This window comes from Mesocricetus auratus, unplaced genomic scaffold, assembly GCF_017639785.1.
Source record: "Mesocricetus auratus isolate SY011 unplaced genomic scaffold, BCM_Maur_2.0 Super-Scaffold_100004, whole genome shotgun sequence".
Lineage (NCBI taxonomy): Eukaryota > Metazoa > Chordata > Mammalia > Rodentia > Cricetidae > Mesocricetus > Mesocricetus auratus.
This window is the reverse complement of record NW_024429189.1, coordinates 3,348,867-3,418,017: the sequence shown is the minus strand read 5'-3', so window position 1 is coordinate 3,418,017 and position 69,151 is coordinate 3,348,867. Positions and strand designations below refer to the sequence as shown.

General features: G+C 49.4%; 4 protein-coding genes and 1 pseudogene across 7 annotated transcripts; 4 read left to right on the top strand and 1 right to left on the bottom strand.

Moving 5' to 3' along the window:
* Positions 1–19,122: 19,122 nt before the first annotated feature.
* Positions 19,123–19,537, top strand: LOC101831626 (annotated as a pseudogene).
* Positions 19,538–23,074: 3,537 nt separating this feature from the next.
* On the top strand, positions 23,075–31,919 carry Ppp1r26 (protein phosphatase 1 regulatory subunit 26). 2 transcript variants are annotated; one of them, XM_040745146.1, is made up of 4 exons: positions 23,075–23,174; positions 24,116–24,234; positions 26,388–26,586; positions 26,670–31,919. In XM_040745146.1, exon 4 carries the CDS (start codon positions 26,728–26,730, stop codon positions 30,250–30,252), a length of 3,525 nt encoding a protein of 1,174 aa, XP_040601080.1. In that variant the 5' UTR covers positions 23,075–23,174; positions 24,116–24,234; positions 26,388–26,586; positions 26,670–26,727; the 3' UTR covers positions 30,253–31,919. The 2 variants fall into 2 exon arrangements, with proteins under 2 accessions (XP_040601080.1, XP_012980193.1); XM_013124739.3 differs by lacking the exon at positions 23,075–23,174 and adding an exon at positions 23,250–23,575.
* Positions 31,920–36,841: 4,922 nt separating this feature from the next.
* CUNH9orf116 (chromosome unknown C9orf116 homolog) lies at positions 36,842–41,634 on the bottom strand. Its single transcript, XM_005085414.4, has 3 exons — positions 41,400–41,634; positions 40,484–40,562; positions 36,842–37,290 (listed from the first exon to the last, which is right to left on the bottom strand). The coding sequence occupies exons 1-3, from the start codon at positions 41,540–41,542 to the stop codon at positions 37,102–37,104; spliced, it is 411 nt and encodes a 136-aa protein (XP_005085471.1). The 5' UTR covers positions 41,543–41,634; the 3' UTR covers positions 36,842–37,101.
* A 1,412-nt stretch (positions 41,635–43,046) lies between these two features.
* On the top strand, positions 43,047–45,069 carry Mrps2 (mitochondrial ribosomal protein S2). The gene is made up of 4 exons (XM_005085415.4): positions 43,047–43,158; positions 43,267–43,383; positions 44,017–44,146; positions 44,341–45,069. Exons 1-4 carry the CDS (start codon positions 43,116–43,118, stop codon positions 44,924–44,926), a joined length of 876 nt encoding a protein of 291 aa, XP_005085472.1. The 5' UTR covers positions 43,047–43,115; the 3' UTR covers positions 44,927–45,069.
* A 9,301-nt stretch (positions 45,070–54,370) lies between these two features.
* On the top strand, positions 54,371–64,012 carry Gbgt1 (globoside alpha-1,3-N-acetylgalactosaminyltransferase 1 (FORS blood group)). 3 transcript variants are annotated; one of them, XM_021236134.2, is made up of 7 exons: positions 54,371–54,651; positions 55,258–55,446; positions 55,979–56,041; positions 60,842–60,892; positions 60,972–61,007; positions 61,681–61,815; positions 62,950–64,012. In XM_021236134.2, the coding sequence occupies exons 2-7, from the start codon at positions 55,379–55,381 to the stop codon at positions 63,632–63,634; spliced, it is 1,038 nt and encodes a 345-aa protein (XP_021091793.1). In that variant the 5' UTR covers positions 54,371–54,651; positions 55,258–55,378; the 3' UTR covers positions 63,635–64,012. The 3 variants fall into 3 exon arrangements, with proteins under 3 accessions (XP_021091793.1, XP_040601079.1, XP_021091794.1); XM_040745145.1 differs by having other exon boundaries at positions 54,371–54,723; XM_021236135.2 differs by lacking the exons at positions 54,371–54,651; positions 55,258–55,446 and having other exon boundaries at positions 56,025–56,041; positions 61,646–61,815.
* The last annotated feature ends 5,139 nt before the right edge of the window (positions 64,013–69,151 follow it).

Sequence of the window (69,151 nt, the reverse complement as noted above, 5' to 3'; positions counted from 1 at the left end):
GAGACGGACAGAGGTGTAAGGAGTCTTTCCCTGCCCTGCCAGCCCCCAAATAATGACATGGAGACTTATTATTAACTATGAAAGCTCGGCCACATAGCTTAGGCTTGTTTCTAACTAGCTCCTATAACTTAAATTAACCCATTTATATTCATCTCCATTCTACCACATGGCTCCTGCCTGTTACCTCTCCTACTGCACATCCTGCTTCCTCTGAGACTGGCTGGCAACTCCGCCTTCCTTCGTCCCAAAGTTCTCTCTCTCTCTGCCTGGAAGCCCTGCCTATATCTCCTGACTAGCTATTGGCCATTCAACTTTTTCTTATATCAATCACAGTGATACATCTTCACACAGTGGCCATTCAACTTTTTCTTATATCAATCACAGTGATACATCTTCACACAGTGTACAAATATCCTCCAACATGGAGGCCTTTGTCCCTGAAACTCCTGCAGCCCTATAGCCCTAGGATCATGACTGCAACCCTCCACAGATGGCAAGACTACAATGTAATTCTCTCTCTCTCTCTCTCTCTCTCTCTCTCTCTCTCTCTCTCTCTCTCTCTCTCTCTCTCTCTCTCACACACACACACACACACACACACACACACACACACAGGAACTTCCTGTGTGACCTCCCTGTGCTAATTTCCAATGCAAGCCCTCTCCTACCCTTCCCACACCTTGGTCCTGGCTCCCAGTTGCCCATGGTGAAGTTTTATAACCCACACCACTGATCTGTTTGTTATTTTTGTTTTGCTTTTATTTTATTTTGATTGGTTGGTTGATGATTGATTGATGGATTGACTTTTTTTTCAAGTGCAGCTGATGGAGCCCAGGGCTTCCTGCAAACTAGGCGAGCAGACCACAGAGCTTCAGCTCTTCCCCCCCCCACACACACCCCAATTATCTCTTTCTCAAAGCATTGTCTAAGAAGAAGGCAGACAGGATCTTTTAAAGAAGACACCCGGATAGGGAGAAGTATTTGCAATGATAGCTAAAATTGCTTCTCCAAAGAGCATTTTTAATGACCCTCTGGGGGCTGGGAAGCATCCTGAGAGACTAGGAAATTAAGGAGGCTTTTCCTAACTCTAGTTGCTGTGTTCTCCGTGTCAACCCAGCTCATTCCCCACCTGCTGGACCAGGTGAATGCCCTTGGTTAAAGTCACACCTCTGCCCCCATTCCGCCACCAGGAATTGTACTCACTCGTACAGCGGGAATGAGGACAGAAGGAGCACCCCCACGCCGCCCCCCACCCCCCCCACCCCACCCCTCGCTTCCTCCCTGCCCCAGCAACCCTTCACTCCTCTGTGTACTCCGCAAATGTCTATTGATTGTCCTCTCTGCACCAGGCATGCGCATCCATCAAGGGAACTTGCCTTCAGGTTGGAACATTTAAACCAATTAATTCTCTGGCTGCCTTGAATCAATCACAGTGGAAAAGCAGGGATGAATGTGTCTGAGTCACAGGATGCGCTGAGAGAGACAGTCGTTTCCCCAGGGGTGGGGGGCACTTTTCTCTCTATAAGAAACGTATTTTCCACATAAGTATAAAGCATAAAGCCACCTGCATTCTTATCTGCCAAAAGCCAGATTCGTCCCTCTTTCCCAAAAGGCCCATTTAAGGTAGAGGTTTCTGACAGTGCATGGCTAGCCTTGCTGCTGGATAAATTGCTGGTCTCGGGGACTATCTTGGCCAACTTGGGACCTTAACTGTATCCCTGGCCTCCACTTCTAGATGCCAACAGCCCAGCCCCCAGGGTGAGAACTGCAAATATATAGTGTAATAAGGCATTTTGTCTTGATTGTGTTGTTGTTGTTGTTTGTTGGGGGTTTGGCTCTTTTAGACAGGGTCTCACGTAGCCTGGGCTGGCCTCCACCTCCAGAGCTGAGATTACAGGTGAGCACCACCGCATCCAATACCTAAGTCATATTCTTTCATTCTCTCTCTATCTCTATCTCTATGCATCTCTCTTTTTTTGCTGTTGATTTGCCTTATTGAGACAGGGTCTCATGTAGCCCAGACTGGTCTCTGTGCTCTGAAGACAACTTGAGCCTCTACTGGGCCACCACAACTAGTTTCTGTGGTACTGAAAAAAAAAAAAAGCAGGGCTTCATGCATGCTAAGCAAGCACTCTACCAGTTAAGCTATGTCCACAGCCCTTTATTCTGTCTGTTTGTGGCAGGGTCCCCCCTATGCAGCCCAGGCCTGACACTCACAGAAATTCTCTGACCCCAAGTTTGCCACCAGCTCCAGTGACTGCTTCTCATAGGCTTCATCTGGATCAGAAGCATCGGTTCAGGTTGCTGCTGTAGGCTGGGTTTGTATTCCCCACACATATTCAGCAGCCTCTTCCACTAAACACGATATGAATGAATTTCCTGCGAGGCGAATTTTAACCCCGAGCCTTTCATCTAGAATATAACAGGAGCCGAGTGCTGCTATCAGAGGGAGCCGCTGAGAAAAAGAGGCCGAGTGTAATTGCCTCAAAAGGAGAGGGCCCTGGAGGCCACGTGCGAGCAGGTCCCCTCTGACACTCTGCCTGGATCTGACTCAGCCCTGTGTCTGCTCCTCTCTGTGAGATCTTGTCCCTCATGGCCTCTCAGCCGCCCACTTGGCCACAGTGGGATTTCCCTACATGCTCCCTCCACCCAGGTAGACAGAACCAGAAGCAGGGCCCAGACCCTCAGTGGCAATGGGCAGCCTCCATACCGTCCATTCCTTGATGGATCAGAAACTGAAAATGGACACTTTCCTCTCATGGCTGCCAAGCAAACAGCACGACCCCAGGTGGGGGTGAAGAGGAGCTGCGTCCATCCCTCTCTCCTTTTTCAGAGGGAGATCCTGATAAAACCTGTCCTCCACTCGTTCTACTGAAGGGGCTACACCAGTTGCTGAGCCTAGTAATTCGCAAGATGTACTTACTTCCTCCAGCATCACTGGGGGTAGTGGATGAGTGTGCAGTGTGGTGATCTGGTCTCCATATACTCTGGGAAATAATTACCACGATCCAGTGTAACCTACCAACCACTGTGGGTATGCATGTGTGAGAGTACGTGTGTGTGCATTTGTACACATCTGAGCATATGTACACGTGATGTTTGTGAGTGTGAGCATGTGTGTGCGTGCATAGGTGTAAGCATGTATGTGTACTTGTATGTAAGAATACAAGTGGCCCAGGTGCATGCACAGGCATATATGTGAGAATGTGAACCTGTGAGCATGTGTGTAAGCATATATGTGTGCATGAGAAGGCAAGTGTGCATGTATATGGATCAGAATCAATTCCACTACAAAATTCAAGTGAGTGTCTCAGTACTGTCAGCCACACTCACGGGGTATGTGGGAGAGGCCCAGAAATTATTTGTTTTATCACTGAGAGAGTTCGTACCTATAAAATTTGTCAGTCAAAATGCAATCATTTGTATCAATCCTCCCCCCAAAAAAATAAAAATAAAAAAAACAATAACACTTGCCTAGTATGCACAGGCCCTGGGTTCCATCTCCAGCACTGAAGGAACAAAAAAAAAAACAAAACAAAACAATAAATAAAGCAAGAAGGATATGAAGTCTTATGCATGTGTGTTTACATATGACCACACGACCACACAGAAAGTTCATCTGTGAGGACATCTGTCCAACAGCTGCCTGTTCAGCAAGAGCTGAATCCAATTACATATACAGTATGCTGTAAAAGATCTGGTTTTTTTTTAAACAACAAGACCTTTTTTTCTTTCCAGAGCTGAGGACCGAACCCAGGGCCTTGTGCTTGCTAGGCAAGTGCTCTACCACTGAGCTGAATCCCCAACCCCTAGATATAAACAAGAGTTGAATTCAAGTTACATACAAGCACGCAGGAGCAAAGTAAGATTACCTATATAGCCAGGCAGTTATGGCACACACCTTTAATGCCCATCACTCCAGAGGCAGAGGCAGGGGGTCTCTGAATTAGAGGCCATCCTTGTCTACAGAGGATAATAATAATAATTATTATTATTATAAGATTACCTATGTATACATTTTTTTTACTATCAGCCCTTCTTGTTGGAAGGATTTTTTTTAATTTATTTATTCATTAAGTATACAGTGTTCTGTCTGCATGTCTGCCTGAAGAGGGCACCAGATCTCATTACAGATGGTTGTAAGCCACCATGTGGTTGCTGGGAATTGAACTCAGGACCTCTGGAAGGGCAGTCAGTGCTCTTAACCTCTGAGCCATCTCTCCAGCCCTAGAAGGATGTTTTTTTTTTTAATGTGTATTGGTGTGAAGAGGTCAGATCTGCTAGAACTGGAGTTACAAACATCTTTGAGCTGTCATGTGGGCACTGGGAATTGAACCCAGGACCTCTGGAAGAGCAGCCAGTACTCTTAACTAGCTGAGCCATCACTCCAGCCCCAGATGTTTTTGTTTTTGTTTTTGTTTTCGCTTTCTTTTCTGAGACCGGGTTTCTCTATGTAGCCCTGGCTGTCCTGAAACTCATTAGGCTGGCCTGGAACTCACAGAGATCTGCCTCCTCTGCCTCCCAAGTGCTGGGATTAAAGGTGTAAGCCACCACTGCCAGGCTTCTCTTCATATTTTAAGCTAAATTTTTGTTATGGATTTTAACCACACCCAGTGAATAAAATCCCAAGATAAAGAGAGCTTAACCAATGGTCTAAGATTTTTTTTTTTGAGAGCAGAGAGCAAAGAAAGAGTAGAGAAATAAGAGGCTTTCAAGAATGGAAAGTAGGGAAGGCTTAGAGATAAGAGACTTTGGGATCTTTTGCTGCTGAGATGGCAGAAGGCGTTACAATCTGCAAGAATTTGGAAACCAAGGGTGCTATTTTGTGGCCATTGAGATGTGCTGAGGCCAAGCTCTTGGCAGTAAAACATCTAGGCTTAACAGAATCTTGGAGGAGGAAAAGAGATTAGAGAAGGAGGGAATGGATCCCAGACAGGAACTACAGTAGAGGAAGGAGAGAAGCTGTCTGGTGTACCTGAGGGACTTAAGCAGGCTCCAGCAAGGCTGTGAGGACAAAGCCAGAGCAGGTAGCTGTGTGTATGTGTACTGGGGGGAGGGGGTACCTAGGGGAGGGGAGCTCCTGGAGGGAGCTGGGAGCAGTTAGGAGCAGAGCCAAGGGATGGCCAAGAGAGACAGAGCAAGCTCTAGAGGGGAGCTAAGAACACGTGGGGACAGAGAAAGGGGTGAGAGACAGAAGAGTGAGTGTCCTGGTGATAAGAATTCCTGGGGTGCAGATCCAGACTGATAGACTTGTCAGAGAGAAATGTCCCAAACCACAGAGGAAAGGCCTCCCTTCCCAAGTAATGGGGGCCCAGTAGCACAAGAGGAGCGTCCCAGCACACTGGTGTGACTTTGCAGTTGTAGTAGGCAGCTCTGGGATGACGCTTACCAGTACACAGGAGAAAACAGGCGGAGGGAGAGACAGGGCCTTTCCACTTGCCGGGTAGCAGACTCCAGGAACCAGAGACAGAGATGCCCAGAATCACGGTGGAAAAGCACAGCAGGTGGGGGCAAGAAGCACCTGGAGGGGCCAGTTCTAAAACCTGGAGTCGCACATGGTGAGTGGCAGAAGCAGCAGACACAAACGGTCCGGGTCCGCACGTACCTTAGGAGAGCCAGACCAGCAGCTTGACTAAGTTAGGAGAGGCCACGCCCCTTAGAAAGGGGTCCGTGTATGTTCCACCTGGAGGTTTTCAGCACCGGTTGTATTAACTGAGGGTTTCAGCACCAGATGTACAAACTGACAGCATGACCGCTCCATGCTATGGTTGAGGGGAAGGCTGTTATTGTAGGTATGAGGGAGAGAGAAGCCAGAGGCATCTGGAGGAGTCCAGAACAGAGAGAGAGAGAAGTAGACTGAACATGGCCAGCAGACTGGACCTGGCCATGAGGGATTTGGATGACAAATGATGAAGACAGAGGACCAAGCGAGCATAGCCAAAGTACCAGGGTTATAAGGAGAAATGAGTAGCTGAGGGAGGGAGGTTCCAGAGCTGGAGAAAAGTTTAGAGAGGCAGTGGGTGAGTAGAGATGGAGCCAAGATACCAGCAGGGACTCTAAAACGAGTGACCAGTGCTTAGCCTGAGGACAGTGTGAGCTTTGGTATGCTAATAGGCACCACAGATAACCATTTGTCCCTTCTGCAGTGATAGGGGAAGGACCTCCTTTGGTAGAGGGGAACCGGCTTCACCAGTTCCTGAAGAATGCTGGCTTTTCTCTCACTGCCAAAGATTCTCCAATAGTCCAGCTGGAGCCTGTTTCTGGATATTTGGACTACCTTTTGAAGTTTTTGGAACTGGAGTTTCCTTTGGACCTAACGGAGGTGAGCCCTCCATCTTAGCTGGCTGCAGGGAGGGAGAGCCAACCCTGGATCTGAGGGACTCAGACTTTAACCATGCCCACCTCCTTAGCCAGGTGTGGTGGCACATGCCTTTAATCCCAGAACTCAGAAGTCCCAGGATAGCTAGGGCTGCATAGAGAGACACTGTTAAAAAGAAACAAAGAAAAAGAACAGAAAAGAAAGCTCCCCTAGCCCCTGTAGTCAGGGTCTTCAAGTCCATAGTATTCTATCGTTTGCATTTTCACTCCTGTGGGTTAGAAAAGAGTCATTTGTGAGCAGACACTGTAGTAAACTGTCAACATTTTTGCAATTTTTATTAAAGCAGAATAGTCTTGGGCTCAGGGTGGGCATCTGGAATATCCTCCTAAAGTCTCTGGCCCTGGCTTCAGTCTGGCCTTACACATTCCTCAAGAAGACACCTCCCCTCCACACTAAAGTCTCAGGTCTTCATCTTTTTTTCAGCACCCCACCCCCCCCCCCGCCCCGGAATGGGATCCACAAGAAGGAAGGGCCCTTGGGGTTCCAGACGCTGTCCTCTCCCCTCAGAAGGACCCAGGCTCTTGGCCAGTTGCAAGAGCCACTTAGGAATGCTGAGCCACTAGGAATGTGTGACCTTGGGCCACATTCTTTTTTTTTTTTTTTTTTTTTTTTTTTGGTTTTTCGAGACAGGGTTTCTCTGTGGCTTTGGAGGCTGTCCTGGAATTTGCTTGGTAATCCAGGCTGGTCTCGAACTCACAGAGATCCGCCTGCCTCTGCCTCCCGAGTGCTGGGATTAAAGGCATGGGCCACATTCTTGACTGTTGCAAATGCCTGTTCTCTCCTTCACAGAGCCTTAAAGACCAAGGCCTTTGACTCTGTCTGCTCTGGATTCTCCAAGACACTGTCTAAGCATTCCCTCCTCTGTCTGTCACAAAGATTCTTTCCTCAACCCTCTATCAATCCAGAGACCAAATAGTCAGGCCAGCTTTGGCCTGAGAAAATCCAGCCAAGCCACGTGCTGGGATGTGCACTCTTTTCCCCCCTCCTGAGACAGTGTTTCTCTGTGTAGCTCTGGCTGTCCTGGATCTCCATTTATATACCTGGTTGGCCTTGTGATCCACCTGCCTCTGCCTCCCAAGTGTTAGGATCAAAGGTGTGTGCCACCACACCCAGCCTAGTGGTGTACACTCAGTTCTTGAGAGACAGAGACAGGAGATTGAGAATACCAGGCCATCCTAGGTGTGTGATGAAATCATCTCAAAATAGGGTGAGGCGAGAAGAAGAAGAAGAATGAAAGGGGGAGAAAGTGGGAGGTACCCTTGAACGAATTGGTACAGGAGACAGCTTCCTGAACATAACACCAGGAGCACAGACAGTGAGATCAACAATTAACAAATGGGACCTCCTGAAACTGAGAAGCTTCTGTAAGGCAAAGGGCACAGTCAGAAAGACAAAAAGGCAGCCCACAGAATGGGAAAAGATATTCACTAACCCCACATCTGACAGAGGGCTGATCTCCAAAATTTACAAAGAACTCAAGAAGCAAGTCTCCAAAACACCAAAGGATCCAATTAAAAAGTGGGCTACAGAACTAAATAGAGAATTCTCAATAGAGGAGTCTAAAATGGCTGAGAGGCACTTGAGAAAATGCTCAACATCCTTAGCCATCTGGGAAATGCAAATCAAAACAACTCTGAGATACCATCTTACTCCTGTCAGAATGGCTAAAATCAAAAACACCAATGACAATTTATGCTGGCAAGGATGTGGTGAAAAGGGAACACTCCACTGCTGGTGGGAATGCCAACTTGTACAGCCACTTTGGAAATCAGTATGGAGATTCCTCAGAAAAATGGGAATAAACCTACCACAAGACCCAGCAACTCCACTCATAGGCATATATCCAAATGATACCCATTCATACAACAAGGACATCTGTTCCACTATGTTCATAGCAGCATTATTTGTAATAGCCAGAACTTGGAAGAAACCTAGGTGCCCCTCAACCAAAGAGTGGATAGAGAAAATGTGGTACATTTACACGATGGAGTACTATTCAGCAGAAAAAAACATTGGAATCCTGAAATTTGCAGGCAAATGGATGGCACTAGAAGAAACCATCCTGAGTGAGGTAACCCAGTCACAAAAAGAGAAACATGGCATGTAGTCTCTCATATATGGATTTTAGACATAGATCTGGGGAGTGCCAGCCTACAATCCCATGACCAGAGAGTCTGGGAAACAGAACCTTCATTCAGTAGCTGATGGAAGCAGAGGCAGACTTCCATGGCTAAGCACTGAGCTGAACTCAAGAAATCTAGTGACAGAGAGGGAGGACTGATGAGCAAAGGGATTAAGACTGGGCTGGTTTAACCCCCAGAAACAGCTGGCCTGACAAAGGTTAGCTCTTGAATCCCAGACTGATGCCTGGGAATCCAGCATGAGACTGATCAAGACCCCCTGAATGTGGGTGTCAGTGAGGAGGCCTAGGTAATCTATTGAGCCTTGGGCAGCAGATCAGTATTTATCCCGGGTAAACAAATGGACTTTGGACTCCCATCCAACAATGAGAGATGCACTCTTACCCTGAACTCTTGGGGGAGGGTCTAGGCCCTGCCCTGGATGAAATGACAGACTGTGGACACCCCCATGGAGGGCCTCACCCTCCCTGGGGAAATGAGGGGATATTGGGGGGGCTGGTGGGAGGGCACGGGAGGAGGGGAGGGAAAGAGAGAGGGACCTGGAATTGACTTGTGAAGCAACCTTGTTTCTAATTTAAATTTAAATTTAAAAATAAAAATTATGTAAAAAAGAATGAAAGGGAGAAGGAGGAAAGAGGAGTAGAAGAAAGAGCAAGAGAGGAAAGAGGAGGAGGAGGGGGAGGAGGACAAGGAGGAGGGGGAGGAAGAAGAGGAGGAGGGGAGGAGGGGGAGGAGGAGGGGGAGGAAGAGGAGGAGGGGGAGAAGGAGGACAAGGAGGAGGGGGAGGCGGAGGAGGGGGAGACCTGGCACACTCATAGCAGGAAGAGCTCTTTTTTCTCTGGCTCCTAAATAAGGGATGTTTGGTTGGAACCTACAAGATCCCATTTCTGTCTCCCTCCAAACCCTGCCCACTCAGAGGCTCCGAACAAAGGAAAGGCACCAAAAGCCCAGTTCTCCGTTCTTTAGAGAGTTTTTACCACATTCCTGTTCATTTCTGCCCTTGATGGCAGAGTCTACAAATACTGTCAGTGCCAGGGGATGCATGAAGGTCTGGGCGGTGGGTGCCCCTCCCCCTCCAGGAATCTGCCTCTGAGCCCTTGATTGTTCCAAGACTCGTTTCACTGAAGAGCTCCATGGATGCTGAGATATGGGGAAAGTTTCTGCTGTGCTAGACAATATGGAAAACCCATAGCATCAGGAGGCTAACTATGAGTGAGTGGGCCAGGCAGAATTCAGGAAGTCACACCTCCATGGATGGAGCTCAGGGGTCCTAGTGGTCCTGGATTCCCTTCTTATAGCTACCACTAGGATGTTCACCTGGATGCCTGGTCACCCTCATTTTGCCTTCATTGGGTTCAGAACATGACTGTGAAATACAGCAGTTGCCACCACATTAACCACTCAGAAGATGTCCCACTTAGGGAGCCCAAAGCCCTGCAAACATCTCCATGGCCCTGTGCCCTCATCCTGGGTGCCCCTGGCAACTTGGATATGTGGAGAGCTGTATAGTAGCACCCGGTCTAAGAAACCTTGGTCTCCCTTAGGAAAAGACACAAAACACCATGGAACAAAACCTAAAAACAGCTGGCTGTGGCGGTGCACACCTGTAATCCCAACAATAAGGGGATAAAGGCAGGAAGAGGAGTTCAAGGAGTGTCTCAGCTATGTGGAGCAGAGGCCAGCCTGGGCTGGAGGAAACTCTGTCCCAAGAAACAAAGCAGGGAAAGGGCGAGGGGGGGGGGGAGAAAAGGGAACTAAGTAAAGAGAGACGGAAGGAAGGGAGAGCTGGCCCACATACTCTGCTTGCCACAAAATCCCTGTACCATGTTACAGGACGGCAGGAAGTCTCTCACTGGATGCTCTCAGGCTCCCTAGCTTCCAGAGCCTTGAGCTGCATACGCTTCCTCTCTACATCAATTACCCCATGCCAGATATTGTGTAACGGAAAAGGAGCCAAGGCACCTTTAGTTCCTTTTGCTCAGGAATGGCCCTGCAAGGATCACAGTGCAGCCCTCCCCCAGTCCTTCATGCCCTCAAACTAATCACTGCAAACTTCAGAGGATCACTTTACCATCCCATGTTACAGGATATACGATGTTTGTCTTATTTTTCTCATACACACACACACACACACACACACACACACACACACAGTGCCCTGTGTTCTTTTCCAATCTTCTTTCTCTTGAAGGAGGGTAGAAATGAGATAATCTTCATGCTTTCCCTTCTGCAACTTGCTCTCTCTCCATGAGTGGGGAAGCATGCCTGTGGGAACTTTTCCTCCTTCACATCTGCCATCGGCAGAATCCTGCCGGTTAAAATTCTATTTTGGGGCTTTCATACGCAAGTCATACAATCTTAGAAGGCCTGACACATTTTCCACAGCCTCTTCCTCTGCATGTAGTTTCAGCAACGTGCCTCAGAGTTCGACAAAATTAACAAAATCTTTGCCTAAAATAGAGAGTGTGCCAGCTCCTGCCAGAAACTCGGAAGTCAAAGATCCGGCATCTGCTTCTCAAGGCTGGGGGGCTAGCGGGGGACACAGGCCAGCTGCCCAAGCCCCTTTCAAGGCTCAGCAGTCCTTGGTGGTCAGAGCTTAGCCTGTCACTAGGACCAACACACACTTGGGACTGCCCCACTCTGGCAGTCCTGGAAAAAGGGTCACTGCGTGTGGTATAAGCCCCACAGAGGCCCTGTAACCTCAGTTGGGACTCCGTGAGGGGCTGCCACCGCTCTGGAGTACCAGGCATCTTCAGCTGAGGCCTCCATGGTGTCAACATGACAACAGCTGTACACCTGTTCACTTTTGCCTGAGGGTGCTCATGTCAAGTCCCTCACATTTCCTTCTCCCTGTGTGGAGACTTGTGGAACCCCTATCCCAGAGGTTTTCTTGGTCTGAGAAATACGATCCCCTCTGACCTTCAACACATTTGCTTTCCCTGCACAAGCTCTCGTGTCTTTGAAGACAGACCACCACTACCTACTCTGATCCCCCAGGCTCCCCTGAGTCACCTCACACCCAGGTCTCATAAGCCTAACTGTGAGGGAAAGAACCAAGCTTCACAAAAATGAGTTAATAGGAAACAAGGCAGCCGGGCATTGGTGGCACATGCCTTTAATCCCAGCACTCGGGAGGCAGAGGCAGGTGGATCTCTGTGAGTTCGAGAACAGCCTGGACTACCAAGCGAGTTCCAGGACAGCCTCCAAAGCCACAGAGAAACCCTGTCTCAAAAAACCAAAAAAAAAGGAAACAAGGCTGGAGAGATGGTCAGTGGCTAAGAGGGGCTTGCTGCTCTTCCAGAGGACCCTAGTTCAGTTCCCGCATCCATATCAGGCAGCGTAATACCCCCATAGCTCCAGCTCCAGGGGATCTGATGCCTTTTCCTCACCCTCCAAGGGCATCTGTGCACACACAGGCAAATGCAAACACACAGACGTATACATGTACACAGAAATAAAATTTTTTTAGTTTTTTTTTTGTTTTGTTTTTCGAGACAGGGTTTCTCTGTGGCTTTGGAGGCTGTCCTGGAACTAGATCTTGTAGACCAGGTTGGCCTTGAACTCACAGAGATCTGCCTGCCTCTACCTCCCAAGCGCACCACCACTACTCGTCTTTAAATATTTTTTTAAAAGGAGAAGATGCAGCAGGGCTTTCATCTAATGTATTGCTTTCAAAGAGTCAATGAGAAAATCATTCTCCCACACCCTGGCTTGGAAAGGACACTCCCCTTGAATTATAAGTAATTAACTGGGTAAAATGCTGGCCAAAAAAAAAACAAAAAACAAAATCCAAAATCCCAGTACTCAAGAAATAAAACTGAACAAAGGCCTTCAAAGTCATTTCTAAAGTAAAAGTTCTTTTTAAAAAATGTTTCCCAGTCTAGAGAGATGGCTTAGTAGGTAACCCAAGACCCATGTAATAAAAGGGTGTAGGTCTAGAGAGATGACTCGGCAATTAGAAGCACTGACTGCTCTTCCAGAGGACCTGCCTGGATTTGATTCCCAGCAGCCCCATGGTGGCTCCTAACTATCTGTAACTCCAGTTCCAGAAGATCCAACACCCTCTTCTGGCCTCCTCAAGCACTGCGCCCACGTGGTGCACAGACATACATGCAGGCAAAACACCCATACACATAAAATGAATCTATTAAAATAAATCTGTTTTTCAATGGCAGGGCATGGTAGAACATACTTGTAATCCAAGCACTGAGGAGGTAGAGACAGGGACATCCATCCTAGGGCTCACTGGTCAGCCTAGCCTAATTGGTGAGTTTCTAGGCCAATGAGAGATCCTATCTCAAAAGGGGTGGAGAATGTTCCCGAGTTTGTCCTCTGGCTTCCACAAGCAAGTACACATATGTTCCCACACACACGCATAAATAAAATTGGAACAACTAAAAACTATTTTGCAGAAATAGAATTTTCAGTCAGGTGTGGCGGTGTACACCTGTAATCCCTGTGTCAGGAAGTGGGTCAGGGGGAATCAGAAATGCAAGGTTATCCTTGGCTACATAGCAAGTTTGATACTATACTTGATCTCCGTCAAAATGCTCATAAGAGCTAACCTGGGCTAGGTGAAACCCTCTCTTAAAGCACACACACATACACACACACACACACACACACACACACACACTGCAAAAATAATAGAATTTTCAAAATGAATCCAGGTGATGAGGAGCATCTCCAACCTGGGTAAAAATAGGCCAATCCCTTCTGTGGACTCAGAGAAAGTAAGTGGCACCACCTACCAACTTGCGATTCATAGGTGGGCACATCTGTATGCATGGCTATTCTTTTCTTCTTTCTTTCTTTTTAAGGCTGCAGAGTTGTTTACTAAGTATTTGGAAGAACTAAATAAAAATCGGTAGGAAAAGTATTTCTTTGCAAAATCTTTTAAAAGACTAAAGAAGTACGTAAGCTGTGTGTCATGGAACTCACCTGTAATCCCAGCCAGAAGCAGGAGTGTTATGACAAGTTCAAGGCCAGCCTGGTTGACATAGTGAGTTCCCAGTCAGGACTATACAGTGAGACTGCATTCAAATAAACAAAAATTAAGAAATACGTAAATAGGACATTCAGTTGATTTTTCTCTAAAACTTTTTATTTTCCAGAACAAGCAAGATGGCTCAGCAGGTGGCGACACTTTCGGCCAAGCATAATGACCTGAGCCCTACAAGATGGAAGGAGAGAATTCTTTTTTTTATTTCCTTTTTCTGTTTCTTGAAAACTAACTCTCAAAAGCTGTCTTCTGATCACCACAGGAGTGCACACAAAATAAATAAATAAATTTAAATAAATAAATTTTTTGAGTCAGGATCTCACTATGTAGTCATAACTGGTTTGGAACTCAGCAATTTGCCTTACTTTGAATAAATAACATACACACAAATAAATGCAATTGTTTTTAAAAGAGGGAATTGAGAGATGGCTCAGTAGTTGAGAAGACTAGAGTTCAACTCCCAGTGCAATCAGGTGACTTACAACTGCCTATATCCTGGAAGATCCAGCACCCTCTTCTAGCTACGGAGCTCTAGCTGCCCTGGATTCTTCATGTACACTAGGTTGACCTTAAGCTCACAGAGATCCACCTACCTTTACTTCCACTTTAATCCACTGGGATTAAAAGCCTGTGCCACCGCACCCAACTCCTTTAACATTTTTTAACTGAAAATGAAGCATTTTTCTGTTTATGGAAGTAATGCTGTTAATGAAAAATTACAAAACACAGAGAGAAACCCAATCACTCTTGACTTTGTTGCTGCTGCAGCTTCAATGCCTCTGATACAGACATGCTCATGACTGAGACAGGCATTTGAGATCCTTTTTCTGTCATGTTTTAGCACGCCAACTCTAGAGAAGTCAGGTGCTTTTCAAATCACAGCCCACAGACAGACTGTCCTTGTCTCCATTCCAGAGGTTTGGGTGCGGATCCAGGGTTCCATGTTTGCACGTCTGTGATGGGGTAGAACACTGTCGAGGAACAACATGGCAGAACAGAGCTACTCACCTCATGACTGTCAGGTAGAAAGGGGTGGGCAAGTCTCAGCAGTCAAGAGCACACGCAGCTCAGCCTGACCCCCTCAGCTCAGTCTCTGAACCCACATGGTGGAAGGAGAGAACCAATCCCTGCAAGTTGTCCTCTGCCCTCCCCTTACATGTCAAAACGGGACGTGGTGGTGGAGAGATGTCTCAATGGAAAAGTTCTTATCGTGACAACTGGCATTTGAGTCTCCAGCATGCACGGAAAAGCCAAGTGGATGTGGAGGCCATTCTGTAATTTCAGCATTTAGGAGCGGGAGACTGACAGATCCAAGGGCAGTGGATAGGTGACTTCTGGGTTCAGTGAGACGCCCTGTCTCAGTAAACAAAGTGGAGATCAATCCAGGAAGAAGCTGTATGTCATCCTTTGGCCTCCACACACATAGCCACACAACTACACACATATGTGAACATGCATGTAGATATATATCACACATAAATATTCTTTATTTGGAAAGGGTCTTGCAATCTGGGCATTTGTGGCACACGCCTTTAATCCCAGCACTCGGGAGGCAGGATCGCTGTGAGTTCGAGACCAGCCTGGTCTACAAGAGCAAGTTCCAGGACAGGCTCCAAAGCAATACAGAGAAACCCTGTCTCAAAAAACCAAAAAAAAAAAAAAAAAAAAAAAAAAAAAGAAAGAAAAAAAGAGTCTTGCCCCAGAAAGATAAACACAGTATGTACTCACTCATAAGTGAATATTAGTTATAAAGCAAAGGATAATCAAGCTATAATCCACAACCCCAGAGAAGCTAGGCTTCAAAAAGGGCGACCCCAAGAGGTACAAAGATGGAAGGCCTCAGGAAGGAAAAATAGTTAAGAACTCCTGGGTAAACTGGGAGGTGGGGTAGAAGACAGGGTAGGGGATGGGAATATGAGGAATGAGAAGGCTGATTTGAGGGAGGGACGGAGGGGGAGAGCAATGAAAGAGATAGTCATTATGGGGTTAGGGAGAAACCTGGTACAAGAGAAATTCCCAGGAATCCACAAGGATGACCCCAACTAAGCCTCCTAGCAATAGTGGAAAAGGTACCTGAACGGGCCTTCGCCTCTAATCAGATTGGCAACTTTCCTAATCAATCATCATAGAACCTACATCTAGTAACTGATGGAAGCAGATGCAGTGACCCCACAGCCAAGCACTGGGCTAAGTTCAGCTGAAGAAAGGGAGCTGTAGCACAAGTAATAAAAACCCAGAGACAGATACTGGAGTCCAAGCTGAATATCAGAAAAGCAAAGCAACCAGCCATTAGCTCTTACTTCCACCTCAGACTGAAGGGGCAATCCTGTCTCCACGAATCTTCAGCGTGACGACAGTCTGAATACAGTTGGAGACGCTGAGCTCCTGCCTAATGTTCCTCTCTAGTGCTAGGATTAAAGGCATGCACCACCACCACTCAGCTTCTATGGCTAACTAGCGTGGCTGCTGGGATTAAAGGTGGGTACCACCACCGCCTGGCCTCTAAAGCTGTGGCTACCTTTGCATTCTGAGCTTCAGGAAAGCTTTATTAGATAATAAACAAAATATCACTACAGGGAGCAGGGGTCAAATGAACAAGTGGGGGTCAAGATCATGATAGGGAAAACCACACAGAGACGCCTGACCCAAGCTAGTGGGAGCTCACGGACTATGGACTGACAGCTGGGACTGAATTAGGCCCTCTGAAAGTGGGTGACAGTTATGTGGCTTGATCTTTGGAGGGGGCAGCTGGCAGTGAGACCAGGACTTAACCCAAATACATGAACTGGCTTTTTGGAGCCTATTCCCTATATTAGGGTAACTTGCTCAACCTTGATACAGAGGGGAGGGGCTTGGTCCTGCCTCAACTTGGCTTGCCAGACTTTGTTGACTCCCCAAAGAAGGCCTTACCCAATATGAGGTGTGGAGGGCGGGAGAGGCAAGAGACAGGGAGGGAGGAGGAACTGGGGTTTATATGTAAAAATTTTTTTAAAATTAACAAATAAATAATAATAATACAAAAGAAAGAAAAGGGACTTCCTATGTGCTCAGCACGGCCTTGAACTGGCAATCCTCCTTCCTAAGTTTCTCAAATGCTAGTATGAGACACCATGTCCATCTTGCATGCATAAATATTTATGTGCCCTGCTGAGAAGTTGTGGTGCTCACCTTTGATCCCAGCACTTAGAAGGCAGAGGCAGGTAGATCTCTGAGTTTGAGGCCAGCCTGGTCTACAAGTGAGTTCCAGGACAGCCAGGAACTGAGAATCCTGTCTCAGGGGGAAAATGTACTTGCATTAAATATTTCCAACGTTTAAGTTATTAGATATGAGATCATGGCTCATGATTTTAAGAGTTCATACAGTATAAAAGACAACACAAACACTAACACATCCCTATCTCATCCCACTCTCTATGCAGGACACTGTCCAGAACCCATCCTGCCATTCACAGCAGATGGCACCGCCAGGCGGGTGTGGGTCTGCCACATCCACCTTGATCTCTAGGGCATGAGATGATGCTTCCATTTTTCTGCCACATAGTTTTTGCCCATGACTGTGCCCTGGGAACCTCTTCTCGTCGGGGCCCAAGACAAACCTCCTTCTTTAGAACAAAGTCTCTTTAACCAAAATGAATATCAAGTTTTTCTGCTTTCTTCCCTCTTAGGGATATTTTTGCTGACAAGCAAAGAACAGCCTTTGCAACAGTGCACTTGACCAGTATTGTATGCTTGGACAGTGCTGTGTGCTTGGTCAGTGCAGTACACCCGGACAGTGCAGTACACCCGGACAGTGCAGTACACCCGGACAGTGCAGTACACCCGGACAGTGCAGTATATCTGGACAGTGGAGTGTACCCGGACAGTGCAGTACACCTGGACAGTGCAGTACACCTGGACAGTGCAGTACACCTGAACAGTGCAGTGTACCTGGACAGTGCAGTACACCTGGACAGTGCAGTACATCTGGACAGTGCAGTACACCTGGACAGTGCAGTACATCTGGACAGTGCAGTACACCTGGACAGTGCAGTACACCTGAACAGTGCAGTACACCTGAACAGTGCAGTGTACCTGGACAGTGCAGTACACCTGGACAGTGCAGTGTATCTGGACAGTGCAGTACACCTGGACAGTGCAGTACATCTGGACAGTGCAGTGTATCTGGAGAGTGCAGTACACCTGGACAGTGCAGTACACCTGGACAGTGCAGTACACCTGGACAGTGCAGTACACCTGGACAGTGCAGTGTATCTGGACAGTGCAGTACACCTGGACAGTGCAGTACACCTGAACAGTGCAGTGTACCTGGACAGTGCAGTGTACCTGGACAGTGCAGTACACCTGAACAGTGCAGTGTACCTGGACAGTGCAGTACACCTGGACAGTGCAGTGTATCTGGACAGTGCAGTACACCTGGACAGTGCAGTACACCTGGACAGTGCAGTACACCTGAACAGTGCAGTGTACCTGGACAGTGCAGTGTACCTGGACAGTGCAGTACACCTGAACAGTGCAGTGTATCTGGACAGTGCAGTACACCTGAACAGTGCAGTGTACCTGGACAGTGCAGTGTACCTGGACAGTGCAGTACACCTGAACAGTGCAGTGTATCTGGACAGTGCAGTACACCTGAACAGTGCAGTGTACCTGGACAGTGCAGTACACCTGGACAGTGCAGTGTACCTGGACAGTGCAGTACACCTGGACAGTGCAGTACACCTGGACAGTGCAGTGTATCTGGACAGTGCAGTACACCTGGACAGTGCAGTACACCTGGACAGTGCAGTGTACCTGGACAGTGCAGTGTACCTGGACAGTGCAGTACACCTGGACAGTGCAGTACACCTGGACAGTGCAGTAATCTGGACAGCGCTATGGGTCTAACTTCAGGACAACATTCACACCACAGAGACTCACACAGCTTGAATGTGAGCCTATCTCGTGACACCCACACACACAGCCAGGGTGGCCTCCCAAATATGGGTCAATTTGTCCTCACAATCAAGGGCCGGGGTGCCCGTATCCCATGAGTCAAAGACTTCATATTTTCTCAGATATGGGGCAGGGTCAATGGTAACTACTTCCACAGAGTTTTTTGTTTTGTTTGAAAGTTGTTCATTCCATAAAGGTAAACTCTAAAAAAGGATGCTCTCCTCTCACTCCGCTGCTATGAGGTGAACAACTGACCCTACCGCATGGTCCTTCCATGTTCCACTTGGTCAGAGGCACAAGTGATGGGGCAGAGAAACCGTGAAGGATAACTTCCAAAACCCTGAGCCAAAATAAGTATTTCCTTTTAATTTTATTACTTTAGTTATTTGTGAAAGAGTGTGGGGTGGGTATGGGTGTAGGTGTGGGTGTGTAAGTGCATGTGGATGTAGGTGCCTGTGAAAGCCAGAAGAGGGCGTCAGATCCCCTGGAGCCAGAGTTAACACGTGGTTGAGCCATCCAACACAGGTGCTAGGAACCAAACTGGGGTCCTCTGCAAGAGTAGTTCGTGCTCTTAAGGACTAAGCCACCTCTCCAGAACTGTTTTTCCTCCTTAAAAGCTGTTCATCTCGTTCTTTCCGTCTCCGGCCGCCGTAGGGACAGGAGCCGCCATGTCCACGCATCTGCAGCGGTTGGTCATGTGCAACTGCTCCAGCTTCCTGCTCAAGAGGAACAAGCAGACCTACAGCACCGAACCCAATAACCTGAAGGCCTGCAACTCCTTCTGCTACAATGGCCTCATTCACCACAAGACTGTGGAGTGGAGCCCGCGGCCAATGTCAAGAGCGTAGTGGTGGTCATGAAACACAGATCCGGTCAGCGAAAACCAGCCACATCTTACGTAAGGACCACCATCAACAAGAATGCACGGGCCACCCTCAGCAGCATCCATCACATGATCCGAAAGAACAAGTACCGCTCCATCTGGGCATGGCGGCCATCCGCAGGGCCAGTGCCATCCTGAGAAGCCAGAAGCCCGTGGTGGTGAAGAGGAAACGCACCCATCCCACCAAGAGCTCCTGAGCCCTACACCCCAGAAGCAATAAAGAGTCCACTGACAACCAAAAAAAAAAGCTGTTCATCTCAAGTACCTGTCTCAGCAATGAAGAGCTGACTCATAAATACAGTCACTATTTGTTATTTGCTTAAAGCTACTGTGGCCTCACCCAAGCCCAGCTGTCAGTCATCTGACAAACTACTACAGAAAAACTAAAAATGTGTGCAAAGCAAACAAACAAATGAAAGCACTAACACTCGGGCTGGAGGTAACCCAGTGGTAGAATTCTTGTAGAGCATAGGTGAGGCCCTGGGTTCAATTCCTGCTACCAAAGAAGAGGAAGAGGAGGAACTCCATAGTCAAAAGAGTGATTATATTCCCTGAGGAGGGAGAATTGCAAGTTCAAGGCCAGCAGAGGCTACAGAGCAAGACAAGAATGGAAGGAATGAAGGAGGATAGAGAGAGGAGATAGACAACCTGAGAATCTGTGGTTTCTACTACAATGTACAATTTCAGAGGTGCGCTGAAATTCCTAATATGAAAACTAGAATCAGGGCTGGTGAAATGACTCAGCAGGTAAATGTACTTGTCATCAAGCCTGATCACTTGTGTTCCACTTGGTAGAGACAGTTCCCACAAGTGTCCTGTGCAAGTAAGCACACACACACACACACACACACACACAAAATAAGTAAATAGAATCAATAAGACAAAAACACAGTCCAATATAAAACTTTAAGGGCAGGGGATGCATACAGGCAATTTTCCAAATAGCCGATAAAAATGAAAGTATAATCAATATCATCAACAGATGAAGAGATTAAAATTAAAGTGACAGGCCGGGCGGTAGTGGTGCATGCCTTTAATCCCAGCATTCGGAAGGCAGAGGCAGGCAGATCTCTGTGAGTTCAAGACCAGCCTGGTCTACAAGAGCTAGTTCCAAGACAGCCTCCAACGCCACAGAGAAACCCTGTCTCAAAAAAACAAACAAACAAACAAAAAACGTGACAGGCAGGCAGTGGTAGCACATGCCTTTAATCCCAGCAGTTGGGAGGCACGGGCAGGTAGATCTATGTGAGTTCAAGAACAGCCTGGTCTACAGAACAGAGCTACACAGAGAAACCCTGTCTTGAAAAACCAGAGAGAGAGAGAGAGAGAGAGAGAGAGAGAGAGAGAGAGAGAGAGAGAGAGAGAGAGAGAGAGAGAGAGAGAGAGAGAGAGAGAGAGAGATGTTGAAGTGACAAAGAGGGTTATTCTACACACAAGACTCAATGGGATGGCATCTTTACAGGATAGCAGGAAGTGGGAAATGACATGTTTGCCCACCATGAAGACAGTGGGGTGGATCCCTGTGGTCCTTTGAGTGAGAATGCCCCCCCATTGGGTCATATGTTTGAATGCTTGGTTGGTGGAACAATTTGAAAAAGATTAGAAGGTGTGGCCTTATCGGAGGTGTGTCACTGGGGGGTGGGCTTTGAGGTTTCAAAAACCCATTCCATCCCCAATTTGCTCTGTGTCATGCTTGTGGATCAGACGTGAGCTCTCAGATACCGCTCCAGCACCATGCCTGCCTCCCTGCTGCTATGCCTCCATGACGGTCATGGACTCACCCTCTGAAACTGTAAACACCAATAAATTCTTTCTTCTATAAGTTGTCTTGGTCATAGCAATTGAAAAGTAACCAAGACCATTCCCATCTCTGAAAGCACCTGGAAAATGTGTAGGCATCTCTGCCAAGCAGACTGCTGTCGTCTAGGGATCCATCCAAGGGACATGCTCAGAGTGGCTCTAGGGAAACCCAAAGATGTTCCTCACAACACTAAAAGCATGCCTAAATAGTTCTTTAGCCATATCCCTGGGTGATGACATTACTGGCTGGATAATTCTCTCCAAATATTGGTAAATTACTTCATAAAGACAATAATTCGGGCCAGGTGTGATGGTCCATGTCTTTAATGCCAGCACTATGAAAACAGGCAAATGGATCTCTGTACATTTGAGGCCAGCCTCATTTATATAAGAAATTCCCCCAGCAGACAGTGAGCCCCACGAAAGAAACAGGGGAGCTAGAGAGATGTTTCAGCCACTAACTGTACTTGTTGCTCTTGCAGAGGAACTGGGTTCAGTTCCCAGCACCACATGGTGACTCACAACTGCCTGGTACTCCAGTTCTGGAGGATCCCATGCCTTTCTTTTGGTATTCCTTAAATACCAGGCAAGCAAGTGGTGTGCTTACACATACATGCAGGCAAAATACTCATATACATAAAGTAAAAGAAATGAATCTTTAAAGGAAAGAAACAAATAAAAGAAAATGAAAAACCCCAGTCATGGAAGCATTAAAATGTCTTTGTGTTTCTTGAACCCCCAACCCCACCCCAATTACCCAAGCTTAGAAGTAATCTTGTGTGTGCGCTAGACATGGCAGCATTTACTTGTAATCCCAGTGCCAGGGAGGTAGGGGCATGGGGATTAGGAATTCAAAACCAGTCTAGGCTAGAGGAGACCCTATCTCAAAAATAAAAAAACAGGTGGTGAGAGGTAAGGGGAGGGAGGAAGGAGCCCTTCTCTGGAACAAAGTCTCTGCTCCAGTCAGATCCCTGGCGCTCACTAACCATTTCATCTGCCCATCAGATAAGGTGGATGCCTAGTGCCCAGAGTGGGCCTGGCTTGCTATCCGACATCGCTATGGACACAGTTATCTCCAGACTTGTCTAAAAAGCAAAAGAAAACTAGGAAGATTTCTGAGTCACATGGGCAGAATGTGCCACAGAGCCAAGGAATTCCACTCTATAATCCTGACTGTGCTGGCAGACTCTATAAGCCTGACTGTGTTGGCAGAAGCCAGTCCTACCCCACCTGTTCCATCAGGCCACAGCCGTGAATGTGGAACAGGTCACCCTGCATGACCCGGGTGTTTGTTTACCATCACCTCCTCAGCCTCAGGGTCCCTATCTCTTAGTGTGGCCTGAGATCTCGCCAAGGTCGGGGTAGGGGACATTGTGAACAAACATAAAATTAGAGGTTTTGGGCACTCCAAAAGGCATGGGAGACACGGAGGACCCTGGCAGAAGGCCCAAGATGTCCAGCGCAGGAGAGCTAAGCGCAATCCCGATCTGGGTGCAAACCGTGGGCAGGGAAGCACACCTCTGTTGGCTTGAGGATGGGGAGGGTAGGGCTGGGCAGATGCCAACCACTCGGAACGAGGGGGGATGCGGGGGGGTGGGGTGGGGCACTGGATCTGGACCAGCACAAGGCAGCTTAAGGAGGTAAATGCGAGGGTCCGGCGGCCCTCCTCCAACTGCCCACGGCCACGCCCCTCGCCGTGGCCAACTTGCCAACGCGCGCGACCTCCAGCACCCCTGGGCTGTGCGCGCTCTCGGCGCCGGGCGCTGCGCCAGGTCCGGGTGGGAGGACAGGAGGGTCCCCGCGCAGGCTCGGACCCCGGCGGGCTCTGCGGCCGCTTCCGCACTGGCCCGTGCGCTCTTCCCGCGTGCCGTGCGTGTCCGAGCGCAGGCACTCGCGGTGCAGGTGGGCGCGCTCTCGCGGGCGGGGGTCCGGCCGGGCCGCGCGCCTCCCCCCGGAACTCGGCCGTGCCATTCCCATGATGCCCAGCCACCGGGCACGGCTTCCGGAGCGCGGCTGCCGCCGCCACCGCCGCCGCGGGTAGGTGGCGGGAGGGACGGCCTGGGGGGGGGAATCGCCCCGCCCCTCGCCGCGCCGGCCCCGCCCTCCCCTCCCGCGCTTCCCACGGCGCGCCGGGCCCCGGGGTCCCCGCGGGACTCCGCGGTGGCTGCGGGCGCCAGACTCAGGGAGGGCGGGGCGCGTGTGTCCGCCTTTCCCCGCGCTCCCGGCCGGGCGCCTCCAGGGACGCGGGGCGCAAGGCGGGCAGCTGGGCCGGGTTCGCCGTGCAGGCCGCGGCGGGCGGACTCCGGATCGGGTCGGCGGCTGGGTCTGGTCGCTGCCATGGGCGAGGGTCGCGGCCCCCGGGAGGCACCTCCCGCGAGTGCCTGGCGCTTGTTGCGCCCTGCGTTCCTCAAGAGCCAGCGGGTGCAGGTCGGGCCCAGGTGAGGCTCAGGTGAGGGGCGGGCTCCGGGTCACCGAGGCCTGCCCGGCCTTCAAGACTGCCTTCGAGGCACCCGGATTCCCTAAACCTGGGATCCCAGAAAATGACTTCGGGGATGGATAGGTGAGGCACAGACCAGCCGGAGGCCCTGCCTCTGCCTGGAGAAGGGTTGGCATTAACCTGCTCAAGACCAGACTGCTACTCCAGCTGCCTCTCAGGCAGCCAGATGAGCAATCAGCGCTCAGGCAACCGTGGGAGTCTGTCTCCGCTTGCCTCCACTCCGCACAGGAGATGACAGACACAACAGTTTTACTGGGGGCTGAATCTTGTCAGCACCGCTGGCTCCTAAGGACCAAATCTTATCCACACCCGCTTCAAGTCGGAATACAGGGCCCTTTGCATCATAACTTAAAGTCAGAGTGGCCATGCTGGGGGGAAGGGACTGATTGTACCTACAGTCACCCTGGAAACCCGATTCCACAGATACCAGTTTAAAACCCCCCCGATCCTGGCTTCAGCTCACATTTCTAACTCTCTACAGTTCATGGTCCTCCAGAATGACAGCTCCCAAGATTGACGTAGACAAGGTAGTTGGACCAACAGCCATTAAGACTGTCGGAGAAGCCCAGCTCTGGGTCCATCGTTACAAGCTGTGAACGGGTGAGTGGAGATAAACTGTCTATCTCCCCAGCTCTGCACCTGGTGTAATGGCGGCTCTCTCGTTAAGACACTAACGTCACTCACGCACACACCCCATGCCGACACACCTCTGGTTTTGTTTGCTTTGGTCCGTTGAGACAGGATCTCAATAGCGGAGATGCAGCCTTTGAACTAGATAAGGAAACAATACTAGCTTGGACTGCTGATCCTCCGGCCTGCACCTGGAATTACAGGCATGCACCACCACACCCTGCTGGGTTCAGACCCTCTCAGTTGAGCTGTGCAAATGTTTTGTGATTTCTGTAGTATTGTTCTAGCATTTTAACAACACCTACAGGAGAGGAAGGTCTAGGTCCCCTAGCCGGTGAAATAAGTCACTTTCTCCCATTGGTTCCCACTGCCCTGTGCCTGTGGGGTGTCTGGGAAGGCAATGTTATTAGAGAGTAGGACTGTGGTGGGTCTGGTAGCTACTACAGGAAAGCCCTCCCCACCCTTCGGCTCTCACCCAGAAGAGTGGCAAATTAGCTACAGTAAATGTAAATGGTGTCTGGGCAAGCTTTCCTGAATTTGAGTCATTCTTTACATTAACAACATATCATGACAGAAAAAAAAATGTATAAGCTATCACCAATTTCTAAACTAGATGTCACCAATTCTTTATAATCCTGGTAGTGAAAACTGATTTGTTTTTATTCATTTATTTATTTATTTATTTGGACAGTTTGGTCTCAGTGCATAGCCCTGACTGGCCAGGAACTCACTATGTGTAGACCAGGTTGGCCTGGAACTCACAGAGATCCACTTGACTCAGCCTCCTAGGTGCTGGGATCAAAAGTGTGCACCACCATGCCCAGCCCTCACAGATGGTTTTAAAAGCTGGTAGGAGAGGCTTTGAAGAGAAGAGGAGCAGTGAAGACCTCATCCCTGAAGCCCTGTGGAACATCAGACTGCACTTGAGAATTTCAAGAAACTGCAGTCAATTTTTGTATATTAGTTTAACATTTGAAGCACACATTGATAATCATCCATGAGTTGCTACTGCATCTGCAGTGACCTCTAATTAGTCACCTGTCCCTCTGAGCAGCTTTTGGTCTAGAGGGTGAGCCCCACCTCTCTGGGAAAGGACTTCAGTAATTATACAGCACATCTTGGCCTGTCAGGAAGGCAACTCCTGATGAAACAGCTCGTGGAGAGGACAGAACACAGAAGCAAGGCAAACAACGGGCCAGGCCTACCATCCCACCTGGGCTAGGAGTGGGGACAACCTTCTGTACCTTCCCTCAGGGGAGCTCAGGTCTCTTGGCCCTTTAGCCTTGTAGGTACTCTCCAATCTCAGGGAGGCAGAAGGGGATCAAAGGAGCCTGGAAGAATTAAGAGCAACACAGAGCAGCTGGTATTTTTCCAAATGACCCTGTGCCTTCGGCTCCTCTTTGTAGTGTTTCTGTAAACTTGTCTTCAGTGTTCTTGACACCACACTAGCTGGACACCTGGCTCTGACCACACAGGCTTGTGTTACCTTTTTCACAGCGTCCTCTCCATCCGAGCTGATAAACCCATGATCTGTGTACATGCCACACAGTCCTTTCTCCAAAAAGATGTAGCCTGCCACTAGACCCAGGCCCACCCATATGATGTTGTGACCACCAAAACAATGGGTCAGCTTTCATGCTGAGTAGCAAAATTTGATGTCAGCCTAGGAAAATCATCTGTCACATATTTGACATTTTCATATACAACAATGTAGTGAAAACAGCTCTGAAGAAAAGCTTGAGGAAGTGCTTTTGGGGTCCTTCACTAGGTGCAGCTTTGGTTAAAGAGCATATTGGTCATCCCCAGAAAGAATACACCTACAGCCGGGTGTTGGTGGCCCACGCCTTTAATCCCAGTACTCAGGAGGCAGAGGCAAGCAGATCTCTGTGAGTTCGAAGCCAGCCTGATCTACAGAGCAAGTTCCAGGACAGGCTCCAAAGCCACAGAGAGAAACCCTGTCTCAAAAAACAGCAACAACAACAAAAATAAGAATCTACCTATGAAGTCCGACTTCCCTGGGCATGTGGATAGTCACTCTTTTTAAAACAGAGAGGCATTTATAGACTGCTGTGACATCTCCTGACGACACTGGGAGGTAAATGACATCTTTTGTCCTTTTACAGAAAAGGTGAAAGCCTGGAGGGGAAAGGAATTTGCTTTGGAGGGGAAAGGAAGTGCTGCTGGAATTTGCAAGCTTTTTTCCCCCTGAGTCTTCCGCCTACAGGATGGAAGTGACTCCTAGTACTACTGGCAAAGCTGAGGTCTGAGAGACAGGCTTGCATGAGCCTCCCCAGCCAAAGAAACATCAGGTTGTAGCCCCAGGTGTGTTATCTCTTATGGTGGTTTGGGTGTTTGCTGATACTGCCAGTTAGCGATAGCCTTCATTATGTTTTCTTTGCTCCCAGGATGTGAAATGGGCTGACCCATAAGCCCTGCCTCCCAGCACCCAGCCTGCCTGCTAGGATGTTCCTCATGAACGCCCCTCCAGTGGTGGCGCTCCAGTCCAGATGGGAGGCCTTTGGCCAGCCCAGGAGCTTCTGCTTTCCTGACTGCTTCTCCGAGTCTAAAGAGGACACCTCCAGGGCCTCAGTGAGTGCCAGGGTACAGATGCTCATCAGCACACTGCAGAGAGACAAGGCTGCCCTGGGCATGAGCCATGAGCATGCCACACAGAGAGGCCAACGCGCAGAAAGGTGCCGAGACACCAGACTGGCTCCTAATCCCGTCGTGTGCAGAGAGCAGCCAGAGTTCCATGCCTGTGGTCTTGTTGCAGACTGCAGACCCCTAGAGAAAGATGAAGCTGGGAGACGTGGTCCCTTGGAGCTAGATTCTGACAGTGATGACTCCGTGGACCGGGACATCGAGGAAGCTATCCAAGAGTACCTGAAGGCAAAGGGTGGGGCTTCTGAGCCTTTGTCCCGAGGAGCCCCCTGTGTCCCAGAGCCTGCCCACAGCTGTCCCCTACCCATCCCATGCCCGCCACAACTCACTCCCGGCTCAGATAGTGTTCCTGTGGGAACCAGTGAGGACCAGGGCTCCACCTCCCCAGCTAGCATGAGCAGCGAGGACTCCTTTGAGCAGAGCATCCGAGCTGAAATAGAACAGTTTCTTAATGAGAAGAGACAGCATGAAAACCCAAAGTGTGATGTGTCTGTGGATAAGAAATCAGATCCAAAGGAAAGCCCTGCCAGACTTAGAGGGAACCGAGAGACCTCAGCCAGGACAGCTCTGGTAGGAACCTGTAAGGAGTTCATCTTCCGCAAACCTCCCAGGTTAACAAAGATGAGCGTGCAGCCCAGAAACTTGCGGCCTAAGGTCACCGCACAGCCTGAGAGCCCAGTGAGCACGAGGCTGACTGTCCACAGACCAGAGGCTGCACACAACAGGGGTGGGGTAAGGAGGAGCATGCCTGCCAGGCGCAGCAAGCGCATCAGGAACTCAGCCCCAGTGCATCAGACATCCGACTCCAGCAGTGATGATGGCATCGAGGAGGCCATCCAGCTGTACCAGCTAGAGAAAACCAGGAATGAGGCCAGTGGGGACCCACCTCTGAGAGCCCAGCTGAAGGAGGACAGCCCTGGCAGTTCTCAACCAAGTGCCTTGCCTGAAGCCCACAGGAGACCCCCAAGCAAGAAAAAGCTAACAGCCCCAAAGGTTATGAGCACCACCCTGGGGGATCTCCACCCTGACCCCCTCTCCAAGCTCCCAAAGGATGTGAGAACCTCCGTGCTTCCAGGACACACAGCTGCCAAGAGCGAGGCTGTGCCCCAGGCCACGCCATGCCTAGCAGACACATCCACCGAGCTGATGTGCGCGGAAGCAATCCTGGACATTTCCAAGACCATACTGCCAGTCCCCATGGAAGGCAGTGACAGGCCTCCGTCCATGAACCCACTCTTCTGTCCCCCACCCATACCTCCCCGCTCCGAAGGTGACAGCAGCAACATTGACAGTGATGATAGCATAGAGCAGGAGATCCGGACATTTTTGGCCCTCAAGGCACAAGTAGGGAGTCCACAGCCTCCCCAGGGCCCACTGTCCCCACCCGGCCCCAGTGGCCAGACCGGCATCCCCAAGGCATCTCTTGCTAGCAAAACACCAGAATTTCCCCTGGGCTGCAAACGGAAACGGAGAGGTGGAGGTGGCACTATAGTGCCCAAGAAAATACAGGAGGGTAGAGAAAGTGCCCAGGACAGTAACCACATCCAGGGCAAGGGTCAGCCTGGCCACGATGGTTGGGACCCTCCCAGCCAGAGCAAAGTCCCAGAGGCCCTAGGAGGGGAGGCTGAGGCCAAGGACCAGCCCGTCCCTTCCAGGACAGCTGGGCTCAGTGATGCACACCTGTCACAAGGCCGGGGGAGCCTCGGGAAAGCAGGGGAGGGGAAGAGTGCTGGTGAGAAGGAGAGCTCTGAGGATAAGAGCAGCTCCCTGGACAGCGACGAGGACCTGGACATGGCCATCAAGGACCTGCTCAGATCTAAGCGGAAGTTCAAGAGGAGGAGCAGAGAACCCCGGGCTGTGTGTAAGAAGGTCAGACTCGGCACCACGGAGGCTCGGTGTGGAGAGAAGCTGAGCAGCCTCCCCGGGGACTGGAAGGACCACGGGCAGCAGGCACCACGGAGCTGTCTGTCCAAGTGCAGAGCGGACAGTAAAGACAGCCCAGGAAGAAGCCCAATGAGCATTTTCGGCAGTGCGGCCGAGAAGGCGAAGCTGGGTGGTGCAGGTGGTGAGGATGCAACCCCGGCCTTGCTTCCCAGGAAGAAGAGTCCAGAAGGGACTCCTCCTTCTAAGGACACAGGAGTCAGCGGTCGCCTTCCTTCTGCCTCCATCCCCCTGTCTGAGGAGGACAGCTCAGTGGACAGTGATGACAGCATCGAGCTGGAGATCAGGAGGTTTTTGGCGGAAAAGGCCAAAGAGTCTGTACGCAGTTCAGAACCTCAAGGGGGTCCTGCCAAGCCAGAGGTGCCATGCAGGAAAGAACCAACCCCGGGCTTACAGCCCGGAGTGTGCACACGGAGCCAAAAAGCCAGGGGAATCCCTCAGCTGGCCGAAGGAAGGAGAGGCACAGAGAGATCTAGGACACAGGCAACCAGCCCCTTAAGCCAGACTGGGAAGGGCACCCCCCGTGCTGAGCAGGCCACCCGTCTCCCCACTGCCCTGGGCCGAAGCGAGCCAGCACTGCCCAAGAACACCAGCAGGAACATTTCCGCCAAAGTGTCTCCACCAAGCAGGAAAAGTGCCAGTGTTAACAAAGACCAGAGCCCACGAGGAACGCAGGCTGCCTTGCCAGAAAGTGTTTTTGGTCAGCTGCCCAGTTGTGCCAAAGTGGGTGCTGAGGCCGGAAGTACCGGGGGGACATTTCACCTGAACTATGGCAGTCAGAACCTGCTGGCCCCCAACCCTGGACCCCAGGCTGACCTCACCGTCCCCTGGAGTGACTTTGCACACCAGAGTAGGCTGTCCAGCCCATGGGCACTGAATTCCGGACAAGGCACACTATGGACAGGGGTCTTTGGGGGTGAGAAAGAAAAGGGGGTCACACCACAGGCCGGGGGCCCACTAAGCCTCTCCTCAGGCCCCAGGAAGGGCCTGCCTTTCCTCTCCACCCAGCTCTTCCACTTCGGGAGGAGTGTCTCCTGGGGGGGCAAGCAGGCTGGCCTCTTCAGCCCCAACCTAGGCCTACCTCTGCAGGGCCCAGCATTCTCGGCCTTCAGGGAGACCCAGCCCGGCCACAGCCCTGTGTTTGGAAGCCCGCACTTGCTTATGAAGGACAGTGGGCACTGGCCAAGCCGGAAGGCTCAGGGATCCCTGAGACAGCAGAACAGGAGGAATTCTGGCTCTGAGGACAATGTCTTAGACCTGAGATATCGACACAGGGTTGACAGGGAACACCAGGACCAGGAGGCCTTGGGCAGTGATGCCAGCGAATTCAGTGACACCTCTGTGGAGGATGGCGTCAGCGCCATAGTGAGCAGCAAAGGCCTCTAGCTTTGACAGGCATGTCACTCTCTTGTCATAGCTGTGGGAAGTGCGTGCTCTCCTCTCTCTCTCTCTCCCCCTCCCTCTCCCTCCCTCCCTCTCTCCCCCTCCTCTCTCTCTCCCCCTCTCACTCCCTCCCTCCCTCTCTCCCTCTCTCCCTCCCTCTGTATGTGTGTCTTGGCAGCATAGGGTGGGGGTAGGGGATACTGACCATTAAAGAGCAAAAAGAAGGGTCCCTCCTGTGCAGCCCCCTGTATAAATATGTACACTAACCTCAAATGACATTTTTATTTAATGGATGTGTCCTGGTACATATGTTTTTTTGTAGGGTTTTTGTAAATTATTTAAAGTAGTGCAAGAAACACTTTTTGGAAAATGTTGTTCGATCTTGCAGGGTGTTCCTAGCTCTGGGATTCTCTGTGGTCTCCATGCATGTGTGTAGATGAGCAAACGCTGTCCCTGTGGGTCAGACACAGAGGATGGATCTGTGGCCATTGCTGGCTCAGCTATTCAGGCCTGGAGACAGCAGCGGCTGTCCACCTCAGAAGTGCTAATATGGCTGAGGTGTGTCAGGATGCCCCTGGGACAAGGGTGCTTCACGAAGGACTCTGGTCCCTGGCCAGAGACTGTCTCTGCCTCCTGTAGCCATGGCCTGTAATTAGAAAGCACTTCAAAGCACAACAGCCAGCAGATAGCCGGCCAGTCATCCCTCCCTATCTAGGGTGGGAATCTGACTGCTGGCTCTGCAGCTTAGCTGAACCCAGATCGTCCAGTGTCCAGTTGCTGGGGCACTCTAGCATCCGTATGAGCCTCTTTATGGGAGAGCTACCGATTTGCTTTTATTCGTGGCTCTAAAGGTGATTCCATATGTCCGTGTTGACTGTCCTCTTCTTGCTGTATGTATGAGTGAGTCGTGAGGCCATGAAATGGCGTGGTCCCTGAATACCTTAGCCACCTGTGATGGTGAACCCAGGCCCCGTAGGACTCAAAGCCCAGCTTTATGTGACCAATGACAACACCAGCAGCCTGCATGGCTTTCTAAACCCTGCCTCTATCCAGGAGGAAAAGGGGCCTGGCCAGCGCTGAGGCTAGGCCATAGGCAGCAGTTTGAGGTCCTGGGAATTAGCCAGAGTGATACTGCCTTGGTGCCGAGGTGCCGGTGGTAACCGGGGGCTGAAGATGTCCTGGACCCCAGATGTGAGCGCTACATCTGTGTCGTGATTATCACCTGCCACCCCTGAGTTCTGCAGCTCAGTATACCGGGTTGCTGTGGCTCTACTTTACGGCTGAGTTGTTGATTATTCTAACATTTTAATATGGAAGTTGAGTCTTCTACTTTATGCACCTGGGTCTTAATTGTAATTCACTTCCGTACCCAAATGCAGACACACACTCCCACCATCCTCAGTGCCCGCCATGTCAGAGCTGTGACGTGCACAGGTCCCTGTGGTCCTGTCTTGCCCCTGAATGATCTTGATCTTGTATAATAAATCCCATGTGCATATTATATGTGTTCATGTGTTTCTGGAAGGAACAGCTTTGTGTCATCTGTGTTCCCACTTTAAAGTTTTAAAGAGTGCTTTTAACCCTTGAAAACAAAAAGCGTCTTGTTTTGTATGTAAGACCCATTGGGTTTTTGTTTTTGTTTTTCTAATAAACCAAGTACTAGCCACAAATGAGTTTGTCCTTTGTTTGGGGGGAGGTCTACAAACATAATCTGGCCTGGGTGGAGTGATGACATCACCACCAAAGGAAAGGAGCTTCACCCTGCAGCACAGTGCCTCTCGGTCCCATCCCTGCTCCCCACCTGTGGATGGCACTGGTCCAGGCTCCTGAACCCAGGAGCAGTAATGCTTTCCTTCCAAGTTTGCTGTGCTGTGTGCAACGGCAGCTGCTCCCGATTCTGGGAAGGACAGCACCCTTTGACCGAGGGCTGTGCCACCCATCAGCTATGGCCAGCAAGTCCCACACGCACACTCATGTCTTAGTTTCTTGTCCCTGTGACAATATACTCCTAACAACATGATGAAATGCCCTTGGCAAAAGCAACTTCAGGGTTGATTCTGATACAATCCATCACTACAGGTAAGACGAGCTGAAAGTAGCTGGTGACATCACATCCACAGTCAGGAGACAGAGACAAATGCCCCTATGGTGGTGTTAGTGGCTTCCAGAGAAGCCTGATGGGGCTGGCTTGCTCTGCCTCGGTATGTGTTGCCCCTGTACGTTCTGGTCCAAAACGAGGACCTTGCAGATGCCCAGGAGATGTCAGGTCCTTGACATGGAATTCATAGTGTCTAGAACCCTGATCCACATAAACCTCCATTCTATATAAATTACAAGCCTCAGGTAATTTGTTACACCAACAGAAAATGTAGTGAGACTATCAGGTGGACCACATGATGAAAAGTATTTGGGCTTTTTGTCTTTCCAGACACTTCCTCTATTTAACATGCGGCATCTACTTTTGTACTCTCATCAACTCTCCCAGGAAAAGCATTTTATTGAACATAGCCAATTAAAGTAATTCAGTGCCCAACTGCAGTGCCAAAATGAAACCCACACAGCCCGAAGTCAGACTTGGTCCCTCTGCCAACCCACATTCTGTTTGCCAAGTGACAATTCTGGCCCAGGCCCTATATTGCCCCTGGGCTTGGAAGTGGGGACTGTCCAGCACACAGGTTTTCTCAGATGTGCCTATTGCTCTGACAAACCTGCCCCATCACATGGCAGGACCAGAGCTTAGTCCCCCTGGCTCTTCCTGCCGAGGCGCTGTCCACCTGCTCTTCAGGGTGGCTGCTATGGAGGCCTTCCCTCTTTGCAGCACGTGGTTGGTGGGGCTTTTTTCCTTTCAACAGAAGGCAGAGGGGAGTTGAGGATGTAGCTCGGCTGAATTTGATCCCCAGCACTGCATAAACCAAGTGTGAAAGCGTTTGCCTGTCATCCCAGCATCAGGAGGTGGAGAAAGTCAGAAGTTTAAGGGAAAGTTTAAGGGAAAGGGGAGAGGCTAAACACAAGACCGGTGGCATTTAGGAATATTTTTAATGATTGTTAACCCCTTTTCAGCAAGACATGGTGGCTCACACCTTTAATCCCAACACTCTGGACACAGTCAGGTGATCTCTGTAAGTTCAGGGCCAGCCCTGTTTACACAGTTCCAGGACAAGCTAGGGCTATGTAGTGAGACCCTGTCTCAACAAGCCACAGGTGCATTAATTCAGGAGTTGGAGAGATAGATGGCTCAGCAGTCAAGGACTGCTTTTATTGAGGACCCAGGTTCAGTTCCCAACACCCAAATCCGGTGGCTCACAGCCTCCGGTAACTCCAGTTGCCGGGGCTCCTCTTCCGCCATCTTCGGACACTAGTGTGGCACATGACAAACCCGTAAGGGCACACACACGTACACAGGTAATAAGCTAAGATTTTTTTTGTTTATCTTGTTTTGGCTATTCGTGTGTTAACTACATCTGGAATGAACTATGGAGGGCATACCTGTGAGAGATTTTTTTTTTTGCCCGATTTAAAGTGGGTGAATCCACTTCTAGACTGGATCTTTGAAGTATAAAGACACACATCTTTGACCAGGATCTTGAGGGGGGGAAGACTTGCCTTTAATCTAGGCCACACCTTCTGCTGGAAGCCCATATAAGGACATGAAGAAGGAAGCTTTTGCTCTTTGCCTGCCTGCTAACACTCCTTCACTGGCATGGGAGCCCACTTCTTCAGGATTCCAGCATATACCGAAGACCAGCTGAGACACCCAGGCTTGTGGGACTGAGTAACTACTAGATTCTTGGACCGTCTGTTCACAGCTAGCCATTGTCGGGCGAGCTGGACTGCAGCCTGTAGCCATTCTAATAGATCCCCTTTATATAGTGAGATTCCTTCCATAAATTCTGTGACTGAGCCCTGAATAATACACACATGTATAGATGTTTTGTATGCATGTATGTCTGTGCACTGCATGGTGCCCTCAGAGGGCCGGAGTTACTGACAATTGTGGCTCACCAGGTGGGTGCACTGGGAACTGAATCATGTCTTCTGAAAGAGTAGCCAGTTCCCTTAACCACTGAGATATCTCTCCAGACCCTAAATAAAAATAATTTCTTTTTGGAGACAAGGTCTTTCTATGTAGCTCTGACTATCCTAGAGCTGGCTACATAAACCAAGCTAGCCTCAAACTCACAGAAATCTGCCTACCTTTGCCTCCCTAGTGCTGGAATTAAAGGCGTGTACCACCACTGCTGACATCCCTAAATTGATCTTATAAAAATGCCAGATGTGGTGGCGCATGCCTTTAGCCCCAGCACTTGGGAAACAGAGGCAGGTGAATCTATGTTGTTCAAGGACAGCCTGGTCTACAAAGTGAGTTCCATGACAGCCAGGGCTACACAGAGAAACCTTATCTTGAAACAACAAAAACAAAAAACAAAAACTTTTCAGTTGGACACCCAGCCTGCTAGTTTTCTACCACAGAAGAGCAGTCTGTAGATTCTGGCTTCAGCCTTGAGTCACAGCCTTTTAATTAAACAATTTATTTTTTTCTAGAAAGCATTCCCACTCCAAATGAGACATTAAGACTGCTGCCAGATGTTTACTTTGTGCATTAGTGATGCTGAAGGGAAAAAAAAACAGGGTGTTTAGTTTCTGTGAACAAAGCGTTAATGACAATGTGTAAAGACTGTCTTCTTTCTGGTCTCAAAAAAAAAAAAAAAGGAAAATCAGGTCAGGTGGTGGTGGTGCACATCCTTAACCCAGCACTTGCGAGGCAGAGGCAGGCAGATCTCTGTGAGTTAGAAGCCAGCCTAGTTTACAAAGAGAGTTCTGGGACAGCCAAGGTGGTTAACACACACACACACACACACACACACACACACACACACACACACACACAAACACCCCTATCTGGAAAAAACAAAAATCTAAAAGAAATCAAAACAAAACAAACAAACAAAAAAACAGCAGGGCTTTGGTGGCGCACACCTTTAATCCCAGCACTCGGGAGGCAGAGGCCAGCCTGGTCTACAGAGTGAGTTCCAGGACAGCCTCCAAAGCCACAGAGAAACCCTGTCTCAAAACAACAACAACAACAACAACAAAGGGCTGGAGAGATGGCTCAGAGGTTAAGAGCACTGACTGTTCTTCCAGGGGTCCTAAGTTCAATTCCCAGCAACCTCATGGTGGCTCGCAGCCATCTGTAATGAGATCTGGTGCCCTCTTCTGGCCTGCATGGATACACACAGACAGAACACTGTACGTTTTTTTGGGGGGGAGGCGTGTTTCGAGACAGGGTTTCTCTGTATTGTTTTGGAGGCTGTCCTGGAACTTGCACTGTAGACCAGGCTGGCCTCAGATTCACAGAGATCCACGTGCCTCTGCCTCCTGAGTGCTGGGATTAAAGGCGTGCGCCACCAACGCCAGGCTAACACTGTGAACTTAATAAATAAATAAACCTTTAAAAAAAATCCAGAGTGAGAGATGGCTCAGTGGATAAAGTATTTGTCACACAAATCTGATGACCTGAGTTTGGAGCCAGGCACAGGGACATGCATCTATAACCATGGCACTAAAGGACAGGTGCCAGTGGATCCCCAGGGTTCGCTGGCCAGTCAATCTAACCAAAACTTCAGGCTCCAGGTACAGGGAGGGACCCTGTCCCAAAACACATAGTGGTGAGCAATAAAGGAAGACATCTGATGTCAACCTCTGGCCTATGACATGCACACCTGGCAGAGTCCAGCCACACATATGCACACACAGGTTCAGGAGTACACAGACATTAAAATATAATAATAATTTAGATAAACAAGATGGCTAACAGGGTAAGGTATTTACTGCCAAGCCTGATCCATCCCCCCCCCCCAAAAAAGAGCAAAAAGAAACTAAAATGAGAGCTGGAGAGATGGCTCAGTGGCTAAGAGCTCATACTACTCTTATAAATGACCCAAGTTCCGGTCCCAGTACCGAGATGAGACACAGTTCACATTTCCTGTAACTCCAGGCAATCTGACATCCTCTCCTGGACTCCCAGGTACACACACACACACACACACACACACACACACACACAATTTAAAACTAAAATCTTTAAAAAATAAAATAAATGGGGGGAGGGCACGGGAGGAGGGGAGGGAATGGAAGAGGGACCTGGAACTGACTTGTGAAGCAACCTCGTTTCTTATCTAAATTTAAACTGGAAAATAAAATAAAAAAGAATACTAATTTAAAAAAATAAATAAAATAAAATAAAATGATCAGAGAGAACCTTTGTGTAAACCTAAGTATTTCCAATCTTGGAAGCTAAGTGAGGTCAGACCTGAACGGTACTTGGATGGGAAACCTCCACAGTTACCAACAATGACTATCATTGTCAACCTTGGTGCATGGCATATGGCCCTCCCCTGACCCTCGCTGTGCACTAGCAGTTGGAGCACCCCACACTCTCTGGGGACCTTCTATGGTCACACACATGGCAACAGCTCTCAAATAAAGACATTTTGTGGCACTCCTTGGCACACCCTACACTGCAGATTAAGATTTGGGTTCCAAGATGTGCAGTTCCCTGCTGTTCCAGGACAAATATGAGACAAGTCAGAAATCAAGGCTGTGACAACTTTTTTTAATAGAAAACCCAACCATCATCATCTTTCCTTCGTAAAATTCAGAATGAAAGACATTATGGCCCTATATGCATATTTCTCTCCTCCTGGAAGGAAAAGTGTTTTCTGCGAAGGCAGTGAGATCTGTGCCTTTAGATCTGGGCACTTGTCAAGGATCAGGGGCAGCAATGCTCCCTACAGTAGCACTGAGTCAGGAGACACACACACACCCCCGGGGCGGGGCAGGCATCCAGCTCCCTTAGTCACAGATGGATGGCCTGTTAACATTGTAACTGGGGTGAAAGTTAAGGCGGTCACAGTGGGTGATGTAATTGTCAGGTCCTGTCACTAGGCTCTTCTCCAAGCCGACATTCAAAGTATTACTCTGGAACATTCCACAAGCTGAAAGTTGTCTGGCGAATTTAGTTGAAGATGGATAAAATACTTTCTGGAAGTGAAAAGAAACAAGAGGACTAATGGTGTGTGAAGATATTCAAGCAGCCCCAGGTGTGACAGCAGGCGTTAGTTAACCTGGGGTCAGGACAGAGTAACACCCCCCCCCAAACACACACACAAAGGTCTACTCCTGCCAACCATGCCACACTGGGAAAGTCCCTAGACCTCTGAAACCTTCAGTTTTTTCCTCTGTGAGTGTAGTCACCCTGCAACACTCTAACAAATATTTAAAATTAACTTAGAAAGAGAAAAGGTTAGAGGGCATAGTGGCCCAGACCATTAATCTCAGCATTTGAGGCAGATCTCTGCGAGTTTAAGGCCAGCCTGGTCTATACAGAGAGTTCCAGGACCGTTGTGACTTCATGACTACATAGACAGACCCTTCTCAAAATTCGAGGAGAGACGTGGAGGCATCTTGCTTTGCCAGTGAACTTGAGGGGGGTGGCCACATCTACAGGTGCGGATGTGACCCCTTATAAGGAAGAGGAGGGGCTGGCTGGCTCCCTTGGGTTGCAGTGAGAGCATCAGGAGGGCAGAGACTGCATCTTCTAGAGCAGGAAGACCGAGGGAGTTGTTTACTGTTGTCTGTGTAAGTGCTTCCCTAATAAACTCCTGTTCATCATTTACCTTGGTTCTCGTGGCCTCATTTAAACCCCACCTTCAATGAGAGGGAGGGAGGGAGGCAGGGAGGGAGGGAGGGAGGGAGGGAAGGAGGGAGGGAGAGAGGCAGGGAGGCAGGGAGGGAGGCAGGGAGGGAAGGAGGGAGGGAGAGAGGCAGGGAGGGAGGGGGGGAGGATATAATAATATATCTGGGCCTCATCCCTGGAGCTCCAGTCCCATGCTTTGGCCCTCAGCTGGGGTGCTGGGTGACAGTGATCAGAGCACACTTGAGTTGGGAGCCATGAGGAAGGGCGGAGAGAGGACTGGCTGGATGCCAGGATCCCATAAAGTCCCACATCGCAGAAACACACACTAGTAACCCTGCCTTTAACACACCGACCTCTGGGGTCACTCCTCCAAGGCAGAGCAATGGTGTCTGTCCTGGCTGCGAGCCAAAATCCTCTGGCAAGTGCTTTGAAGACTCCAGGGCATGCACCGTGGGCCCAGAGTGCAGGAGGGGGCTGCCCTGCGGAGGCCCTAGGCTCTGGGCTCTTTCTGAGAATGTGGTGAGTCCACTGTGAGCACAGGCTCGGTGGCGAGAATCAGCCCAGCTAGACAGACTTTTGCATGATAGGGAGATGTCTGACATGTGCAAACTAGCCTCTACCATGCAGAGAAATGATTTCAGAGCATTTTTCCTTTCGTTCTTTCTCTTTCCTCCCTTCCTCCCTCCCTCCCTCCCTCCCTCCCTCCCTCCCTTCCTTCCTTCCTCCCTTTATTTTCTGAGACTGTATCTCTTTGTGTAGTCCTGGCTGTCTTGGAACTCGCTCTGCAGACCAGGCTGGCCTTGAACTCCCAGAAATCTGCCTGCTTCTGCCTCCTGAGCGCTGGGATCAACGGTTATGTGCCACCACCACCTGGCTCAGAGCACTTTTCAAAAGGCAAGTTTGAGAGCCCCAGGAAAACTAGACATAAAAGAGCATCCAGACTCCACGGCAATGCACACAGCTCCCCCATAGTTGCCAGTGCATTCCAGGTGCACCTGCATCTGAGCCGATACCGCGACCTGGCTGCTCACTGACAGCGCTCAGGGCCCCCGCTTGGCCCTTCACATTCAGCAGCTTTTGACAAGTGTATGATGACAGTTATCCACCCCTGCAGTATCCTAAGAATACTGCTAAGAGCTACTCACAGAGTGCAGCACAGTCGGGCAGGAAGCTGAACAGCCAATCCAAGAACAAGACTGTAAGAAGCAGGGACTAGCCACCTCCTAACCTGCCTGATAGCCTCGGCTTGCGGCCCATGGCCTGCTAACCTGCATGCAAAATGCCACTGTTGGCCAGAACAGCATTTTCTCAGTGGCCTTTTATAAAGGCAGAAGCAGAAACTGGGGCAGGGGCTCAGCTGGTAGAACACTATGTCTACATTAGCAAAGCCCCAGCCCTTCACAAAACAGGGGGTAGTAGATGCTCTTTAAGCCAGAACTTGGGAGACAGGCAAGAAGTTCAGGAGTTCAAAGCCATCTTCAACTACATGGTGAATTCAAAACTAACTGGGGCTCACTGGAGACCCTGTCTCAAAGAAAAAGATAAAGGCAAGTATTGCCAGCCTTGATGACTTGGGTTGAATCCCCAGGGCTCACATGGTGAAAGAAAAACCAACTCCTACAAGTTGTCTTCTGTCTTACATGCATGCGCCATGGTGCACCCACACACAAAGACAAGGAGAATGCAATTTAAGACAGCAGAAGCAGCCAGGCATGGTGGCGCACGCCTTCAATCCCAGCACTAGGAAGGCAGAGGCAAGTGAATCTCTGTGAGTTTGAGACCAGGCTGGCCTACAAGGCAAGTTCCAGAACAGCCAAGGCTTCACAGGGAAACCCTGCCTCAAAAAAACCAAAACAAACAAACAAAACAGAATGCAGGGGCCCCCGGTACCCATGTACCTACTTCCCACAGGAACACCTTTTCTTTGCTTTTGGAACACTGACTCCAGAAAATCTTTTAAAATAGTCTCTTCACAGGAGTTCTGTCTCTCAGAACTATGATACAACTAAACGATCAACTACCAGGTCTTCAAAAACGGCCACTGTTTGGGAAAATGACAACCCCAACATCCTCCTTCCAAAGAGGGGAGCCCTGTGATCTGCCCATGCTCACTGACTCCTTTAGTGCTTTCCCTGGATCTCGGGTGGCTTCAGTCCCAATGGTATCCTCTTGCAACGTTAGCCCTGACCACCGCTGCACCCCAACACACAAAGCACATCTCACTGCCCGAAACAAATTCCAGGGAGTACTTGGCTTCATTGATTTGACTCTGGGTACCCGTGTAAAGGTGTGCGTGCCCAGCTGAGGGTGTGGGTGACTATAGAGCAGGAGGAGGACAACGCAGAAGCAAGTTTACTTGGACTTTTCTCTTTCTACAATACATTTTGCTTGTAAACGTATTCTGTCATCACTCTGCCCCACCCCAATCTAATATGATTTGAGGTGCCTCACATTTATAATTGGGTCCCAACCTCTGACTCCTTGCAACTCTGTCCTTCTAGATGGCTCCTCATCCTGACATGTCTGGCATGCACCTACCGGCATCTCATGCACCGTGGGTGCTCTGCTCCCATAGGTTTGGTTACTGGTCCTGTACATAGAGACAGCCTCGTTGGTCCTGTAGAAGAGAGATACACTCTGTTTCCCACTCGGTCTAAGCCAGCCAAGTCATAACCTGGAAGAATGTGACTGATGGAGCTTTTTGGTGATGTCCCCAGATGGCAATACCATGCCAACAGGGCTCCCGCTGTGCCCACGCTTTCCCAGCATGCCTGCCTCCGTGGCCTCCTCTGCTGGCCATGGCGGGTGATCCTTCCGAGGTAAACCCTACAGAGCACCCAGCCAGCAGCGAATGCTGGAGGAAGGGGCCTTGGTGGAACCCTGGCACAGATGGCCACTGCCAGGTAAGTAGCTACTTGGGGAACAGCATCTCAGCTCCGACCCTGTCACCCAGCTGTCCCTCCACTTCTGAGCCCCAGCCCTTACAGAGGCCAAGCTTCTGTCAGGTGGATCGGAGGAAGGAAATCTGGGTTGTGAAGCTGTGGTCTGTGTGTGATACAGAGGCTGTTGGCGGGACAGCACTCTGCTTCTGTCCTCTTGCTTGTGGGGAGGGGTTGGTAGTGTGCCTACACATGCTTCACAGAAGTCAAGAAGGCCTCCATCATTTACAAGGGAACCACACTGCCCTGTGAGGTGTACAACTTTAAGGGAAGTCTCAAAAGCGAAGAGATACCCCACCTCCGACACACACGCACACGCACACGCTCGCGTACACACAAAACCTTACGAGCACACGCACTCACTCTCATGGTTGCTCAGACAGCAGGTCCGAGACCAGACACAAGGCACACACGCGGTCCACCTCTGGCTTCTTCTGACCTCAGCAGCCAGGCACTTTGGAGCTTGCACACACCCGCGGCACCTCCTGGAGGAGGCGACCTCAAGTTTTCCTCACCTGTAGCCACGAAACCACCCCGGGTTGTTGAACCTGACTGGGAGCTGCTCGCTCACGCTGTAGTAGTCGCTCGTCTTCTCCGGGGCGGGCTTAGCCTTGGGCTCCACCGGCTCTGCGCGCTCTTGGGGGTTTTCTTCAGACATTTTACCTCCACAGAAAAGTAGCCCCGGACTAGTAGTCAAGGCTGCGGCTGCTGCGGCAGGGCGTCTGGTTGCTAGGCAACAGTGTCGCCTAACCGGGAGGAGGGGCGGTTCTTTGTAGGCTGGAGCTAGAGGCCAAGTCTAGAATCTTCCAGGGGGCGAATAACAAAGGGGACAGTGGGGAGTTCTAAGCTAGGACTGTTGCGCTAAGGAATCCCAAGCTTTCAGACTGCAGCCTCTCTGGGAGTTGCGCTGGCCTTTTTCTGGGACTGTTGGGAACATCCTGGTATCATCCCAAAGACAGTAGGAATAAGGTCCTAGGCAAATGAAACCTTAGGACCTGGGACTTAACTAGCAAATGCACAGGAATTAGGTGCTTCTACTCTCTACCCGAGCAAGCACTCACTGGTCTGCAGTTTACTATTCTTGCCAGGACTTCTCCTTCTCCTTAGCCTCTGTCACCCCATGCTCCCCACAACCCAGCCTAAATTTAGACCCGAGATGTTGCTAAATTTGGGAAATCCTCCCAGGCCAAATACTACTGAAATATAAAAAATCATCTTCGTGAGAGGTACATGTGTTAATGACTTTCTAGTGCAGTGCCAGGAAGCAGGTCTGTGAGTTCGAGGCCAGCCAAGGGTACATAGGGAGACCCTGTCTCAATAATAATAATAATAATTTAAAACAAACAATAAAAGTCCCTCGGGGCATAGTGTGGTGGTGAACACCAATAATTCCAGCACTTGGAGACAGAGACACTCTGTGAGTGCCAGGCTAGTCAGGGAAACTTTGGTTGGTTGTTGTCTTCATTCTTTAAAGTAGTTTGGGGCTGGATAGATGGCTCAGCGGTTAAGGGCATTTATTGCTCTTGCAGGGAACCTGGGTTCAACTCCCAGCACCTACGAGGTGACTCACAAACATCCTTAACTCCAGTTTCTGGGGAATCAGACACCTTCTTACAATCTCCACCGGCACCGGGCACTCACAGGTGCATATATATACATGTAGGCAAAATACTCATACACAAAATAAACACACCTAAAACAAATTTTAAGGAAAAAAATAAAGCAATTAAAAACCAACCAATAAGACAGGCGGTGGTGGTGCAAGCCTTTAATCACAGCACTCAGGAGCCAGCCGGAGGTGGATCTCTGTGAGTTCAAGCTCAGCTGTTCAAGCCCAGCCTGGTCTACAGAGAGCTCCAGGACAGCCAAGGCTTCTTCACAGAGAAACCCTGTCTCAGAAAAAAAAACAAACAATAAAAACCATTTTGAACTAGAGGGTCGCCTCCTTCTAACCGGTTCTGAGAGGACGCTGTAATTTTACCGAGTGGAACGAGCTGTAGATGAGAACCCGCTCATCCTGGTTCAGTGCCTCCCACCTCCCAGATCCGCACAAATCGCCAGCCACCGCAGAGGCTCTCCCCGGCGGAATCCCTGCCACTGGGTCGTGCACAGCGGGAGCCGGCGGCGGGCCTCCGGGCCTCCAGGGGGCGCTGCGGCCCCGCGCGCTCGGCGGCGGAGGCGCTCTGTCCGGCAGGAAGCGTCTCTGCGGCATCTCCGTCCACGCGCCAGCCATGGCGCCCGCTCCGGCCGTCTTGACCCGGCTGCTGTGTGCAGGTAAGCGCGGAGCGCCCCACCCCCTCCGAGACGGGAGGGACCCTGGGATCCGAGAGAGGAGGACAGGGACGTGGGCAGAGCGCGACCCCACCGGCTCTCTCCCCGCAGGTGTGTGGCGCTGGCCAGCTTTCCTGCAGAAGGCGACCCCGGGCCCGGCGAGGCTGAATGCTAGGATGGTGACAAGAGCCCAAGTCCCCGTGGTCAGCGAACTCCAGGATGGCGACGGTAAAGGCCAGCGGCTGGAGCCAGTCCGAAGCGCAGAATCGTGGAGGGGTTGTCATTGCGGGTTCCCCGAAAGAACCCTGTGCTAATCTCACTAAGTGGGGTGGGAGGGAGAATGCTCCCTCCCCCGCCGTGTCCTAGTGGCTCCCGAGACCAGTGAAGACCAGTTTGGAACCTGTGCACCCTCCTGGTCTGGCGGGCCATTTGAGGCCCCAGAAGTTGAAGGGGCCCTTGTTTCTTTCTCTATGGAGACTAAGGAGAGGAGTGGCCAGGTTTTCCCACACACACCCAGTCCACCTCAGACCTTGGCTCTAGCCCTTCGGCGCTGTAAAAATGCACCCCTTGTCTTCCAGATTTTTTTTTTTTTTTTTTGGTTTTTCGAGACAGGGTTTCTCTGTATTGTTTTGGAGGCTGTCCTGGAACTCTCTCTGTAGACCAGGCTGGCCTCGAACTCACAGAGATCCGCCTGCCTCTGTCTCCCGAGTGCTGGGATTAAAGGCGTGCGCCACCAACGCCCGGCTGCCAGATCTTTCCTAACATTTCTCCTCGGCCTTGAGGCTCCCCCACTCCCGGGAGACTCGTGAGCCTTTGGTTGGTGGTGGTGTGACACTGCGTCTTCTCTTCTTCCCTTCTCAGATCTCCAGAGCAGGATCCTAGATGTGCCGCTGCAGCATTCGGACTTCTTCAATGTCAAGGAACTGTTTTCTGTGAAGAGCCTCTTCGAGGCCCGAGTACACCTGGGCCATAAAGCCGGTTGCCGGCACAGGTAGCTGGCACAGGCAGTGTGGGCGGAGCGGTGGGGTCAGGTCAGAGTTGGAAGTGGGGGCTGATGGGACCGTTAGCAGCAAGTACTGATGCTGTTCATAAACGTGGTGAAAACAGTCATTACAGGCTGGGGAAGGGTAGCTCTGTGAACACTGTTCCATTCTGCTTGGGTTTTTTTTTTTTTTTTTTTGGCAGGTTTATGGAACCATACATCTTTGGTAACCGCCTGGGCCAAGATATCATCGACCTGGAGCAGACAGCCCAGCATCTGCAGCTGGCCTTGAACTTCACGGCCCACGTGGCCTACCGCAAGGGCATCATCCTGTTTGTCAGCAGGAACCGGCAGTTCTCTCACTTGATTGAGAGTACAGCCCGGGACTGCGGAGAGTATGCCCACACCCGCTACTTCAAGGGTGGTTTGCTGACTAACGCACAGCTCCTCTTTGGGCCCACGGTCCGCCTGCCAGACCTCATCATCTTCCTGCACACACTCAACAATGTCTTTGAACCCCATGTGGCTGTGAGGGATGCTGCCAAGATGAACATCCCCACAGTGGGCATTGTGGACACCAACTGCAACCCATGCCTCATCACTTACCCTATCCCCGGCAACGATGACTCACCCCAAGCCATCCATCTCTTCTGCAAGCTCTTCCGGACAGCCATCAACCGGGCCAAGGAGAAGAGGAGGCAGATGGAGGCGTTGCATCGGCTGCAGAGTTCCCGGGGGTCTGAGGGCAGTGGGACATCTTCTGCGCCTGATAAAAGCCAGTGCCCGTGACAGGAGCACCTGCTCCTACGCTAGATAGCCAAGCCTGCTCTGAGCAGGAAGCTCCTTGTCCTATATGCCCAAGAGCTGGCCACCCCAGAGTCTGATCGTCCTGAATTAAACCTTGTCTGCCTCTTTGTGGGGAACAAACCCAAGTAAAGTGCATAGCCACGTGTCCTCTGGCATCCATTAAGACATAGCTAGTTAATTCTCTGAAAGAAATTCTAAGCAAGACAATACTGATGTCCCTCGGGGCTCCCAATAGTTGCCTCTACACCTAAAACCAGACTTAAAGGCTAAGCAGGCGCCTAGAGGGGTAGAAAGTATAGTCCCTGAGGAGGTGCACTATACTACTAAATATGTGTCAGAATGGATTTTAAGGGTGTGGTATAATGGTGGAAGCATAAAACTGAATCAGGCTGAGTTTATTGATAATGGGCCCTCTGAGTGGAGATCTAGGTTTAATATGGAAACCTGCACAGTTTTAAAAGGTGTCAAAAGTTTGCTTGAAAAGTTGACTGAAGCACTTGTCCAAAGGTGACTTCCTGTTGGGACTACAAAGGTCCTTGTGTCCACAGACCTTGAGTGCCTGTTTTCTACGCAGAAGGCTTGTGGTGGATAGTGTTGATGACCTGATGACCTTGCTTTCTGTAGAGCCAGACCAGACACAAACCCCAGAATGCTTATCCCAGACTCTCCCTCCCTAGACCTTTATTTCTAGCTTTTGGTTTGCTTTGGTGGTTTTTTTCAAGACAGTTTCTCTGTGTAGGCCAGCTGGCCTCAAACTCATAAAGATCCACCTGCCTCTCATGGAATTAAAGGCATGTGCCACCACTGCTCAGTTACCTTTGGTTATCAGTCAATAAAACCCATCCTTAGGTGAGATGTCAGATACTTTATAGCCTGCTGACCTCTATGATGTCTGGATCAGAGACCACTCCAGATCCTCGGCCCTTAAACTATAGAACCCATATTCATGGTCACATGTACTTTGAGCTGAATTTCAGTGTAGTTATGCCTCCTTGTGCATCAGGGATTACGTTACACCAGAAACCCCTTTTCCAAGATTGTACTGTGTTTAAATATGCTAAACTGCCTCGTGTCAGACCCTAGAACTTTGAACCAGCACCAACTAAGTTGGGCTGAACTGAGTTTTCCTTCTTTCAAGGTTTGTTGCCCTGCAGGCCATGACCCCAAACAGCATACTGAAAAGAAGTTGGAGGTGCCTGATAGCCTTGGTTTAGTGTTGGTGAAGGGACTTTAAGGTTCAGGGAAATTGCAGTGCTAGAAATGTGTATGCTGGGTGAAACCTAATCCTCCACACTGAGAAGGCCCAGTAGACATGCCCTTCACTAACTGAGTTCAAGCCCAGCCTGTTCTACAAAGTTCCAGGACAGCCAAGGCTACACAGAGAAACCCTGTCTTGAAAAAACAAAAACAGCCAAGTGGTGGTGACACATACCTTTAATCCCAGCGCTCAGAGGCAGGCCGATCTCTGAGTTCCAGGCTGGCTCCATAGCTACTGAGAAAAACGGGAAAAGAAAAGAACCCAGTGAGTTTAATTGAGCCCGGAAGTAGCATGATCCAGATGGCAGTACCTAATCACCAAAGACCAGGTGAGGGTAGTTATGGAAATGAGCAACACAGACAAAACAATGACTGGCCATGATGGGTTTTATGGTGGCATGATTTGTATGGATCTCTGGGACTAGCTAATCAATACTGGTGCTTTCAAACATTAAATAGATAAACCTACTGAATTTCTGTTTGACCTGCATAATTGAAAAAACTCTCAAATGAAAGAAAAGCTACATTGGATCATGGCAAAAGGGATTCCTGGCCCATGAAGCAATTTCTAAATTTGAGTCAGTTTGGTGAACCAGAATGAAGGGATGGCCAGGTTCCCTGGAGGAAGGACCTTGATAAACTAAACGTTTTACTGTTAGCCTTTCCCCACCCCCCATTCCTTCCCCAGAGGGTACTGCAACTTTTGATAACACTGGGGGGGGGGGGGGAGGAAACAATCAGACTTTCCAGGGTCTTTTGGATACTGGCTCTGAACTGACACTGATTCCAGGAGATCCCAAGAAACACTGGCCCTCCAGTTAAAGTAGGAGCTTATGAAGGTCAGGTGATTAATGGAGTTTTGGCTGAAGTCCCATGCATAGGACCAATGGATCCCTAAACTCATCCTGTAGTTGCTCCAGTCCCAGAATGTATAACTGGAGTAGATACACTTAGAAGTTGCTCTCTGACCTATGGAATGAAGGCTGTTATGGTTGGAAAGGCTAAATGGAAGCCCTTAGGGTTGCCCTTTGCCAAGGAAAATAGTGAATCAAAAACAATGTCGCATCCCTGGAGGAATTGCAGAAATTAGTGCCACCATCAAGGACTTGAAAGCTGCAGGGGTGGTGGTTTCCACCACATCTTCCTTCGACTCTGACTAATGCAGAGGACAGATGGAGCGTGAGGAATGGCAGTTAACTATTGAAAACTCAATCCAATAACTAATTTCAGTTGCTGTACCAGGTGTGCTGTCCTTACTAGAGCAGATGAACATATCTCACACAGTATGCAGCTATTGATCCAGCAAATGCCATTTTCTCAGTACCTGACCATAGGACCACCAGAAGCTATTTGCTTTCAGTTAGCAAGGCCAGCAATGAATCTTTACAGTTTTACCTTAAGGAGATATTAATTCTCCAGCCCTCTGTCATAACTTAGTTAGAAGGGATTTTTTTTTTCGTTGTTTTGTTTTTTGAGACAGGGTTTCTTTGTATAGCCCTGACTATTCTGGCACTAGCTCTGTAGGCCAGACTGACCTTGAACTCACAGAGATCTGCCTGCTTCTCCCTCCTGAGTGCTGGGATTAAAGGCGAGGGTCACCTGTACCCAACCTAAAAAGGATCTTGATCACTCATCTGCTCTACAAAACATCACATTGGTCCACTATGTGGATGACTTTATGCTGATTGGGCCAAGCAAGCCAGAGGTAGCAACCACTTTGGACTCATTGGTAATGCATGAGCACATCCGAGGACAGGAAATAAACTCAACCAAAATTCAAGGGCCTACCTCTGTGACATTCTTAGAGGAGTCCAGTGGGTGGGGCACATGCAGAGATATTCCTTCTAAAGTAAAGGATATGTTATTGCACCTGGCCCCTCACATCACCCAGAAAGAAGCGCAATGTTTAGTATGACTATTTGGATTCTGGAGACAACACATCCTTGTTCTGGCCCATGTACCAAGTGACTTGGGGAAGCTGCTAGCTTTGTGTAGGACCTGGAGCCAGGGAAGACTCTTCAACAGGTCCAGGCTGCTGTGCAAGCTGCTCTATCACTTAAACCATATGATCCAGCAGGCCTGATGGTAATTGAGGTGTCAGTGGAAATAGGAATGCTGTTTGAAGCCTTTGGCAGACCCTTATAGGTGAATCACAAAAGACATCCGGATTTTGTTTTTTTTTTTTAAAGATTTATTTATTATGAATACAACATCCTGCCTCCATGTGTGTCTGCACTCCAGAAGAGGGCACCAGATCTCATTACAGATGGTTGTGAGCCACCATGTGGTTGCTGGGAATTGAACTCAGGACCTCTGGAAGAGCAAGCAGTGCTCTTAACCTCTGAGCCATCTCTCCAGCCCGACATCCGGATTTTGAAGCATGGCTCTACCATCATCTGCCCACACCTATTCTTCCTTTGAAAGGTGACCCTTTTGCCTGAGTGGAGCCTAGCTGTAACAACTTGTACCAGAACCAGAACCTGAGAGGAACTGTAATATACTTTCACTGGGGGAAACTTTACCCTAGAGGAGCAGAGTTGTTTCACTACAGGGGACCTAAGAAGAGCTGTAACTCTTACTGAGGAAACTTACCCCCAGATGAGCCAAGCTGTAACACTTTGCCAGACCTGAGTAGAGCTGTAACAATTTCTCTGGGAAACCTTCCACAGCGAAACAAAATTGTTACACTTGCATTGGGGAACCTTTTCTGGAACAAAGCTGTAAGCTGCTATGCTTACAGTGATTTTGTGGTATTCCTTGGCTCCTGCTTCCAGGATATCTTTCTATCTGAGCTGCAACACTTTACAGTTATCATATTTAAGTTTTGAGATACAAAAGAAGGGATATTGCTACCTATTCTAAGTTTTTGTTGTTTTCTTTCTTTTCTTTTTTTTTTTTTTTTCTGAGACAGGGTTTCTCTGTATTGTCTTGGAGGCTGTCCTGGAACTCGCTTTGCAGTCCAGGCTGGCCTCGAACTCACAGAGATCCACCTGCCTCTGCCTCCCGAGTGCTGGGATTAAAGGCGTGTGCCACCAACGCCCGGCTTCTTTTCTGTCTTTTTGAGACAGGGTTTCTCTGTGTGGTCCTGACTGTCCTGGAACTCATGATATAGACCAGGCTGGCATCAAGCTCACAAGAGATTCTGAGCACAACATAAAACACAAACACATATACACAGATGAAACTTTCCAAACAACCAGTGTAAGGATTCAGGCATTATTCTGACCCTGCCCTCTGACAACTGGCATTCAGGCAGATACTTAGCACAAAGGGCCCTGTGTTGTGTGGCTACATCACGTGTTACAAGGCTGTGTAAGGACTCTATGCATGTGCAAGCTTTCCCTTTTAAGAGAGCGCCTCCTACCTGTTCACCCCTTCTTCCCCTTCTTTCCCCTACTCCTGCCCCCTTCTTCCTCTTCCCCTTCCCCTTTCATCTCTGTTCCTGGTTGATCAACACCTACCCCCCATCCACCCAATAAACTCCAAGTGGGTTTTGTTGAGTTCTGTGGTTCATACTTCATCGCCGGCAGCCTCAGGAAAACAACTAACAGGAGGTCAGGCAACATCTTGCTTTTGTCCTGGATGGGAGTGGAAGGGTTTTGTAAAAGTAAGATGATGAGTGAAGGATTATGTTTGACTAGAGGCTTTTTTACCTTAGACAGGAAGTGTCTAATCCAGTCACTTTAGGATGAAATTCTTTCCTTCGTAGGGATGGCTGGCTTCTTATACTCTTGGTTTCCTTCTTCCTCTCCTCTTGACCACCCCTTATATATATGAGACTTATCTTCCAGACTTAATTTGTCCCTTCTCTATGTTACAGGAAAGAGGGATATGCCCTCGGGGTTCTGGGTAACCAACAGGGACCTTCCTTTGGTCAGTTGCATACTTATAGAAAAAATTAGACCATACTATCCAAGGATGGGAACCTTGCCTGTGTGCTATGACCACAGCTGAACTTCTCTCTCTCTCTCTCTCTGTTTTTAAAGATTTATTTCTTTTTATTTTATGTGCATTGGTGTTTTGGCCTGCGTATATATCTCTGTGAGGGTGCCAGATTCCCTGGAACTGGAGTTACAAATAGTCTTGTGAGCCACCATATGGGTGCTGGGAAATGAACTCAGGACATCTGGAAGAGCAGTCAGCGCTCTTAATCACTGAGTCATCTCTTCTGCCCCACAGCTGAACAACTTCTATTCAAATAAAAAATTTAACCTTTGGGTCACCCACTACTGTCTTCTCTTTTCACTGCCCATCCCATCTCCTAACATACGAGAATCTCCAAACACTGCTCTCTTCCCGAGTTTTCCCTCTTTAGGCAGCACTGGTAGAGGACGCCTCCCTTACTTTTCAGCCATGCCCACGTCTCAACATTCCTTTCTTTTTTTGAGTTTGTGCTTTTCAAGACAGGGTTTCTCTGTGTAGCCTTGGCTGTTCTGGAACTCACTCTGTAGACCACACTGTCCTCAAACTCACAGAGATCCGCCTGCCTCTGCCTCCCAAGTGCTGGGACTAAATGTCTTAAACTGACTCAAGTTGCTGCTTCTTATGGTGTGTATGGAGCATTTGTTTCTGCTGGCTTCTGCTAGTTGCTTCCAAGTTCTAGAGTTCATCTCTTCAGCCACTTCTTCTCTCCACCTGCTCTCCACCTGCTCTAAACATCCATCTTTCCTTGCCTACTAGGTAGGTAAATATCCTCTCTCTGACAATTGGAGCCTGCTACAGTCTCCAGGGCCCCACCACGTGGGCAACTCTCTAGTTACCGAGACGCTTGTGCCTCTCCCTCCCCCTTGGAGCTGCCTGCTAAGTCCAGCAGCTTCCTTGAGCTTTTCCTTGCCTCTGCAACCTTGTCCTTCTTGTCTCTCTGCTCTGTCCTAGAAGTTTCACAGCTTTTCTATGCCCTCCTGGGCTTTTCTCCTCTCTTAATTCCCACTTGGAGCTTCTAAAACTCCCTTTGGTGAAGTTGGGTTTTGCAACCCTTCCTTCCTCTCTTCCTCCATAGACTCAGATTTTATTTAACTCTGTTACTATAAGTAGCTTGGCCTCAGTATAATTCAATGACCAAACCTGGCATGCTCAATTTTCACTGGTGGCAACTTCTGCCACCACACAAACCAACTTGCTCTCTCCTCCTCTATTTCTTCCTGTCTACACCTGTCTGGAGTAGTTCTTACATGTGGATTTTTATCATTCAAGAGAGGCCCTCCCCCTCTAATCAACAGCCTGTCTAATAGGGTTGGAAAATTGCTCTATAGCAGTCTTTCAAAGGCTAACCCAGGGAGGCTGGAAAGATGGTTCAGCAGTTAAGACCACTGGCTGGCTGGCCATTGGTGGTGCATGCCTTTAATCCCAGCACTCGGGAGGCAGAGGCAGGCAGATCTCTGTGAGTTCTAGACCAGCCTGGACTACCAAGTGAGTTCCAGGACAGCCTCCAAAGCCACAGAGAAACCCTGTCTCGAAAAACCAAAAAAAAAAAAAAAGACCACTGGCTGTTCTTCCAGGGGACCTGGGCTCACTTCCCAGCACCCACATGATAGCTAACAACTGTAACTCCATTTCCAGGGTCTGACATACGGACAGGCAAAACACCAAACAGATTTTTTAAAAAGACTGATCCAATTCTCTATAACTCCCTTATTCACCTTTTCTTCACCTGGGTTTACCCACATTCCTATTTTCTCTATTTTTGTGATAGTTCCTGTCCTGAGAACCAAAATCATAAAAAACAGGGTTTATGAAAGATAGGATTTAAAAAAAACAGTGCCTGTTTAATAAGGTACTAAAACTGCACTTCCATGTACTCATATACAAGAATGCACCTTGTACTGGTAGGCAAACTTTGTAACGTAAAAGTCACCTAGGTGGCCAGGCAGTGGTGGCACATGCCTTTAATTCCATCACTCAGGAGGCAGAGGCAGGTGGATCTCTGTGAGTTTGAGGCCAGCCTGGTCTGCAAAGCAAGTTCCAGGACAGTCAGGACTGTCACACACAGAAACTCTATTTTGAAAAAAAAAAAAAAGTCACCTAGGCGGTACTGGTTTTAAAAGGATGTGAAGGGCCATGGGGGGAAAGTGAGACTTGGCACCGTGTGGCAGGACTGAGGTTCCTAAAGAGAGGCTGCTGGTGGAAACCAGCCCGAGCAGTGAGGGTCTAAGAAAATGTATAAAGGTCTGGGGATGGCCGGGCATTGGTGGCACACACCTTTAATCCCAGCACTCGGGAGGCAGAGGCAGGCGGATCTCTGTGAGTTCGAGACCAGCCTGGACTACCAAGCAAGTTCCAGGACAGCCTCCAAAGCCACAGAGAAACCCTGTCTCAAAAAAACCAAAAAAAAAAAAAAAAAAAAAAAAAAAAAAGGTCTGGGACAACTTAAGAAAGTTCTGAAGGTATAAGAAAGTGATTTAAGGTAACGAAAAATGTTCTGGATTTTCTCCCCCTCTATGCTATTGCTGTATTAATGTCTCAAAGGTTCAAGAAACCTATACTCAATGGTTCAACCAGACCATTCCCGTGGGGGGGTCTTGAGATTGCTTACTAGCAGTTTGCCAAAAGGAGACACTTGTCCCTTTAACACCTGAATCGACTTCCTAAACACCTTTCCCCTTGCTTACTTTCTCTAAGATCAAACCAGAAATTACTGTGGACATTGGCCAGAGACTTCTGGAGGCTGCCCTTATTGGTTCTGTAGGACACACGCTGCATATTCAGGAAGTTGGTCTTTTTTTCTGCAGAATGTGGGATCTTTCATAACCTAATTAAGGACCCATGGCAGCCCAGATGGGAGACAGGGGTCATTGGTAAACTTTACTATAGCATTTATCATAGCTATACCATCAAAATACCAAGGGTACACAGCCCATTCTCTCAATCCCTAGGTATAGACACGGTAGAAGTGGTCCAACATTCATCAAATGTTCGCACCTCCCTGACATCTTCCCTCTTGGACGACACTGATCCTACCTCTGTTCTCATGGTAACTCCATCTCTTGTTTTAGAGCTTAACCTCCACATAGCAGCTACCAAATAACACCCTGCCTGCCCACTTTGGAGAACGCTGGTAGTGTGTCCCTCCGGGGTCCAACTCACAAACACCATTCCTGACCTCACCTATTGAACTATTAGACTCTCTCCCTCGCTGCTCATTAACTGCTCTGAGCTGGAGGGCTGTGGCAGAGTTGCCAGCGCTTCAAGCTGCTTTGTGACCCTGAGCAAATCTATAACCTCTTTCGAATCCGTTCTTCGTGTGCATGGTTTCTCCCCTGCTATCCTCCCTGATAGCAGAGTCCTCTGCATCCATCGTGCTTGGCTGGCGTTGTTCTTTTGCACCAACGTTAGGATAAAGCTGAAAGGGGATCCTGCGTGCCGGATTCCATGGTAGGTGAGGGTGACCAGGGCAGGGAACAAACATGCCAGGCAGACAGAGCTTGAGTGAGAAGTTTTATTAGAAAGGGGAGGGAGGGGAAAGGAAAGAGAAAAGAGGTACAGAGACACAGAGGGAGGACAAAGGAGACGAGGAAGACAGGAGCAGAAGGAGGAGAGCCCAGACATCAGAAAGAGCAGTAAGAATAGTAAGAGAGCATGAGTGGGCGGGGATCTTTGTTTTAAAAGATCCTTTACACCTGCTTGCTGACTAGTACTCATGGAACCCTGGACTGACCAGAGTACTGCCTGAGTGCATTCTGTCAAGTGACAGGGACAGGCCAGCATAATGCCTGAATCCTTACAGCTGATCAGACATGTCAGTGAGTCCTTCCTGGGCCTCTGGGGTGGACAAGGGCGGCCTTTCCTGGAACCGATATGCGAAAGAAGGAAGCATGCCCACTCAACCAGGCTGAGGAAGAGACGGCCTCTGGGAGACTTTGAGAGCATGGTCAGGTTAAGAGCCTCTGGTTCTCCCCTTCCTTGGCTACTTGGAAAGAAGTTTTCGCCCAGTATCGTGTCTCACATCTCTGCCTACACGCCACCCAGTATTCTAGGACCTGCTATCCCTGCCTAGGAGCTGGACGGTCTGCATTCTAGGCAGGGATTTAGAAGGCTAGTGAAGACACTGGCGGGGTCCACGCACTCTCTCCTTACAGGAAGTACAAGGCTGAGGGCAGTGGGCGGAGCTCGAGTGTGGCTCATCGGGCAGAGGGGGGTAGTGGGAGGGGCGTGAATGGGTGGGGCTCAAGCTTTGATCCGCCCCAGAGACCAGAAGCCCAACCATGCTCTTTACCGGGTTCCTCCCCGTGTAGGCTCGGTAGCGAGCTACAGGGAGTCGCCCAGTTCCTGTTTTCCGAGTTGGAATAGTTCCTCCCTCCGTCCTAACGCCTGTCAACCCAAAGGGAGTGAGTCTGTACCTCCAAAGACTGTCTCGCTGAGCCCTACTCTGCCCGACCCGGTCCGCGCCACATCCCACAGCAGCCGCTGAGGAGGAAGAGTCCTGGAGCCAGCACAAGTGGGCCAAAGTTCAGGTGCGCGTCTCAACCCCAGTCTGCTGGAATTGAATCCCTTCTTGGACCTGCAGGGTTTGCATCTGGATTCAGGTCGGCGAAGCAGTTTTGTCCAGCTTGAGCTAGATGCTAGTGAGGCGGGAAGTGGAGAGCTGAGTAGGGAAACTCGGGTCCCCGAGAAAGGGTTTGCAGAAACAATGGAGTGTGGGGAACCCTAACCCTCAGGCCTGGGAACTTTCTCCGTTATCAGGTCCGATACACTCTGTGACCCATAGCATCATCACATCTTCCCATAATCTTTGGCAGTGGAGAACCACCAGGCAGGAGATTTTTGAGAGGAAGATGCGGAAGTGCTTTCTGCTGTATCCTACACAGCCCAGACCCCACCTCCCCCAGGTGGCCAGGAATTGTTTTAGGAAAAATTCCAAGGACTGAGGTCACGGGGAATACTGTCCCAGCCTGATCCTAGGTGGCCCTTTACTCTCTTTTGCTGATAATGGGACAGAGCCTACACACCGACCAATGTCTGGGGGAGACATCCTAGCTGCCACTGAGCACTGAGGCATTGTCCCTCAGTGAGCCCGAGGTCAATTGAAGGAGGAAATTCACTGGAGCATTTCTTTGCAGGAGTTTCTGAGACCTCAAGAGAGGCAGGCTCCAAGCCTGCCAGATCTGGGAGGGAAGCGCCTGATTGACCAAGGTCCTAGGGGATCTCTAAAGGTGCCCAGCTTCTGTTCAGCACCCAGTGATGACCTGCCGAAGACTGGCCCTGGGCCTGGCATTCCTGCTTGCTAGCATAAGTCTCTGGGTCCTGTGGTGAGTTCCCTTTCTGAGTTTGCTCCCTGCCTCTGCATGTCCCCCCTAAGCCTCGATGCTCATACAGTTTTCCAGGTCCATCAACCTCTCAAGACTCAGGATCCTCCAGCCCCAGCCAGACTAACTAGTTTTGGCTGTTGTTTTGCCTTGATTTGGCTTTCTAGCCTTTAACCTACCATGTTTTCTGCCTAGACTGTCCTTCAAACCATGTTGATAAGGATCACTGTTCATGCTCCTAAAGTCATCCTGGTGGCCTTGTAGGGAGCTACTGACACTGCGTGTCTCCTTATTGTTTGTGTGTGGGACCTGGCGTCAATGACATAGCCATGCCATAAGTGAATAGCCACATGGAAAAAAAGACAAGTACACACTAGGCCCTGTGCTAGATACAGGCATTGTCCTCTACAGTCAACAACCCTAGATTGACACGGTTTCTTCCCAAACGCCCCATTGGAAGGTCTTTGCTCCTGATAAAGTGCACCAGGTTATCCTCTAAGGCAGAGTAGCATTAATGGGTACTTTCTCTGTCTAGGGGATATGTCGAGGACCTGCTGCTGGTCTCATACGTGCCGTATTACCTCCCCTGCCCAGAGTTGTAAGTATGGGGCTAGAGGACTTGGGGGCAGTGTGTGCTGACCGTGTTTGGAGAGACAGGAAAGCTTTTATGATGGCACTGTCTGAGGGCTTATGGTTCTGAGACGCGCCACGGCTGCCACAGACACACAGTGACCCTGAGATTTCAGCCTTCCAGTATCCTGCTACTCTCATCGGCTTCAGACGTGCTTGCAGAGCCTTGGCTCTTGCTTATTGCGTGCTGTGCCTGTTAGATGGGATGGCAGAGGTACCTTTCCGGGGCTGCTGCATATGAGTGCCTGGTGTCCTGGCACATAGAAGGTGGTCAAGGAACAGCCCTGTTAGGGAGGGGCCTCTTGCTCCATTTTGTCTGGATGCAGGGAACTGAGTGACTTTAGCCTTCCCGCCTTGGTGAAACTGACAGCTAAAAGTGGAAAGATAGGCCTCGTGTTTGATAACAGCTAAAGAAAAATTAAGCATCTGAACTATAGGCTATTTGATAACACACATGTGTCATTTATTTATTTATTGGGTTTTTTGAGACAAGGTTTCTCTGTGTAGCCCTGGATGCTCTGGAACTCATTCTGTAGACCAGGCTGGCCTCTACCTGCATGTGTCTCCTGCGTGCTGGGATTAAAGGCGTGCACCACCACCTGGCATAACACATTTTATTAAAACAAAATATAGTAGTGTTTTAGTCCTTATTCAGATATTTATAACAGGGAACCACAGTTTTGGCTCAGGGTCAAGGAACTGCATGAGTTGAATTTGTTGATGATTTTCCTTCTGGCAAGGTCCCAGAACAGCACAGGGCATTGTATGGTGAAAGGCAGAAAGTATCTGTGTTTATATTTTTTTGGTCTCTTTGTCTTAATCCCTACCTGTCTTAGAACTTTCTAAGTCAACCAGGGTGGCCTTGAATTTACAGAGATCTGGTCTCCCAAGTGATGGAATTAACAAACCTGGCTTTATTATTATGGTTATAATTATAATTATTTATATATTTCTTGTTTCCTTTATAAAGACAGGTTTTCTCTATGTAGTCCTAGCTGTCCTGGAACTCGCTCTGTAGATCAGGCTGGCCTTAAACTCAGAGATCCAGGCTGGAGAGATGGCTCAGCGGTTAAGAACACTGGTTGGTTTTCCAAAGTCCCTGAGTTCAATTCCCAGCAACCACATGATGGCTCACAACCATCTGTAATGAGATCTTGGGTGTCCTCTTCTGGCATGCAGGGATACACACATACAGAACACTGTACACATAATAAATAAATAAATAATTTTTAAAAAACTCAGAGATCCACCTGCCTCTGCCTCCTGAGTGCTGAGATTAAAGGCACACGCCACCACTGCCCGGCCTGTTACTATTTTTTAATGTGTATGGGTGTTCTGCCTACATGTATGTCTATGTACCATGTGCTTGATATCCCCAGAGGCCAGAAGAGGGTGTTATATCTCCTGGAACCGGAGTTGCAGGTGGTTGTGAACCACTGTGTAGATACTGGGAATTGAACCTAGGTCCTCTGGAAGAGCAGCCAGTTGTCTTAACCATTAAGCCATCTCTCCAGTTCCTATACAGGGTCTTATGTAGCTAGAGCGTCTGTCTTAGTCACTGTTCTGTTGGTATGAAAAGACACCATGACCAAGGCAACTCTTAGGAAAGGAAGTATGAAATTGGGGGCTTGCTTACAGTTTCAGAAGTTAGTCCATTATCATAATAGTTGGGAGCTTGGCAGAACACAAGTAGACATGGTGCTAAGAGTTCTACATCCTGATCTGTAGGAAGAGAGATTGGGCCTGGCATGGAATTTTGAAACCTCAAAACCCACCCCTAGTGACACACTTCCTCCAACAAGGGCACACCTATATGATCCAATAGAGAACATTCTTATTCAAACCACCACACTCTCCTACTTAGATTTCTATCTATTCCTGTAATAAGACATCATGACCAGCCATGGTGGTAGCACACACCTTTAATCCCAGCACTCAGGAGGCAGAGGCAGGTGGATTTCTGTGAGTTTGAGGCCAGCCTGGTCTATAAAGCAAGTTCCAGGACAGTCAGAGCTACACAGAGAACCCCTGTCTCAAAAACCAAAACCAAGCCAAACCAAAACAAAGCATCATTACCAAAAAGCAGCTTGGGGAGGAAAGCATTTATTGGCTTACATGTCCCCATCATAGCCCATCACGAAAGGGAAGGCAGGAACCTGGAGTCAGGAACTGAAACAGAAGCCATGGAGAAACTTGTTTATTGGCTTGTTCCTCACAGAGTGCTCAGTCTGCTTGCTTGTTTGTTCTTTCTCTTTCTCCTCCCTCCCTCCCTCCCTCTCTTTCTTTCTTTCTTTCTTTTTTTTTTTTTTTTGAGGCTTTCTCTGTGTAGCCCTGGCTGACCTGGAGCTAGCTGGCCAGGCTGGCTTTGAATTTAGAGATCCCCCTGCCTCTGCCTCCCAAGTGCTGGGATTAAAGGCGTGAGCCACCACCGCTCAGCTTGTTTTCTTAAACTATCCAGGACCATCTGCCCAACGACGGATCAGTCGTTAATCAGGAAAAAGCCCTCCCATAGACTTACCTATAGACCAGTCTGATCGAGGCATTCTGTCAGCTGAGGTTCCTTGTCCCAAGATCATCTAGGTTGTGTCAAGTTGACCAGAAAACCAAGCACGTTGGCACTGACATCTATACATCTGAGGATGACTTTGAACTCCCAATTTTCTTTCCTTTACTTCTGGTTACTGAGATCACAGGCATGTCCCACCATGAGGGCTCATCTTCGCTTTCATTTTATTACCTTTCCACACTTAGAGAAATGAAGTTCTTTTTTGACAAGTGCACACTAGGCTAAGGTCAACCCCCTTGGCTCCCTCCCCCTTAACTACACTCCCAGTTTCAGCTTCTGTGTTCTTGTGTGTCATTCCCCAGGGGAGCCAGAGCATGTCTGGACCTGTAGGCAAAATAAAATCACTCTCAGGCCGCACAGAATGCTGGCTGTTCTGTTCTGGTGCAGCATCCTCTTCCTGATTCCAACCTCTTCAGAACCCCTTTATTTTCTGAGCAGACACATGGTAAACAGAGTTTAAAGAATGCCAATCATGAAGAACACATACTATGTAAGTTAACTCAAGAGTATTTCCCGAGAATCTTTCTGGAATGAGCACTTTGATGCCAGTGAGAATGGAAGAGAGATGCCTCCAAGGGACCAAAGCCAGAACAGCCCCCCGACCCAATTTGTATTCTCAATGTACACCCTGAAACTGCAAGGTTGGGAGGACAAGCAGGCAGGATGTTACAGAAGCAGGTGGCTAAGCACAACACACCATTGTTGGTTGTCTGTCTAGGTCATCCTGCTCCAGGTAGCTTTTTAGATGGCGAGTGAAGTCATGCTCGGCATGTAGGAAGTACAAGCAGGGCTTTAAGTAAAACACTAAATAATTTCATAAATCAGTCTCTGTATCATGAACTCTAATTGGGATTAATAATTAAAACTCAGAGTCAGCTATCAGGGGGTGAAAGCTGAAGGAACTGAGAAGCAAAGCAGCCAGCCATTAAAGAGTTCTTAACCTCGACCGATGCTCAGACCATAGGGCCGATCCTGTCCCAGACTCCCTGAGCTCCTGTCTCCTCTTGTCTTATATTCCTCTCTCTGCCCAGCTACATCCCTTCCTGTCTCCACCTCCTTAGTGCTGGAATTAAAGGCATGCCACTCCAAGTACTGAGATCACCTTTGTGGAGTTCTGTTTCTCTTTTAGACTGGATCAATTTCATGTAGCCTAGAGTGGCCTTGAAAGATCCATCTGCCTGTATCTCCTGAGTGGAGGATTAAAGGTGTGTGCCACCACTGCCTGGCCTCTGTGGCTAGCTAGTGTGGCAGGATTTGCACTCTGATCTTCAGGCAAACCTTATTTGTTAGACCATAAACAAAATGTCACCACAAGTCTCTAATAATTGGGCTTTTCTTTTTTTCTTCTTTAGTTTTTCTGAGACAGGGTTTCTCTTTGTAACATCTCTGGCTGTTCTGAAGCTTACTTTGTAGACCAGACTGGCCTTGAACTCACAGAGATCCACCTGCCACTGTCTCCCAAGTGCTAGGATTAAAGGCATGTGCTACCACCGCCCAGCATAATTTGTCTTTTCTACTTTATTCTACTTCAAGAGGAGGTACCAAATTCATAAAGGCAGAAGCAGCGTGGTGACCGGGCCTCCTTGGGCAGGCCCACAGGGAGCAACTGTTTGATAGATCCAAGTTTAAAGGACAAAAAGAAAACATCCTTGTTTTTGTTTTGTTTGTTTTTTCAAGACAGAGTTTCTCTGTGTAGCTTTGGTGCCTGTCTTAGAACTTGCTCTGTAGACCAGGCTGGCTCCAAACTCACAGATTAAAGGTGTGTGCCACCACTGCCTGGCAAGGAAACATTCTCGGCACAAGCAATAGTGATGGTTTTGCAACCATGCCAGTGAACTGTGCACTAATTGAATAATGGTTGAAATAGGGCCAGTGAGAGGGCTCAGTAAGGCAAGTGCTTTCCTTGCAAGTCTGTCCTCCAGAAAGTGTGAAAACCATGGGTGTGGTGGTGTGTAGTCCCTTATAGTACCCATACCAAGGAGGTGGAGACGGGTAGATCTCTAGGGCTTGCTGCTAGCCATCCTAACCTTTTGGGCAAGTTCCAAGCTAGCAAGAGACCCTGTCTCAAAGAAAAGGTAAGGTGAGCCTCCCTTGAGCCTGCATGCATCATGTCAGATGTGTTTTACTTTTTCCCGAGTGCCTTCATGTTCAAGCCTATATTAAAATGTCCTGAACAAACCCCACTCTTTTCTTTGTCACCAGCAACGTGAAGCTGCCGTTCAGGCGGGAGAAGCCATTCCAGCCCATGACACAGTACGTATACCGTTTCCCCCTGGATTCTGGCCCCAGGAGTGGGGGCTGCCTTCCTTACTCTGGCCCTTCCTGATTACAGGTTGCAGTACCCTCAGCCTAAGCTTCTAGAACACAGGTAGGTGTCAGGGAATGACCTGGTAGTGGCAGGGAGGGGAACCAGAGAGATACAATGTGGCCAGAGGATGGCAGAGGGGCCTTGGGCCCCGGAGAGTCTGGGAGCTCGTCTTTCACTGGCTGTGTGACTTCAGGCAGCTGTCTGCTCTGAGTTTTACCTTTTGAGGAGATCATAATATTCCCTACTTTGTAGGAGGCTGGAACAGTAGACAGTGGTACTGCGGCACATGCCTTGGGTAGGAGCTTGATCCCAGTGGTATTCTGTCACTTTATGGGCGCCCCCTGGCCTGTAGTGGGAGTGCTAGACCCCTCTAGAATAGTGACCTTTTACTACAGTTCCTCATGGCTGTGGTGACTCCGACCATAAGATTATTTTGTTGCTACTTCATAACTGTAATTTTGCTACTGTTAGGAATTATAATGTAAATATCTGATATACAGGATATCTGATATACAAAATCCCACCCCCACCCCAAAGGGGTCACGACCCACAGGCTGAGAACCACTGCTTTAGATGCTGTCCATGCCGACTCTTAGATTTCCCAGCTTTAGCAGGAGATAGCTACTATTATCCCACTTTCACACGGGGAAACTGAGGCCCTGCAACAGGGCCAAGATGCTACCCAGGCTTCTGAACAGGGAGGCTCCCCCGGCCTGAGCCTCCCCCATGCCAGGCCCACAGAGCTGCTGACACTGACTCCCTGGCTGGCACCCATCGTCTCCGAGGGAACCTTCGACCCACAACTTCTGCAGAATATGTACCAGCCGTTGAACCTGACCATTGGAGTCACCGTGTTCGCCGTGGGGAAGTGAGTAGTGGATTAGGCTGTGGTGGGTCTGGGCCTCCTGGAGCCACTGGGGTTTCTAGTCTAGGGAGAGGCCAACCTGGCCAAGTGCTGCACAGTGGCGTGGGAGAGCTTTCTGATGCAAGGCCTCGCCTGCCATGGAGAAGGAGGCACGGCAAGCCTAGGGGAAGAAGAGCAGGGTGTGGGCAAAGACTTCATCCTCCCTCTCTCCTGTCCCACCCTGGCCTTCTCTTTAAGTTTACCTGAAGTACTGGCCAGGTAACAAATGGACCTCAGAGGTCAGGTGACCTCTTGTCTTAGGGATGGAGCCATGTATCCATTGTGCTACATGTCCCCGGCATCCTTCCCTGGATTCTATCCCCTGTTGGCTTCTCAGCCACTTTCATCTTCCTGGATGAAAGAATTTGTGGGTATAAAACGGTCATGTTTCTAAGCAGATCGTTAATGTTAAGATTAAAGGTCATGGGGACACCTAACAACACTGTCTGGCATTAGTAAATGCTTTTGCCTCTAACCCTGATGACTTCAGTTCAATCCCCAGAACCCACTCGTGGTGGAAGGAGTGAGCTGACTCCTGAAAGTTGTTCTCTGACCTCCATAGGCACACCGTGGCATGCACATATACACATAAATAAATACTTTTTTATTTCAAAGAAGCACAGTAGACACTGGGAAAGACAGGTCTGTTAGTAAAGTGCTTTCCATGCAAACACAAAGACCTGTGTTCCATCCCCAGCACCCACATAAAAAAGCACATGCCTATAATCCCAGCGGTACACATGTGTGCACAGACACACACACGTACAGACACACAAGACAATTAAGGATCTGTCTCAAATGGTTGTCACACACTGAGTATCCCTGATTAGAAACACTTGGACCAGAAGTGTCTCACAGTATAGATTTTAGAATTTGTGTAGACTAATAATTACAAATCTTAACCCAAAACTCTGAGTGGGGCTTTCAAATGAGGGGTGTTCAACTTTAACAAGGATTGTGGTGGGAGTTTGACAGATGAGGACCCCCAGGTAAGTCCTGAATGACTTCTTGAGGTGGGGGACTAGGATGTAGACTCCAGCACATATGGAGACCTGGGCAGTGATGGACAGCAGTGGTTGATAGAGTTGTCATCCCCAGGTACACCTGCTTCATTCGGCCTTTCCTGGAGTCAGCTGAAAAGTTCTTTATGCGTGGGTACCAAGTACACTACTACCTCTTTACCCACGACCCCGCAGCCGTTCCCAAAGTCCCCCTGGGTCCCGGTCGCCTTCTCAGCATCATCCCTATCCAGGGTCACTCCCAGTGGGAGGAGATCTCCATGCGTCGGATGGAGACCATCAGCAAACTCATTGCCAAAAGGGCCCACCAAGAGGTGGATTACCTCTTCTGTCTCGATGTGGATATGGTCTTCCGTAACCCATGGGGCCCCGAGACTTTGGGGGATCTAGTGGCTGCCATTCACCCAGGCTATTTTGCTGTATCGCGCCAGCAATTCCCTTATGAACGCAGGCAAGTTTCCGCTGCCTTTGTGGCATACAATGAGGGGGACTTCTATTACGGTGGGGCAGTCTTTGGGGGACGAGTGGCCAGGGTGTATGAGTTTACCAGGGGCTGCCACACGGCCATCCTGGCAGACAAAGCCAATGGCATCATGGCAGCCTGGCAGGAGGAGAGCCACCTGAACCGCCGCTTCATCTGGCACAAACCGTCTACGGTGCTGTCTCCAGAGTACCTCTGGGATGACAGGAAGCCTCAGCCCCCAAGCCTGAAGCTGATCCGATTCTCCACAGTAGATAAAGATACCAGCTGGCTGAGGAGCTGACTGTGAAGCCGAGACCCCGCCCCGCCCTAAAGCCCTGTCAAACCCCACCCATGCCTGGCCCAGCCCTGCCCACCTCAGTCTAATCTGCAGTGTTGGGGCTCAAACCCCGGGCTATGCACGTTGAAGGAAGTGCTCTGCCCCCGAGCCCCGGGCTGCTGCCTTGAATCTGCACTTTAGCGTCCTCATCCCAAGTCCCACGCTGCTCACCCAGCCACGTGCGTTCTTCACTCAGGGTCCCAGAGCTCACTCTGAAGCAGACCAGGCATAGGTCCCTTCTGTCCACCTGTATCCCAGGATGTGCCTCACTCTCAGGGACTAGACGTTTCCTTGGTTACACTGTTTGTGGTAGCCTTCAATAAAGATCAGGGTTTTACCTGCCCAGTGGACTGTTTTGCCAGTCGAGATAGTTCTGGGGGACACAAATAGACTGGATTTCACACATTTCATGTCGGGAAAGGGGTGAGTAATGTCTTTTTTTTTTTTTTTCTGGGAGACTGGGCCAAGGCTGGCTGATGCCACAGACATTGCTCACTCCAGGTCTGGGAGCCTAGGTGACATGGGGTCCTGTGGACAGATGTGCCACGCCTAGAGGACAGCAGTGCTCATCAGCTTTATTGTGCCCTCAGTCCCTGGACATATAGGAGGTGTGCTTGTGGTCTCCTTTGTATTCTTGGCCACTGTGCTTGTGGGAGGCTACTGGTGAGTGTGGGGCTTCAGGGTGGTGATAGGCCAGGTTCAGAGGGTGTTAAGGGCCTGGGCCCAGAGGAACCTCAGAAGCCCATGGAGGCCAGGCAGAGATGGAATTGGATACTGGTTGAGAGCTTGGTTACCTAATACTTCTCTAGGCAGCAGTATCATTTCCATGGAAAGAAGCAACATGGTGGGTTGGGGGTACACCCTGAAGTCATGCAGGCACCCCATAACCGACCCATCCCTGGCAAAGCTGGAGGCTCATCCTGAGCCTGTTTTTCTACACCTTGCTGATCTGCCAATCAGGGGTGGTCATAAGAGTGGGCAGGCAGAGAGTCTCCAGTACAAGGGCACAGTGTGGCCAAAGAGATCCAGAGTCCAAAGAACCCCCAGGAATTCTAGTCAGAGGAGGTGGAATAGTCCTTAGCCTCTGTCTGAGGCTGTCAGGCATCAGAGTGGTCCTGAAGCAGAATTGTGTTAAGGGGGCAGGCTCTACCTTCAAGGACTTGCTCTTTAGAGCAGGGGGTTCTGGGCATGGAGGCCAGAGAAGGCCTCTGGAAGACTGAGACCCAAGGCAGCATTGGCCAACAGGGGAGTAGATGGTACCTATATTTCTCCTAGCTTAGCTTTGTGCCCATGTGTAACCAGCTTGGTATTGCCTCTCCCAGGGCCAGCTGAGACCTTCACCTGGTTCCTAATGAGGGCGTGGTCCCAGACACTAGCTAAGAGACTCACCCAACTTATAAAAGCAAACCACCATCCATGTTGCTTTCTGGCAGAAGCAAAGGACTAGGGTGGGAAATATTCCAGACAGGAGCCTGGCCCACTGTCTCTGAAGGTGTCCAGGGACAATCTCAGCAAGGAGTCTTAGGCCTCTGTAGAGAAGAATCAGATTTGAGGTTTGTAGAGTGATAGGCACCACGGTTCCAGGACAAACTGAGGTTCTATGGGCCCAGAATCTTTAAGAGCACAGAGCATCCTCTTCAAGAAACAGGTGAGCAGGCCGGACAGTGCTGATGCATTGCCTTTAATGCCGGCACTTGGGAGGCAGAGGTGGGCAGATCTCTGAGTTTGAGGCCAGCCTGGTCTGCAGAGCAAGTTTCAGGACAGCTACACCGAGAATCCTGTCTCAAAACACAAAAGAAACGTAACAGGTGAGCGGCTTGATGATAGCTCAAGGTTAGGTAAAGCACAAGGACCTGAGTTCAAGACCCACAGCCATTCATTTTAGTCAGGGTTACGATTACTGTGATGAAACACCATGGCTAAGGCTTTATTTGGCGTACACTCCTATATCACTGCTCATCATTGAAGGAAGTCAGGACAGGCACTCAACCAGGGCAGGAACCTGGAGGCAGGAGTCGATGCAGAGGCCATGGAGGGGTGCTGCTTACTGGCTGTATTGGTTTGATGTAAAATGGTCCCCAAAGGCACTATTAGGAGGTGTGGCCTTGTTAGAGGAGATGGGCTTTGAGGTCTCATATATGCTCAAGCCACTATCAGTGTGACACACAGTCTACTTCCTGTTGCCTGCATATCAGCATGTAGCAGCTCCTTCTCTAGCACCACGTCTGCCTGCACACTGCCATGCTCTCCCACACTGATGGTAATGGACTAGACTCCTGAAACTGTAAGCCACCCCAATTAAATGGTTTTTTTTCTTTTATAAGAGTGGTGTGGTCATGGTGTCTCATCACAGCAATAGAAACCCTAACCAAGACACTTACCTCCTCATGGCTTTCTCAGTCTACTTGTTTATGGAACCCGGGACCACCAGCCCAGGGATGGCCCCATTCACACTGGGCTGAGCCCTCCCGCATTGTTCACTAATTAAGAAAATGCCGTACAGGCTTACCTACAACCCAATCTTATGGAGGTATGTTTTAAACTGAGGTTCCCTCCTCTCAGGGGATTGTGTCACATTGATATAAAACTATCTAGTACAGGGCTGGAGAGATGGCTCAGAGGTTAAGAGCACTGGCTGCTCTTCCAGAGGTCCTGAGTTCAATTCCCAGCAACCACATGGTGGCTCACAACCATCTGTAATGAGATCTGGTGCCTTCTTCTGGCCTGGGCAGCACACTGTATACATAACAAATAATTATTTAAAAAGCAAAATAGAGTTCGAGACCAGCCTGGTCTACAAGAGCTAGTTCCAGGACAGTCTCCAAAGCCACAGAGAAACCCTGTCTCGAAAAACCAAAAAAAAAAAAAAAAAAAGCAAAAACAAAAAACTATCTAGCACACCATGTTTTGCTTTGTTTATAAAAACAAGAAAAAGCTAGCCCATTTAATGAGGTCATTTCATTAAACCAATAACATTTCTGACTGAATTCTAATTACTTAGCCTTATACCCAAATAAAAGTGTGGCTCTCACCCCTTACCAAAGCAACTTCTTTTCTGCAGTGGCTGATGAGCATCCCAGGAAACCACAACTGGTGAGAATGCAGAGAAGTGACCATGGTGCCCAGCCCCAGCTGATAGCTCTAAAACACAACCTCTACACCTAAGACATAGGGAACGTCACAAAAGAGGGCGTGGATAGGCTGGAAGAGTTAGAAGACCAGGACAGGCTATGGGTCGATGTCTGTTTCCAAATAGTGTCAGGACAGGCTATGGGTCGATGTCTGTTTCGAGATAGTGTCTTTTATATTGGACAGGGAAGCAACACCCAGAAAAAATCTCAACAATATCATTGCCTAAACAAGACCTAAAAAACACCACTACCCATTGGCATGCCAACATGGATGGGGGAATTCTCACAGGCTTCACCCCTAGAGAGAGAACTATAGGTAATTGATGGTTGCTGGAGGTAGGGCAAACCAGTCTTCTTCAGGACAAACTCCCTGACAAGGTAGCCAATCTGAGAGATTACCCATAAACACATGAGCAATATTATTGCACTTATAAACTGTGTGTGTAACAATTATAATGAAAGAATAAGCCGTGGCTTTGAGGAGTGGGATGGGCATGGGAGGAATTAGAGGAAGAAGAGGGAGGGAGAAAATAATGTAAATACAGCACTCATATGAAAAAAAGCCAGGCGTGGTCGAACACATCTGTAATCCTAGCACAAAGGAGCTGGAGACTGTCAGCACTCTGGAACCCACTGGCCATTCAGCCTAGCCTAGTTGGCAAGCTGCAGGCCAGTGCAAGAGACTGGAGTGCAATGAGGCAGGTGCTTGGGGTCCATGCTGGGGTAACAGTGCCCATTCAACCCCTCCAGCCATACTCTCTACAATGCCTTGGCTCTGAAGAGGGTTCCTGCACAAGGCTCTGGACCCCTACCCTGCAGTAACCCTCAACTGCTTGCCAAAATCATCGGGCACTCCAAGCCCTAGCTCCTCAGAGTTCCCAATCACACCTCCTTGGTTCCTATATAGCACAGTTTTGGGGGCCTGTTGACCTTGACTCAAAACCAAAGTTGGGCTTCATGGTAACCCGTGACAGGTAGGATCATGGATGACTTCTGAAAGTCTGTGAAAGTTGGTTAGTGGGCTGGAGAGATGGCTCAGAGGTTGAGAGCACTGGCTGCTTTTCCAGAAGACCCAGGTTCAATTCTTAACACCCAGCAGCTCACTACTCCTTGTAATTCCAGTTCCAGGGGACCAGATACCCTCTTCTGGCTACCTTGAGCACTGTATGCACAGCCAGAAATATATCATACGCATAAAAAAATAGCAAAACAAATTTAATAGCTGTGAATGTCAGTGTCACTGCTCATTATAAATGGGGCTTTTCGTTTGTTTAAATGTTTTATCTATTTTGCAACAATCTGACTGGCATGAAACTCCCTATGTAGACTATGATGACCTTGAACTTAGAGAGATCTGCCTGCCTCCCCAGAGCTGGAATTTAAGGTGTGCACGCCTACATCCAGCAAGATTTTTTTTTTGCAAGATTTAGTTTTACTAATGTGTATGAGTTTGTGTGCCTGTGTGTTGCACCTGCTGTGCGGCCTGCATCCGAGAATGTAGCGAGGATAGATGACACAGAGACCGGTTGGTTGCTTTAAGAAAAACTTTATGCTTCCCAAGTCAGCTTAGGAGGAGATTCCAAGTCGCTTAGGAGAGAGAAGTCTCTCCAGGAAAAAAGAGCTTCCCTTTTTAAGGACTTCTGTCATCCATCTACATACAATTCTTTCCAGACTTCTCACCCTCCTGGCTGGTGGTTTAATCTCCAGCCCCAGAATTGGGGGGGGGGGGACGGGGACACAGCAGGGAAACAGGAAGAGGCATCTAGCCCTAGGGGGTGTGAAAGTCATGGTATCTCAGTGAGCGAGCCCTTATCTGAGCCCTATCAAGAGCTTTATAGCACTGAATTGTTTTCAGTAAACATTACACAGCTGCCTGCTCCCAGGCCGAAGGGGAAGTGGGTTTCTGCTCAAGGTCTGGCGTCCCCACACCTGTGTGAATGTACGCTGGTGCCTATGGAGGCCAGAAGAGTGTGAGAGTCCCGGCATGGGTGCTGGAAACTGAGCTCGGGTTCTCTGGAAGAGCAGGACGCATTCTTACCAGCTGAATCATTTCTCCAACTCCTAAAATGAGGTTTAATCCTGAGTGCCCTCGTGCTTAGTAGCAGTGACTCCCCACACCCTTATACCTGCTCATCCCCAGGTACAAGCACCTCCTTTTATGCTCCCTCCTAACCCTCACACAAGCGAGGGACAACCTGGAAGGGAAAAGATAGGAGAGATGGAGGCCCCAGGAGGGACCCTATCTTCCTGCCTGTCTCAGAGTCTATTGACACCAGCCACCCACCAAGCTGAGTCCTGCAGATGGCATAGGGGGTACCTGGCTGACAAAGTGTCCAGGCTCTCCATGTCC

Excerpts from the sequence above, each read along its gene's own strand:
- Ppp1r26 (XM_040745146.1), top strand. The coding sequence starts at position 26,728 with ATGTTCCTCATGAACGCCCCTCCAGTGGTGGCGCTCCAGTCCAGATGG.
- CUNH9orf116 (XM_005085414.4), bottom strand. The coding sequence starts at position 41,542 with ATGTCTGAAGAAAACCCCCAAGAGCGCGCAGAGCCGGTGGAGCCCAAG. Across the intron at positions 40,563-41,399 it reads GGGTGGTTTCGTGGCTACAG|GACCAACGAGGCTGTCTCTA; the intron begins GTGAGGAAAACT and ends TCTCTTCTACAG. Across the intron at positions 37,291-40,483 it reads CCACGGTGCATGAGATGCCG|AAAGTATTTTATCCATCTTC; the intron begins GTAGGTGCATGC and ends TTTCACTTCCAG.
- Mrps2 (XM_005085415.4), top strand. The coding sequence starts at position 43,116 with ATGGCGCCCGCTCCGGCCGTCTTGACCCGGCTGCTGTGTGCAG. Across the intron at positions 43,159-43,266 it reads GACCCGGCTGCTGTGTGCAG|GTGTGTGGCGCTGGCCAGCT; the intron begins GTAAGCGCGGAG and ends CTCTCCCCGCAG. Across the intron at positions 43,384-44,016 it reads CGAACTCCAGGATGGCGACG|ATCTCCAGAGCAGGATCCTA; the intron begins GTAAAGGCCAGC and ends TTCCCTTCTCAG.
- Gbgt1 (XM_021236134.2), top strand. The coding sequence starts at position 55,379 with ATGACCTGCCGAAGACTGGCCCTGGGCCTGGCATTCCTGCTTGCTAGC. Across the intron at positions 60,893-60,971 it reads CCATTCCAGCCCATGACACA|GTTGCAGTACCCTCAGCCTA; the intron begins GTACGTATACCG and ends TCCTGATTACAG. Across the intron at positions 61,816-62,949 it reads ACCGTGTTCGCCGTGGGGAA|GTACACCTGCTTCATTCGGC; the intron begins GTGAGTAGTGGA and ends TGTCATCCCCAG.